The sequence below is a fragment of the Sceloporus undulatus genome, unplaced genomic scaffold (genome assembly GCF_019175285.1).
Source record: "Sceloporus undulatus isolate JIND9_A2432 ecotype Alabama unplaced genomic scaffold, SceUnd_v1.1 scaffold_24, whole genome shotgun sequence".
NCBI lineage: Eukaryota > Metazoa > Chordata > Lepidosauria > Squamata > Phrynosomatidae > Sceloporus > Sceloporus undulatus.
In genome coordinates, this window is record NW_024802946.1 from 696571 (window position 1) to 751255 (window position 54685).

The 54685-nt window shown below is 45.7% G+C and overlaps 2 protein-coding genes across 3 annotated transcripts; both read left to right on the forward strand.

Moving 5' to 3' along the window:
- Window positions 1-5125: 5125 nt before the first annotated feature.
- Window positions 5126-11922, forward strand: LOC121917597 (B9 domain-containing protein 2-like). 2 transcript variants are annotated; one of them, XM_042443684.1, is made up of 4 exons: window positions 5126-5274; window positions 5743-5834; window positions 6103-6228; window positions 9155-11921. In XM_042443684.1, the coding sequence occupies exons 2-4, from the start codon at window positions 5747-5749 to the stop codon at window positions 9466-9468; spliced, it is 528 nt and encodes a 175-aa protein (XP_042299618.1). In that variant the 5' UTR covers window positions 5126-5274; window positions 5743-5746; the 3' UTR covers window positions 9469-11921. The 2 variants fall into 2 exon arrangements, with proteins under 2 accessions (XP_042299618.1, XP_042299619.1); XM_042443685.1 differs by lacking the exon at window positions 5126-5274 and adding an exon at window positions 5330-5392 and having other exon boundaries at window positions 9155-11922.
- A 4258-nt stretch (window positions 11923-16180) lies between these two features.
- Window positions 16181-40088, forward strand: LOC121917598 (transforming growth factor beta-1 proprotein-like). Its single transcript, XM_042443686.1, has 7 exons — window positions 16181-17794; window positions 27317-27480; window positions 28123-28252; window positions 32743-32820; window positions 36297-36450; window positions 37455-37611; window positions 38656-40088. The coding sequence occupies exons 1-7, from the start codon at window positions 17383-17385 to the stop codon at window positions 38812-38814; spliced, it is 1254 nt and encodes a 417-aa protein (XP_042299620.1). The 5' UTR covers window positions 16181-17382; the 3' UTR covers window positions 38815-40088.
- The last annotated feature ends 14597 nt before the right edge of the window (window positions 40089-54685 follow it).

Below are 54685 nucleotides of genomic sequence, written 5' to 3' on the forward strand. Positions count from 1 at the left end.
TTCTGTCACGTGAGGCTCGCTTTTCTCTCGGTGCATGCTGGGAGTTGGAGTTCTGGAAGTGGGAAAGGACTCCCATTTTCTCTCACGCGAGGCATGCTTTTCCCGCTTTGCCTGCTGGGAGTTGGAGTTCTGGAAGTGGGAAAGGACTCCCAATTTCTGTCAGTCACGTGAGGCGTGCTTTTCCCGCATTGCATTCTGGGAGGTGGAGATGACTCCCATTTTCTGTCACGTGAGGCGTGCTTTTCCCTCAGTGCATGCTGGGAGTCGAAGTTCTGGAAGTGGGAAAGGACTCCCTCCGATTGCGGCCGAGCCCAGGCAGGGAGGTTAAGCCTCCTTAAGTGGAGGCTTTCCCTTGCCGCTTGGCCTCCGTCCCCCGCTGTGATCGCGAGGTAAAATGTAGGATAGAATTTTCAAATGCAGGACACATTTTTGGTGTCCTACATGTGAAAATTTTGTCCTACATTTTTCCCGGTTTGGAGGTCCGGCACTATGGCACCCCTACATTAACAGTCCTGCCCAGATTTTGCAAACCTGCAGTTGTGGTTTCCTTGATAGAGTCTGTCCGTCTGGAATGTGATCTTCCTCTTTTCCTAATGACCTCTGCCATAGCAATAATATCTTCCCGCAATATACCCAAAATATGACAGCCTCAGTTTAATCATGTTGGCTTCCAGGGAGAATTCGGGCATGATTTGCTCTCAAACCTGTTCATTTGTCTTTTTCGCTCTTTGTGGCACCACCATGATGTTTTAAATGAGTTGATTTGCTTCCTGGGAATTGTAGATATATGGGTCATTTAGCCTTCTCTGTCAGAGAGCTCTGGTGCCACAACAAACTACAGTTCCTAGAATTAAAGGGGTGTCAAACTGCAATTAAAGGGGTGCCAACCTGGATTATTTCTCAGGCTTCATCTGTGGAAATGTTGGAGGCTATGCAATTCCCACTGCTATGTTTACACACACACTGCAACCCCCCAAATGACTGACCAACAGTGGCATCACGAGGGTTGGTCTCAGCCCAGTGGAGTAACCCCAAGGCTGCCTGGCATATCCCTAGCCACCCTCAGTGCCATCCAGGCTGCCTTTGCCATAGCTGAGGTGGGCTGATACTGCCACTTGGCCGCCTTTTCCAGGTCTGGTGGGCTGCTGGGCAAACAGGAAAGGGATGGGACTCACTTCTGCACCTGACCAGCAGAGCCGCCAGACCCAGAAGGCAGCACCTTCTCATCACCAATTGCCACTTGGCACCTTTTCTCTTGCTCAACCATCAGCTCTGCCAAATTTGTAAGGAGCTTCCAGGTGGCACCCGCACCCCACCACACCATTGGGCACAACCGGCAGATGGCAGAGTTGCCCTGGCTGGTGGAGGGGAGTCTTGAGATGGATGGGCACAATCGTCCCACCAGGTGTTCACCCCTTCCAAGACGTCACGTGGTGCCATCCATACTCCCTGCACTCCCATACTGGCACCCCTGCTGCTCAGGTTGCTTCTCGTGCAGAAAGGGAGGATGCCCACCTCCATGGCCTCATCTTTCCTCCACAACACCTTCCTCTCCCATCATTTTAGAATTTTTCCAGGAGGAAAGAAAAGAGCTCTGTCCGCCTTTCCCCCTCCTCACCTCTTTTCCTTTGTCCTGTGTTTGTTCTGTTCTGTTGAGGAACTCCTCTGCAGGAAAGCGCCCTTGGCAGCATTTTAGCAAGAGATGAGAGAAACACTTAAGAAGCCATTTATCAAAGTGCCCAGCAGCCTGCCAAAGCCAGGCAGGTAGGGAGAGTTGGAAATCTACAGCAGGAGGCAAAGTTTAATCAACTCCAGGGGGCTTTTAATACAGACGCTTGATGCTTCCCCCCCCCTTCTGCCTCCTCCTCCTCTTCTTCATCTTCTTTTTATTAAGTAGTCAAATTGATGCTTTTCCCTTCCAGCTGCAGACATGGCCATCCTTGCAACAAAATGAGGCTGGACGAAGGCTCAGATGGTCTCCTCTTGTGGATGCGGGCGAAGAGCAATTTATTACTCTTCTGACAATGGGATTTTCATGTAAAATCTGGAATCAGATTGTCCCCAATGCTACAGCGGAGAAGAGAGACATAACGGCCCTGCAAAATGAAGTAAGGAGGCATTTGGAAATGCTGTAGCACAGTGCTGTAGACTTTTGCCTACTATCACTTTTGTTCTTGATCCAAGGTGCACCGGAGTGTTGTTTTGGTTGTTGTTGTTGTTATGTGCCTTCAAGTCATTTCCGACTACGGCAACGCTATGGTGAACCTTTCTTGGCCAGGTTAATTCAAAGGAGGTTTGCCATTGCCTTCTCCTGAGGCTGAGAGAATGTGACCTGTGGGTTTCATGGCCGAGCTGGGATTCAAACCCAGATCTCCAGGTTCATAGTCCCATGCTCAAACCACTACACTAGGCAAAATGAAGACATTGACTTTCAAATAACAATTCTGCCTCCCGCCATGCCATGTTCCTTTGGTTCACAAATTTCTAGCACCGCAGAGAGTGAAAAACAGAAAATTGTTTGCATCCAGAATGCTGTTTGCTGCGTTCAGAGTCCCATGGTCACTTTGCCTGATCCTTTTCTTGGAAAGTCTGCACTGTAATGCTCAGTTTTAAATGTTTTAAATCACATAGCGTAACATAGCAATGCTTCAGATTCTGGGGGGAGAAGAAACTGGGGAAAATTTCATTGGGAGAAAAGGCAGAATTCTTACTTGGGGGGAGCAATGCCCTCATTTTAATCCCCAGCGCAGGGATTCCTGGGGTCTCAAACCAGTCTGCCATGCAGCATGCCATCCACTATTTCACTGATGAAGATAGGGACACGTAAAGTCAGGATATAAATCCTTGAAATAAAAGGAATACAAATAAATAGGAGATGCTACGGTAGTTTGCTTTTGCCTGGGTCTACAGGGAAGGGGAAGATTTTGCAACTCAGGCTGCAATAACTGAAGTAAGCTGAGGACAGTGGGAGAAGATGGGAAGAAGAGAGAGAAACCTAGACATTTCAAAAGCAGCTGGAAATGTTGGACAGCAGAGGATGAATTGACACTGCTCCTCACAACTCATAATGGTTGGAAGCGATGCTATACTCAGTCTCAGAGCCCAAGAGGTACAATGTGCTGCCCGATGAGGCCGTTTCCTAAATCCTCCGGAGGACAAATACCAATCAAGAGGTTGGCACAGCTTCCCTTTTGATTTTAATCATCCTTGAGCCAAGTGGAACTGGATTTCATGTCGCTGCGGATGGAAGTGGCAGCCTTGCAATCAGCAATTACCGCTAAGTACAGGTTCAGGTACTCATTGCAGACAGTCTGACCTTTCCTAAACTCTTCTGCAAACAGTATTATATTATTCTCCGGTCAGAACGTTCCAATTAATTAATTTCAGGTATTCTGCTTTTGTCGCCAAGAGAGGAACGCGGCGAGGAATAACAAGCTATTTCTCCGGTTCACGGATCCTGGCATATGGGCTCCGGTAAGCCCATCGTCACGTGCCTATTTTCTCTTCTTTAATAGGTACTGCATCTATTTTCGGAAGTGCACTGGCTCTTGGTAGCACTGTATTCCAAAATATCCCTATGTATAATTGGCTGAAGCCATTTTAAAATGGGTCAAGCAATCTGTACTTTGGTTTGAGGTTCAGAATCTGCAAACTGTGGCAGCAAAATAGAGCAAACCTTTCCAGAGTTCACACCTGTCCTTTCCCAATATAATCCCTTCTCCCTTGTTTCTCCTCTCCTCTCTGATTTTATGTTCCTCTCCCAGATCTTCACTATTTTGTGCACACTTTTCTGAGACCAAACATACCCCTTTTTGTACCTTATTTCCACCCCCAAACTTACTGATATCTTATCTGCCACTTTTGGAAGATATCAGTAAGTCTGGGGAGGAACAAAATGCAAAAAGGAGTAGTTTGCTAAGGTCCAGCGCTTTCAAAGGCCTAATTCATTTGCATCTAGGATCAGAAGTGGGAATGGTGGAGCCTTTCAGATGTTGTTGGACTACAATACCCAGCATTCCTCACTATTGGCTTTGCTGGCTAGAGCTCCTGGGAAATGTAGTTCAGCAACATCTGCAGGTTGGCACACACAAATCCCATTATGGTTTGTGAAGCCGAAGACTTTCACGACCGGCATCCCTAGTTTTTTGTGGGTTTCTCAGGCAATGCAGCCATGTTCTCCGCTCAGCTCTGGGCCCACAACAAACTCCAACTCCCAGAATTCCATAGCCTTGAGCCAGGGCAGTTAAAGCGGTGCCAAACTGGGTTATTTCTCCAGTGTGGATGTGACAACGGTCTAAAAAAACAAAACAAAACCAGATTTAAAAAGATGTTTTAAAATAGAAATGCAAAGTGAGGGTGATGCTTGTAAAGAAGTGAAAAGAATGAGGGCAGATTTATTTTTGTCCAATTTTTAAGTGGATAATGATGAAAAACACTGTAATAGTCAGACTTCCATCATAAACTGAGGCAAGGCCTGAGATTTTAACTGCCATGGCTCAATGCTATGGAATTATGGGATTTGTAGTTTGTTGTGGCACCAGAGCTCTCTGACAGAGAATGGTAAAGTATCTCACAAAACTACAGTTCCCAGAATCCCACAGCATTGAGCTATGTCAGTTAAAGTGCATTATTTCTGCATTGCAGATACAGCCTATGTTATATATATATATCTCTCTTGAAGTTTGTCGCTAGGCAACAAAGAAAGAATGCCCTTCCCAAAATGGCCGCCCTAGAACGCTACACTGAGACACACCCAATATGGCGCACACATAAAGGACGTTGCTTCGTGCGCATGCCACGCTCCCCATAGTAAACCGGAAGTTTCAAAAACACATAGAGATAGAAAAAGAACAGAACAGGGAAGCCGTACATTTAAGATAAAACGGTAAAAACGGCACTGGCCACGATTGCCATGGTGTCTTTCCAGCGCTCTGTGGTGAAAACTGTATATGTTTTGCATAGAAAAAAGAATTAATTTTCGACTGTTAGTTCTGAAAACAACCAGGGAAGAGTGTGTTACTCTATATTTTTCCTAGCTCCAAAATGGCGTCCTTTTCCCTCACTCAAGATGGCCGCCCCAGAGTCACACTTTCCTTTTTTTGGCCACACGAAGCGGTCCATCCTTTCATATCAATTAGCCAATCAGAGTCCACGCTGGGCGGGGCTTCCTGGTTGCCGTGGCAACGGGGCCCTGAAACCCGGGTAGGCCTTATTTGGGGGCCTGGATGGATTCTTTGGAGACGCCGCCGTCGCTGAACGTTCCTTGAGGCGCAGGTAAGAGCCAGCAGGTTGGGCGCAGTGCGCATGCGCGGAGAGTCCCGCCGCGAAGACGCGTGTCAAGTGCACGTGTGAATGGGGTGTAACCGGCTTTTTTTAATTGGTGCAAATAAGAGTATGCAATATACACATGTAAAACTGTGTGGAATTGAATGTTACGAAAAGAAAGGGGTGGGATTTTTTTTAAAAATGGTTATTAACTGCCATCAAAGAGCTGTTTGACAGTGGAATATATAAACTTGAGGTGTAGTGGAGTCTCCTTTGGAGGTCTTTAAGCAGAGGCTGGATGGCCGTCTATCAGTGGGGATGCTTTGACTGAGAGTTCCTGCATGGCAGAATGGGGTTGGACTGCATGGCCCTTTTTGGGGTCTCTTCCATCTCTAGGATTCTGTGATTCCCATAGTTCCCTTGCCCTTGGTTCAGGTCCTCCTTCTAACGTTTCGTTCTGAAATCCCTTTCCCGCAGCTCCATGGCAGAGGTCCATGTGATCGGTCAGATCGTGGGAGCCAGCGGATTCCCCAGCAGCAGCCTCTTTTGCAGATGGGGGATCCACACAGGTCAGTGCAGCACGGTCGTCTGTGAAACGGGGAAGATGATCACGCGATCATTTCATTGGGACGGCCAGAAGTCTCATTTCCCTCATTTTGCCCCACACATCTACCCCCCGTCCTCCAGTAATGCCCCCTCCCCAATTTCTCCCCTGTTTTCTTTCAAGCTTTCAACTATCTAGATTTTCCGAAGCAGCTTTATATATTCACAGCCAAGGCATCTGAGATTTTGCCTTCTTCTGACCCTCTCTTCTTCTCCATCTTTTTTTCACTCCAGGTGGGGCCTGGAAACTCCTGTCGGGACTCCGGGAAGGACAAACCCAAGTTGACCATCCTCAGTTGGATGACGTGGCTTACTGGTCCCATCCTATCGACGTCCACTTTGCCACCAAAGGCTTGCAAGGTAAGGAGAACTGGGGGGAGCAGGTGCCAGTTGCCTCTCGTCTTGCCCTCCGTAACATGGGCATCCCTGGCTCCTGCAGCGTGGTAAAGTTGAGACCCTTTCAGCCATCATTTTGCATAGTGCGCAACAGCTTGGCAAAGGCAGCCAAGATGGCTGATCGAGGAATCACCATTTTGTTTAGTGGCTTCTGGAAACCTTGTCTCTTAATTCAGGGGCACACTTTGTGTACAAACATAACACCAGGATGGGATGTTTGTGTTCCCCCAGGATCTCTTTTGTTGCAACATCCACACAGGAATAGACCCACAGCGTAGGTATTCTGGATTGTCCCCTGAATAGTTTTGACCCTCAAGGGTCATCTAGTCCAGTGTCCTTGCTGACCGAGGGATTCTGGGAGTTGTTGTCGGATAAAAGTAATTTTATTTTGCTCCGCTGTTTCCGAGAGAAGCCAGTAGATGTCTATGGGAAGCTCAAAAGTTGTGAAAGTTGCAGCCATTGTGAAATCGAAAGTTTTCATGACCAGCATCCATAGTTTTTTGTGGGTTTTTGGGGCTATGTGGCCATGTTCTAGAAGAGGTTATTCCTGACATTTCGCCAGCATCTGGGGCTGGCATCTTCAGAGAATGCATTCCCCCATTGTTTTGGCTCTCCTTCTAGTCTCCAGGTAGACTTCCATTTGCACATGGACGCTCCATTTAGCAGGCTTTGTTCCAAGTCAGTGACAAATCTGCCCACCATAAATTTCACTCATCCTTTTTCATTCTATAGCTTTCCTCCAATTGCCCAAGAAAAGGACCATTTGGGGACTCGAGAGGATGGTATTTAGAGACCTTTCCCACTGATGGCGAACCTATGGCACGTGTGCCAGAGGTGGCACTCAGAGCCCTCTCTGTGGGCATATGTGCCATCATCCCAGCACAGAGTTTGCCAGAGTTTGTTACTAGAAAACCAGAGGGACATGGCACTTTGCAATAAATAAGTGGGTTTTGGGTTGCAGTTTGGGCACTCAGCCTCGAAAAGGTTCACCATCACTATCTTATAGCATCCTGGGTCCTGACCTTAATGGGGAATGAGAGAAATTTAGTGCTTTTGGGCTCTCTTTTTTCGTATCCCTTACCCTCCCCGCACACTACCCTTGATGTAATTGGCTATACAAAAGTAAATTAATCCCTGTGTATTATATACTCTGTCAGACAGAAGAGCTCAGAAACCAGCTCCAGGGAAGCCTGTCGGAATGGCAGAGGATTAAACGCCGGAGCAGGCTCCCTTTTGTGCGTCTGCCGCAAAGCTGGTTTGTTTCGCGTGAGCCTCTCTGCTGCTTCTTTTCAGACTAAGCTGAGCCTGACCGGAAAAGTGGGGCTGAAAAAACGGCTGGTGGAGGAGAGTGGATTGATGCGGAAAAGCTGCCGAAAGGCTCCCACCTTTTTCGTTTTCTTCCTGGCTGATGAGACGCCACATAATAAATCATGCTTCTTTAGCTCCCTTTATTGCCAGGAATCCTGTGCTTGAATGATTTTTAAAGAACCCAAATGGACAACACACACACACACACACCCCAGCTGTACCTTGGCTAATGATGAAATGTGAAAAACTGAACCAATGCAGCGACAGGTAGAGTGAGTGGTTCAAACAGGATTTGGCTATGAAAAAGAGAATGGGCAAAAAAAGGACAAAGGAAGATCAGGATAATGTCTCCATCATCCTATGTAGTGTTTATTGAACACTTTTGCCAGATGGTTCTGGTGGGGCAGTAAAATCTATCCAGAATCTGAACTTCCCAAATCCTGCAGCCAAAAGGTCAAGTTCTGCTTCAGTCAGGTTAATAGGACCTTTTCCTTCATGACTCCTTTGGAATCAAATGGCCTTCCATGGAAGATGCACTTGGCTGTAAAGATGTGTGTTCCAGATTGCTTATTTACTATTGCTAACTCATATTTCATGGTTTAGATGTTATGGCTTTTCCCTATTATAGTTAATCCTGTTTTTCCCTCGTATCAGATTGGTCTTTTAATGCCGCCATTATAATTCATGTTGTCTACAGGTCATTACTTTACTGACTGATGTTTTTATTTTATGGAAGACCTTGAGAAGGTGTTTATCTCCAAAGGCAGTAGGAAAGTATCTTAAATCATATAAATTCTGTTAAGGTGCCATTAGATTCAGCAATGAATCAAATGGCACCTTAAAGGTAGATTATATTTTTGGTTACCGAAGTGTGTTTGGACCAGAGCCTACTTGATAAGATGGATAGAGACTTATCCTCACTTGATAGATGTATAAATAGAAAAAAAGCCTGTAAAAAATTGCTGCCTGAAGGCAAGAAATGCACAAATTCTGTGGCATTTCTATGCAAAACCCAAGCGTCCAAGAGACCAGAATGTCATGCTCAGAACTTCAGTAAGTGTGGCATGCGCCACTTTATCATAAAGTAGCATAATATACAAAGACAGGCCTTTGCCCCAAGGAGTATGCAAACCTTGTATTTGACATGGTGGGAAGGTATGGAGGAAGAGGAGAAAAAAGATAGAAGGGTGAGACAAATTTATTTATACAGGGCTAGGCTTTGTTTTTTACTTGAATTTGAATTTGCACTTGGGAAGGAATGGCAAAATTACTCTAATGCAAGTGACTGTTCTCTCAAGGGATACCAGATACGATGTGGGGAAAATGAGATCTAGTGCCAGTGCTTCAGTGTCATTGCTGTGTGTGTGTGTTGTGTGCCTTCATGTCATTTCTGACATATGGTGACCCTACGATGAATCTATCACTAGGTTTTCTAGCAAGTTTCTTCAGAGGGGGTTTGCCATTGCCATCCTCTGAGGCTGAGAGTGTGACTCACCTAAGGTCACCCAGTGAGTTTTCATGGCCAAGCAGGGATTCAAATCCTGCTTTCCAGAGTCATAGTGTCTTTTCTTTCCCCTGCCAGGTTGGCCCAAACTCCACGTCCAGGTGTGGCACCAAGACTCCTTTGGGCGCACTGAGCTATATGGGTATGGCTTCTGCCATGTGCCTTCAAGCCCTGGCTTCCACCAGTTGGAGTGCGTGACCTGGCGCCCGCTGGGCTCCTGGCAGGAGCAGCTGTCCCAACTCTTTGTGGGTGGAGGACCTCAGTTGCTTAACAGTGACCTCATCTACACGGGTGCTGACCGCTATCGCCTGCAGACCTGCGCCATGGGCACCGTCCACCTCCAACTGGCTGTTCTCCTGCGTAACTTTGATCGCTACGGTGTTGAGTGCTGACCCAGTAGGCTTGTATTCTTGCAAGGCAGAGTGGGAGAGAAGCAGCAGCATGTCACTCTTCTTTTAAGACGACAAATCTCATAATTTGGGAAGAAAGACTTCTGAAATCATGGAGACAGTGTCCTTAAGGGAGAACACTTGTTCCAGTCTGATTCACTTGGCAATTACATCCTCCTTCATTTCCTGGAGAGGAAACAAGCTCTGTCCCATCAGCAGCCAAGATATGGAACATATGGACCAAAATTCCTGATTTTGTTCCATGGTGCTGGGATATAAGAATGGCCTGCTGGTTGGTGCAGAGTCAGAAGGATAGAGGGGACCATTCTCCCGCAGGCTCTACTCAATTGTGTTTGTGACTGCATGAGCAGCATATGTCTTGAGTACCTTTGAGATGGAGCCCCACTGTGCCTTTTGGATTGGGAAGGATCTTTTCTAGGTTGGTGTGTAGTTTGATCAAACGGAGTTTGGCCAGAGAAGGCTGCTGTTCCCAGTGTTTGTGCCCTGGGGTCATTCTCTCAGTTTTATTTCTATAAGCAATATTCCCCCTGTTTATATTAAATGGATTTTCTGCAAAGGTTTTTGTACCATGCTTCTGGGGATGAAAACATCTTGTTGGGTGAGTGGGGTGTCTTAGGCCACATTTTTGCAAGAAGCAAACTGAGGTAATAGAATAAGCTGTGGTACTTCATGGTTGTAGCATTGAGGAACTGCATCACCATTTGTTCAACCAACTCATTTTGTTTCCTCTGAAGGGTCCATCTTGCGCTGCCTATCGACAGCATCTGAGAGCTGCCCAGTTTGGGAGCCACTTTTTTGACTTCCCACAATGCCATCAGGCCACACTTTACCAAGGATATTATGTGGAATTAGAGAGTGACCCAAGACCACCAACACAGTGGCTGTCATCATGTTATTGGCATATGCAGGCATAAGTTAACCGTATACCTATATGTATCTATATTTGGTTGCTAAGGAGGTTGATAGTCTCTTCCTCTCTCTGCAGTGACAAAAGTCTCCCCAATGCCTTTTGAAAAGTACAGAGGAGCCATTGAACTGCCTGCTTTCTGCCTGGAGAAGAGCAGGAGGAATGCTGAAGCATCTGGCTGTGTCCCTATCGCTGGATGGGAAATGACTGCATCAGTCTGAGATTTCTGGAAGACTCTGGTGGACCCCAATGGATGATGTACCTATTTCACATCTGGCTACAAAGATATAGCCAGATGCTTCTCCAGTCCTCCTCCCACCTTCCACCAGGCACTGTGTGCGACCCTTCAGATTTTTCTTGGATTGCTGTCTCCAGCAGCCCTTGTTTGTGCAACCCATGACGAGGAATTCTGGGAGTTGCAGTCCAATACCATTCATGCCCCAGAAATAGCCCGACTGACCTCCCTTGACCATTTTAATATTTGAAGAGGTCAGACAGATGCGTAGCTAGAAACAGAGTCTGGTTCAGCCTCAGCTTTACCAAAGTTTGTGGGCAGTTGTCAACCTTAACAATGCCAGGCATTAAAGGAGGGAAGAATACTATCCTTTTATGAAATAGGATGTTTTGGCATGAACAGCCATTCCTGCCTCAGCTGGACTTCGGTCTCCAGACAGACACGGGAAACTCAAGCCAAAAAAGGAGTCTGTTTCGGTCAAACCCCACCTATATGAGGTGGTGGAGGAAGTGGAATGACGGGCACATGAATCCCGCTTATTTCTCTTCCCTAATTCATCCTGACAGTGTGCCACCTCCCTCTGCTTCTGTGCCTGGATGCTGTCACAACAGACCAGCATTTCTTTCACTTGTGAAGCCATGCATGGTAAATCGTTGGGCAATGGGGTGGATGGGTGTCAGGCTGAAGGTTGAGGCATATGGGAGAACATGTAGAAGGACCAGCCTTGCAGAATCAGTCTTATAAGGTCCATCAAGCCCAGCGTTCATATTCCAGATATACTAACCAAAATGCATTTTTAAAAATGTATAAATTACATGGATAGCCATTTTGATTTCTTGCAGCAACGCTACATCAATCTAGCGATGAGATAGATGGGACATCTCCCAGTACGGGATCTTGGTCAATATTATTTCTTGTGACCTCTCAACCTTAAGACCAGGATAGCTGCTTTGTATGTTGGTTCCTTCTAAACTGTCAGTGGTTTTAAAATATTTTTAAGAAATTGCTGTTCATCTCAAATGTTTACCTTTCTGCATTTAATGTTTAAACATTTTAAATCTGTCATTCCTTTCCTCCAGGATGCTGATGAGTTGAGAGGTAATAGACAAATGTTTTCAATTAGTTATGTTGGATTTCAGCTTCCTTTGGCCCTAGACAACAAACCACTGACAAATGCTGGGACCTTCAGTCCAATAACATATGGACCCCTCACTTGTGACCATCCCTCACTTGTGACCATCTTCACATCTCCCACTGCAAACTGCAAAGACACACATGAATCTTTCCTGAAAAATAAATTGCTTCCCACTTTGTCTGCCCCATTTCTAAACCTCTTCCAGCCCTGTAGCCTCCTGATCCAGTTACTCAGGAACTGGCTTCTGAGTCTGTCTTGGCTGCCAACCAGTTCCTACCTGGAAGGTTTTTCCAGGTCATTACTTTTCCTTCCCAAATGCCCGTCTTGATCTTTAGTGTGCCGACAGGCCTCTCGGGGTGTCAGCCTCCGCTCGGCCTAATCGAGGGTGAAAGTACCCACCGTTCTTGGATGCCGTTCCCGGATGCCTTGGCTTGCCCCGGAAAGCTCCGGTGTTTCCCAGAACCCTGATCCGGGAAGGATGCCAGCGACGGATTCATCGGAGTGTTGCCCAATTGGCGCTTAGATTATGAAGCCCGCTTTGCAAAAGGGAACCTGGATGGAGGACTATGGAGGTAACTGTTAAATGGGCCATATCACATGGAGCCAAAGTTTCAAGAGCAAGATGGAGCTGTTGCTAAAAATGGCATCCTTGTGGCATCCACCATCATTGCTCATTGGGCATGCTTGGCACTCTGATAAAGTTACAAATGACGGGAGGCTCTTTTGAGTGAATTAGTTGAGCCATCCCTTGTCCTAGTTGGTAGATCTCAGTTCTAGAATAAAATTATTATTATTATTATTATTATTATATTTTATTTTATTCTGTTCCAGAAGAATAGCAAATGCTGCTGAGTGGTCCTGCAGAATTATCAAGGGCACAGCCAGTGCCTGGCATGGATCACCTGCCAAGGTGACCAACGCTGTCTCCCAAAACATGCCTAAATCCAGGCTGAAAAGGTTCTGAATAATCAGTATCCTGTGAAATAATAATTGCACATTCTTGTAAAGCAATGTCTACAATTTTGTCAAATCTTAAGGTTAAGTATTAAAATGTTGCGGTGCTTTTCTGTATCCAGCAGAGGACAGCAAAGCTGCAGATTTGGTAAATGCTGGGTTAGATGGGGTTTTCCTACTACTGTACAGTACTATCCTATCTAACCGTTAGACTCCAATATAAATCAGTAAAATAATGATAATGATAATGGCAGCTGTCCTTTTCTTATATATGTTCTTTCAGTAATAATAATAATAATAATAATAATAATAATAATAATAGCAGCAGCCCTTTTCTAATATATGTTGTTTCAATGATGATGGTGATAATAGCAGCAGCCTTTTTCTTCTTGAATATGTTCTTTCTACAATAAGAGAATCAATTGTGGTTTAGTGGTTTGAGCATAGGATGATGACTGGAGGCCAGAGTTCGAATCCCAGCTCGGCCATGGAATCCTATTGGGTGACCCTGGTCAAGTCACACTCTCTCAGCCTCAGATGAAGGAAAGGGCAAGAAGAACCTTGCCAAGAAAACCCTATGATAGGGTCGCCTTACATCGGAAATGGCTTGAAAGCAAACAACAACAATAGGATGCAACCATGTGGAATGGTTATAGTGGAATCATCGCACTACAGTCATGTAGTGTGATGGGGTCCCAGGTCAATAGTATGCTAGGAATGACCCTGCTGCTGCTTTGAATCCCAATCTTTGGAGGGAAAGCAGGATACAAATAAACATAAAATACTACTACTATTACTACTAATAGTAGCAGTAGCAGGCCAGAGCAGTGCATTGATATGGTAGGACAGCACAGTAAAGTGTTCACACCTGAAGCTGGTTCTCACTGTTGCTTAGTTTAGTAAATTCGGAAGAAATACAGAATGGAGAAGCACTGGATCCAGTCCCAACCTTGGAAAGGATAAATGTGCACTCCCATGGGAAAGGAAGCCCGATGTCCCATGTGCCAGGTATCTCTTTGGTTTCTTAAACCATTCCTCTAAGCCACACAAATCCACGAAGTCTGACCCAGTAGGCACCCAAATGTCTAGGGGAGGAAACGGTGGGTAGGCTAGGAGAGAGAGAGGCTATCCTTTTATAGCTGGGTGCCCCGGGAAAGCGTCACGAATCTTGTTGCCCAAAATGGGACCTCGCCGCATGTAATGTGGCTTAGATTCATTCTGGGCGTAACACAATGCCAACCCTCCTTGCAGCTGCTCCGAAATAGCTCGGAGACGTTGCCGTGGCTGGAATTGCCCACTTGCTTGGCATGCAGTGGGGCGACTCGTATAGAGGAGGGAAGGGGTTGAAATGTCAGACAAATGCACAAGGCACCCACCCCAGGAAGGCTAGGCCAAGAAGCCAGCGGCCCTCGGGTATCTCCTTACAGGCAGAAGCTATGAAAATGAATCATAGATATTATCGAAGGAACTTGAGCAAGGAGCGAGGGCTAGCTTGGCTTGGTAGAGTCCCACTGGACAACCTCCTTCTCATTTGAATCATAGAATCATAGAGTTGGAAGAGACTGCAAGGGCCATCCAGTCCAACCCCTGCCATGCAGGAATCAAAGCATCCCCGACAGATGATTTGATATTATTTCTCCTTTCTTTCCAAGGGGCAAAAGCAGAAGCAAAGAACTCTTTCCTTCTCATTTTATCTTCACAACAACCCTATAGGGTAGGTTAGGCTGGGAAATACAGTCCTTTGTGTCAGGTCGCTGGTGAGTTTCATGGCTGGAGAATTCCCAGTCTAGGTCAGTACCAATTTGGCAAGGATAGCCCCAGTTGCTCCTCTGCTATCCAAGTCCCCCAGTCGTGGTTGAAGTTAAGAGAATTGTATAGAGCCAGGGTGGTGTAGTGGTTTGGGTATTGGACTACAACTCTGGGGAAACCAGGGTTCGAATCCCTGCCCAGCCATGGAAACCCACAGAGTGGACCTTGAGCAAGCCAGTCTCTCAGCCTCTCAAAGTCAAGGCAAACCCACTCTGAACAAATCTTGCTAAGAAAACCTGGTGATAGTTTCTCCGTAAGTCAACATGAAGGCTCACAACATCAACAACAATACAGTGGGCCCTTGATATCTGCTGGGGTTTGGCTCCAGGACCCCCTGTGAATACCAAAATCCATTGATGCTCAAGTCCTATTAAATGCAATAGCATAAAATGGTGTCCCTTATATAAAATTGCAAAAAACAAGGTTTACTTGGAATTCATGTGTGTATGTGTTTTAATATTTTCAAGCCGCACATGGTTGAATCCTTGGATAAAGAATCCGTGGATATGGAGAGCTGGCAGTATTCCTCTCTACATTATTGCTTTGTTATCGTATCACAGGTGACCCTAACATTCAATTTTTCATTCATAGGTTTTAGGTGGAAAAGAGGCTAAATTCTGACCAGTCTTGCCTCAGTGTAAGGCAGCCTGCAGTAACTCGTACCCATCTAAATGTGTTGTATTACAAATGTATTAAAATTTGTGGAGTGTGTATTCAGGAAGCCTAAAGAGAACTTGCTGGGAAAGGCCAGGCGGTCTCTCCAACTGGGTCATCATGACTACATCGAGATCGCCTTAGGGTTAGCAAAAATAACAGTATCGTGTGACCCTCAGAAAACATTCTCCAAGGGGGCCTAAAGGACACCAGGCCCAAGGCTGCAAAAATGAGTCATTGGCAGAGGTGAAACTTGAATCCAGGCCTTCCAGTCTCGAGATGTTTTCCCTGACTTGGAAAGGGTGACATCCAGACAGTCTGGGAACCCAGCCTCCTTCGCGGCTGCTTTCGAACAGAAGCCTTGAGTAAAAAGAGACACTATAAAAGTGTTATCTTCCACAATAAAAAGGATGATACTCAAAGTAAGAACATGACTCCCAAGAGAAGAGAGAATGCCTGTGTTTAGCCTTCCTTTTTTCTTTTGAAAGAGGCAGTCCGTCACTTCTGTCATGTGAATATTTTTTTAGAGAGAAAAGAGAAGAGAAATCACTTCCAGGAAGGTGGCTGGCTCAGCAAGGAAAGGAAGAAAGAAAGGGAGATGAAGAGGGCAGGCAGAGAAGAGAAGATGAGGAAGGAAGGAAAGAAGAAAGGAAGGAAGAGAAGAGAAATAACTTGGCTCTGCAAGGTGGTGAGCAAAGAAGAAAAAAGACAAATTGAGAGATGGAGAGGCTAGGCAAGGAAGAGAAGATGAGAGAACGAACGAACAAATGAAAAATCACTTCCACATAGGTGGTTGGCTCAGCAAGGAGGTGAAGAAAGATGAAGAGAGAGATAGAGAAGTCGACAGGGAAAAGACGAGTGAAGGAAGGAAGGAAGGAAGGAAGGAAGGAAGGAAGGAAGGATGGATAGATAGATAGATAGATAGATAATTTCGAGGTAGATGGTCAGCTCAGCAAGGAGGTGAAGAAAGATGGACGAGATGGAGAGGTAGACAGGGAAGAGAAGATGAGGGAAGGAAGGAAGGAAGGAAGGAAGGAAGGAAGGAAGGGGGGAAATCAGAAAAAAAGATCACTTCTAGAGAGGTGGTCAGCTCAGCAAGGAGGTGAAGAAAGACGAAAGGAGAGATGGGAGATGCTAAGCAGGAAATAGAAGATGAGAGGAAGGAAGAGGAAGAGAGAGAGAGAGAGAAAGAAAGAAAGAAAGAAAGAAAGAAAGAAAGAAAGAAAGATCACTTCCAGATAAGTGGTTGGCTCGGCAAGGAGGTGAAGAAAGATGGAGAGATGGAGAGGGTAGACAGGGAAGGGAAGATGAGTGAAGGAAGGAAAGAAAGAAAGAAAGTCAGAGAGGGCAGAGATGAGCTGCTTTTGCCGGAGTCTGTCTTGGTGAAGGAGTTATATAGAGCAGAGCTGACTCCCTCCTTCGCTTCCTGGGTGGAGCTGGGGCTGAGGAGAGGAGAAAAAACTGCTTTAAAAACCTCCAAGCCCTCAGTCAGCAAGTCCCAACAGGAGTGGTGAAATTACAACCTTTCCTGCCCGGGAAGAAAGGAGGGCCAGCTGGCTCTGGGCAGAGAAGCAGCAAGAGCAGCAAGAGCAGCAGCAAGGAGAGCAAGCGCAGCAGCTGGAGAAGCCACACAGAGCCAAGCTGTCTTGAGGGAGCTCCTGGTTCTTGACACTGGATTTGGCCCAAGTCTCCAAAGCGTGCCCTGCCACATTCCAGAGCGGTCTGGCTCTGAGGCTCGGGCAAATCTGGAGTTGCTCAGCCTGGTAAGAAAGGATCCTTTCTTGAGCCAGACCCAAGAGACAAGGTGTACGGATCTGCTCCAGGAGATGGGCATTGAGGCGGCTGCCGTGCTCTGGTGCCAAGGGTGAACCAGGGCACGCATTTGGCACCCAGGTGCATGGACTGCCTCGGTGTGCGAAACCTAAGGCGAGTTTGCCGTCACCTTGGACAAAGTTGGCAGCCCGGAAGGTTGATCTGGTCCAAGTCAAAGTAAACTCCTGTAGGAAAGAAAAAAAGAAAAAATAGAATCTATTTTGAAGGACTCAATGGTCAACGGCAAGTGGCACTTTGGTAGGAAACAGCCACATGACGGAGGCGTAAGGAAGAACTGAGACCACGTCAAGTGACTCCGGCTAAGGAAGGGCTTTTAATTTTTTCCCCCTTTTGCTTTTTTGGGGGCTGAGCTCAAAAGTGAGAGGAAGAATGAAGCAGTCGGTGTGGAGAAGCTGCAGCGGGCAGAATGGTGCGCCGTGTGCCAACGGGGCCCTTGGCACGCGTCGGCAGGCCGTGGGCTGGCTTCTCCTGTCACTCTTGGCCTTGGAGCACCTCTACTCCGCCTTGGCGCTCTCCACTTGCAAGACCCTGGACATGGATATGATGAAGCGCAAGCGGATCGAAGCCATCCGAGGCCAGATCCTCAGCAAGCTCAAGCTGTCCAGCCCGCCAGAGGTCGAAGACCCTGACTCCCGGGTTTTGTCGGAAGACATCATGGCCCTCTACAACAGCACCTTGGAAGTGATCCGGGAAATGGTGTCTGAAGACCCCAAGGAGACGCCTCAGGAGGAATACTACGCCAAGGAGGTGCACAGGTTCACCATGCTGTCGCCAAATCACGGTGAGGCTTGAGATGCGGCTGGGTGGAGAGGGAGCAAGTCCAAGGGTTATGACAGGCCTTGGAAGCAGGACTTGGAGGTGCATCTTCATAGGAAGAGTGTATCCAAAGGAGTGCAACTAAAATGGTGAAGGGTCTGGAAACAATGCCCTTTGAGGAACAATTTAGGGAGCTGGGGATGTTTAGCCTGGAGAAGAGAAGGCTAAGAAGGAATATGATAGCCCTGTTAAGTATTTAAAGGGATGTCATATTGAGGATGGAGCAAACTTGTTTTCTGCTGCTCCAGAGAATAGGACCTAGAACAATGGATGCAAGCTCCAGGAAAAGAGATTCTACCTAAACATTAGGAGGAAGTTTCTAAGAGCTGTGAAGTTGAAGGCTTTCATGGCCTTGTGGGTTTTTTGGGCTATGTGGCCATATTCTAGAAGAGTTTATTCCTGACGTTTCACCAGCATCTGTGGCTGGCATCGTCAGAGGATGCATTATCTGAAGATGCCAGCCACAGATGCTGGTGAAACGTCAGGAATAAACTCTTCTAGAACATGGCCACATCGCCCGAAAAACCCACAAAAAACTATTTCTAAGAGTTGTTCAATAGTGCAACATGCTCCCTGAGAGTGTGGTGGAGTCTCCTTCTTTGGAGGTTTTTAAACAGAGAATAGATGGCCATCTGTTGAGGGTGCTTTGGTTGTGAGTTCCTGCATGGAAGAATAGGGTTGGACTGGATGGCCCTTATGGTCTCTTCCAACTCTACTAGTCTATCATTCTATGAAGACACAGGCTGCATCTACCCTGAAGAATGAATGCAGCTTGACACACTGCTTTAAATCCAAAACACTTCTGGTCCGAAGCATATCAGAGAAGGGAGACTCAACCCCGTACTTGGGTGTGGTGTTTGTTTAACTCTTTGTAAACTAATTCAGTGGTATAGTGTGGTATAGTGGTTTGAGCACTGGACCATGACTCTGGAGGCCAGGGTTCGATTTCTGCTCAGCCGTGGAAACCCACTTTGGGTGAGTCACACACTCTCAGCCCCAGAAAACACCACAATCCGTTTCCCTTAACGTCACCACAAGTCTGAATGACTTGAAGGCACACAATGACAAAACCAATTCAGGACTTCCCATCAATGCCTGGAGGGAAAAGAATTTCTAGAAGGGATTGTCACTTTTTTTTATCTCTCCTTGCTGCCTTGCCTTTAACAGCATCTTAGTAAGCCAAGATTGAACAGATAAAGGGTTTCTTTTGACAAGGAAACGAAGCGACAGGGAAAAGCTTAACTTGTCAAATTTCTGTCTGCCAAAAGCACAGGCTCCGGGCCAGATGCAAAACTGCAAAGTATAGTTTTATCAAGGCTGTGATGCCCTGTTACAAGACTCACGGAAATGGAGGCAAAGAGATGTCAGATACTTAAAAATGGAGATTTCACCAATTTATGTGTATGTGCTATAATATATAATATCATATAATGGAAACACAACTCACTTTTTCAGATGCTTGTGCAAAAATGGGCTAGGTATCTGCAAAAGCTAAAGAGCCAATATGGCGCAGTGGTTTGAGCGTTGGATTCGGTAAGGCTATGACTCTGGAGAGCAGGGTTCAAATCCCAGCTCAGCCATGGAAACCCATTGGGTGATCCTGGGCAAAGTCACAATCTCTCAGCCTCAGAGGACAGCAATGACAAAACCCCTATGAAAACCCCATGATAGGGTTGCCTTAGGGTCACCATAGGTCAGAAATGAGGTGAAGACACACAACAACAAATAAAGTGAAGCTTTGGTATCCACTGGGGTTTGGTTCCAGGATCCCCTATGGATAACATAATCTGTGGATGCTCAAGTCCGCTTATATACAATCGGGTATTATTATTGTTGTTGTTGTTGTTGTTGTTGTGATCCTGTGCCATACGCAGGCTTCTTTTTCGTGGCTTTCAGCATATGCTGAAGCCGTGGTACAATGTTATGAATGGCACGTGCCTCACCACGCCCCATTATTTTCTTTCTTTCTTTTTTTTTTTATAATTTTATTGAAACTTAAAACAGACAATCAAACATACAAACACCAAACATACACAATAACACACTTACATACTCGATGCATTAACATACTTACAATGGAGATTCAAAAAGAGAAAATAGTAATAATGATATAATATTTTCAATGGGGCGTGAGCATACACGATTTTCCTCTTACATGAGGGGGGGGGGGTCCGGAATAGATCCCCTGCATAAGGGAAGGGAGGTCTGTATTGTTGTTGTTGTTGTTGTTGTTGTTATTATTATTATTGGCCCTTACTCTCCACTGAGGTTGGGTTCCATGACCCCCTGTGGATGCCAAAGTCCATGGATGCTCATGTCTCATGATATACAATGGCATAGTGAAATGGTGCCCTTTAGATAAAATGGCAAAATCAAGGTTTGCTTATTGGAATTTATATATTTTGGGGGATATTTTTCAAGCTGTGGATGCTTGAATCTGTGGATTAAAAAATATCAGTGGATACAGAGGGCCAACTGGAATAACTCTATAAAAGACGGTACACAAACCTGTCATTCTGCTGCAAGCGAGCAAAAGAACTGAAATGAAGGCACACAGCGTAAGGGCAGAGGAGCAATGGTTTCTGTGACTGAAACATGCTTTTAGCACCAATTGCAACATGTAGTTCTGGCTGGGAAAAGTCACACAGCTCAGGTCAAACAAGATCAGATGCTTTCCCTGCCTGTGGCACCTAATTCAGGCTTTGGTTAAAGAATGACAGGTAACAGCGCAAGGGTGGGAAAGACCTGGAATGAAACTCTTTGTCCGCACGGACCTATGATGTGACCAACGGTGGAAGGCAGTGTGCATTGCCCTATTTTCTAGCGACATTCCTCTGTTCGGGTTTGGCAATCCCACTCTAATCCCCGAAACTTGGTGGTGGAGTTTGTGGGGGATGGAAGAAACAAGCTGAAGACAATAAATTCTCTTGTCGTTCTGCTTTTTTTAAGCTGCTTTTCAGATATCCCAGTTCCTACCTTCTTTCCCCATTTTCTCCATCTATCCTCAGCTTGCTTCAATTGCTGCAAAATGCAAAAGTTGCTGCCTTGACCCCCCTCTGATGTTGCTTGGCCACATGGGCCCCCGTTTTCATCTGGGAAATGTTGGCGGGTATGTCACAGTTATAAGGCAAGGAGTCTCTGCACATGCGCAGAGGCTATAATTATGTCACATAACCAGATCTAAACCTTAGTGTCTGGAATTTTTCTAAAAACATAATGGAGCCCCAGATCAAATTTCTGAGCTTTTGGGAACAGGTTTATGGGCTCGCCTTTGTTGTTGTTGTTGTGTGCCTTCAAGTCTTTTCCGACCTGTAGCTCTGGGTATGTACACACAAATCCCATGTTTGTTGTTGTTGTTGTTGTGTACCTTCAAGTCGTTTCTGACTTATAGCTTCAGGTATGTACGCAAAAATACCATTTTTGTTGTGCACCTTCAAGTTGCTTTCGACTGATAACTCTTGGCGTGTATGCACAAATCCCATTGTTGTTGATGTTGTGTACCTTCTTATGAAGACCCTAAGGCCAACCTATCATGGGGGTTTCTTGGCAAGATGTGTTCAGAGGAGGTTTGCCATTGCCTCTGCCTGAGGCTGAGAGAGTGTGACTTGCCCAAAGTCACCCAGTGAGTTTCATGGCCGAACTGGGAATCGAACCCTGGTCTCCAAAGTCATAGTCCAACACTCAGACCATGCTGGTTTCTTGGGATCTCATAAAGAAAGGCGAACTGGTGCTGTTTTTAAATGGGGCTTTAATGGAGACTAGTCCTAGCTGATGTTGGGTCACAGCAAAGCCAGAGAAAGAGAAATGCTTCCCCCCCATCCCTCCACCTCAATCCTTTCGGCCTTCCACTTCCTTTTTCTTTGCACTGTTTTGGTTGTGTGCATGCACTCCATCCCCACACCGCAAAGGCAGGCACCCATCCGAATGCTGTTCCTCCTAGGGTTGGATGGTTTTTGCAATATCAGCTTTCCCCAAGGGAGGAGGAGAAACAGATTTTGGAGGGGCGGGTGGAGGCAGGAGCATGGTTGATCCAACCTTACTACTTCCTGTCAAACTGCTGGGCTCAGCAACCCTGAAGTTCCTGGGTAGTGTTGTCACTTCTCCCTGAAGGCTGGGTTGTCATGCATGCTGAGCTAAAAGTGTGTGTTTTTTTCCCTTTTGAAAAATCCAAGCTGCGTCTTTGCTCCCATTCGCATCACCTCCAATATTTCACAGATGAAAACTGAGATGCATAGAATCATAGAGTTGGAAGAGACCACAGGGGCCAACCAGTCCAACCTCATTCTGCCATGCAGGAAATCTCAATCAAAGCACTCCCAATAGATTACCATCCAGCCTCTGTTTAAAGACCTCCAAGGAAGGAGACTCCACCGACCTCTGAGGGATTGTTTTTCACTGTCAAACAGCTCTTACTGTTGGGAAGTTCCTCCCAATGTTTGAGATGGAATCTCTTTTCCTATAGCTTGCATTCATTGTTCCGGATCCTAGACTCTGGAGCAGCAGAAAACAAGCTTGCTCCATCCTCAATATGTGATGCCAGTCCCTCTCTTTCTCTGTGGCATCTCTCTTGCTGCAGCCATCTCGCCATGGCTCTCCAGCGTGACCTTTTAAAGACAGTTTTAAAGTGTATGGTTTCTAAAGTGATTTTATCCTTTTAAAATCGCATTATTCTATTTTTAAATGAATGACCTTTTAAATATTGTAATACTTTAGTATCATTTTAAGTGCCAGTTTTGTACGTTTTTAATTGCACTGTGTTTTTTAGACGGTCAGCTGCTTTAGATGTGCAGAAAGGAAGAAATGCAATGGTGCAACCTATACCATACCACAAGTAGAATTTTGTTAAGGGGTCTTTGGGAGCAAAGCAGGATGATGTTGATTATTATTATTATTATTTAATTATTTAATAATATAATAATGAACTGAGGGTTGTCTTGCCCAAAACAGATAAGCAGGTGTTGCATAGCTCCACAGCCTTTCCCCATAGTAAGAAAGGGCCTCTGAACAAACTTCTACTTGTGGTATGGTACAGGTTGCACCATTGTATTTGTTCCCTTTTTTATACACACATAACACACACACACACTGCTTCAAGCAGCTACTTGACATACCAATGATCTTAAGCAAGCGAAGTTTTCCAGGCCTATAGAGGCTGAAATGAGTCTCATGGCAGCTTCACTGGTGCACCTCAATCCGCAAAACAGGGATACCTTTATCGGCCAAGGAAAATGCACAAAATACATGTTGCAACATTATTATTATTATTATTATTATTATTATTATTATTATTATTATACCAGTCTGCAACAGGATTGCACACACTGCAATATTTAATCTCTGCCTTTGTGACCAAAGGCTGGTGTGTCCAATTTCTTAACAAATTCATAGTTGCTGACTCTCAGCCATCATGGATCCCCATCATGGATCTCCATAGTACAACAGACTTATTCTAGTTACATGTTGGGCATTGCTGTTCCTTATTGTGGTTGCATATGGCACCCAGACATTGCCATGTGTTATCGCTATTCTGCATGAGGTTGCTTAGCATTGGCGCAGCACATCACCAGATATAGTGACACATGTGGATATGCGTATGGATATGGATACACAACATTGAGAGGATGTTAGATTGCAGCCTCTCTCTCTCTGTGTGTAAAAGGTTTACACTTGGCAGATAACAGAGAAGAACGTTTTTCGTATTCAAACTAAAAGGTAAAGCCTCAGTTGACAGTCTCCATGCAATCTCTGGTTTTGGAAGCTCCATGTAGGGCTTTATTGCTATTCCCATTTTACAGCTGAGGGAAACATAGTCTGACACTTATGACAGGCCAAAAGTAGCCAGAATCAGCTCACCCACTTCTTATCTTAGAGGATGTAGCACTGGAAAATCCCCAAATAGTTTGGGAATTTCCTTGGGTTGATAAGCAGGAGCTGTTGAGCGGAGACACCACTATCTCTGTCTCTGTGGCTGTGCTACGCATATCCTTAACTTGCAAGAGGTTGCAATCTCCCCCCACAAGTCATGTGGAAACCAAAAGAGTGACCGCACCAAAAGAAGGGAAACTGGAGGTTGGAGACAAGACTCTTGACTTCTCTTCTTAATACTGATAGGGAAGCAATTCTTAGTAGGAGTGTGGGCGGCTGTCATGGTGAGAGAGCATTTCCTCCCCCTTAGTGAAGTTTCTGCACCTTGACCAGCTGTATGGCAGTCAGTGAGAGATGCATTCTTATTGCAACATGCAGATGTCACAATGGTAAAAGCTTCACCTGATGGATTTCCCTTCAGTAAAAGCTGTTTAGGTACAGCAGCCCTGGCAGAAAAAAAGTTGACAACCTCAGAGACAAAAAAAATAAAAAAAAAGCCTAGGCATCATACCAGTTTCTTGGAATGGAGTAGGGTTTTGTGATGTGACCATATAATCATAGAATCATAGAATAATAGAATTGGAAGAGACCCCAAGGGCCCTGATCCAGTCCAACCCTATTCTGCCATGCAGGATCTCTCAATCAAAGCATCCCCATTGACAGATGGCCATCTAACCTCTGTTGAAAGACCTCCAAGGAAGGAGACTCCACTACACTTTGAGGGAATGTGTTCCACTGTCAAACAGCTCTTATTGTCAGGAAGTTCCTCCTAATGTTGAGGTGGAATCTCTTTTCCTGCAGCTTGCATCCATTGCTCCATTGAGTCCTGTTCTCTGGAGCAGCAGAAAACAAGCTTGCTCCCTCCTCAATATGACATCCCTTCAAACACTTAAACAGGGCTTTCATATCACCTCTTAACCTTCTCTTCTCCAGGCTAAACATCCCCAGCTCCTTAAGGCGTTCCTCAGGGAAAGGCAATGGCAAACGTCCTTTGAACAAATCTTGCCAAGAAAACCCCAAGATAGGTTGGCCTTAGGATTAGCTTAAGTCAGAAACTCTGTGGAGTTTATCACACAAAGGCGATCGGAAGTTTATCCTGTGAATATCCTGGAAAAATCGCATAATTACGCGAAACAATTTCACACGACGTCGCACAAAACCCGCCATTAAAGTGGTCGCAAAGAAGCATTAACACGCATCTTTTTACTTTGGGGATTTTGGCGACAATGCATTTCCGATATCACTTTATTTGCACAATTGCGTGTGGTAATCATTTGCGCAATTACTCGCCATTTTTGCTTTATTTGCGGGATGCTTTAAATGCACTTTAATCTCCCTTTAATGCCGAACGTAGACCCAGTGTGATAAACTCCATACGTTGGAAGGCATACCTAAGGAAAAGTTTTCCGAAAGACCTTTGGAAAGATCATATGTGCAGCTAAACCATTTCTCTCTCTCTCTCCTTCCTCTGGCTTCCTTAGTGGCAGATGCCCTGAACTCGGCATTTGTTTAACATGAAAGGAGAAGATGAACCAGACCCTGAAAGCCCTGGTCTTAACTGCCGAGAGGGGGACTTGCGGCAGAGCCGGTTTGCCTGTCTATGTGGGATGAGATGGGATGAGGAATCAAAGGCCTTTTGATCTTCCAAGGAAGAGAAGCTTAAAAATAGACTCTTCCTGTGGCAGAAATAGATCCCGGAATTGCGTTGTAGGACTGAAAAGATGGTGCTTATTTCTGGGGTGTGTCTGTGGCCAGTGACCTGCCTCAGCTAACATTCGGAGACCAAAATGTGGCACATCAGCTATGTTGCTGGCACTGAAACAGAGAGACCTACTGGATTCTAATTCTTGTTCAGCTATAAAACTGTCATAGATAGATAGATAGATAGATAGATAGATAGATAGATAGTGTTGAACATTCCTTGCAGGTTTGCTACAGGGGTATTAGGGGAGAAGTGAAATCAAACTGCTTGCATGTCAGCCTGGTTTGCTACGGCAATGAAAATATGTTTGCAAAAGGACAGGGCTAGTGGTCAAACTCACCTCCAAACCATGACTTCTCCTGATGCTAACTACAGAACGGGCCTTTTGTAGCTTTTTAGAAATGGCAGTAAAACAAACACTATTACAAAAGGACCACTATTTGAACACTGCAGCAGCCACCTCCTTTCCTTCTGCTTAGGAACTCTGAAACAGCCATCCGTTTGCAGCTCCATAGAGTTAGGACTCCATTGCATTGACCACAACAGAGGTGGAGATACTTACTTTTCTAGACCATAATCCCTATCATAACTGGCAGTATGCCGACTCAGGGATTCATGAAGTCCTATCCACCAGAATTAACTTTCCCTGCCTTGCAGAAGACTGGATATTGCAGCATGATCTCAATGTTGTCGGCTCTTAGTTCTCAGTCACAAGGTCTGCAAAATGGGAATAGGCATGAGATGGCATACATCAAGTTCTCCATCCTTGAACTGGCTGGGCTGTGAGGATGGGCAAGCAGAAGCAATACAAAAATAATTACGTATAAACATGAAACATATCTGCAATCAGGTTTATAACTTTTTTTTACTTCTGTTCTTGACTTTGGCTTCAGCGTTCAATGTTCAGCTTCTTCTCTTTCCCCTTCTTGTACGCATCAACCTGGGAAGGATCCAAGGCCTTCTGGCAGCCAAAAGCAAAAACTCCTGCTTTTAGGAATACAAATCACTATTAATTGATATTAACACACAGTTCCAAGATTTTTACTGGAGGCATGTCTGCCTGAGACACAGACATGGATGGAAAGAGGAAAACGTAGCCGGGGTAGGAGAGGTGCCATCTTTCTTTCTTTCTTTGGATGCTGCTCCTGTGTTTCTAAAACAGCAGTTTGCTTTGCAAATGTTGGGAAGTACCTGTGCTTAACTCTATGCTGCGCGAAGCTTTCTTTCTGTATGTGAGGAAGGTTTTTTAAGGATGGAAAAGCAAGCCAGGGATGTTTTGTTTGGGTACCACTGGTCAGTTGGCAAGCAAGCACCAGCTGATCCAAGTGGCTAAAGGGACTAGAGGCATGATGAAGTCAGGGGTCATCTCATGTCAGTGTGTGTGTATATGTGCCTTCGAGTCACCTGTCAATTTATGGCACCCGTGAATTTCATAAGCTTTTCTTAGGCAAGGAACCATGGTTTGAGTGCTAGAGCATGACTCTGGAGACCAGGGTTCAAATTCTTGCTTGGCCGTGGAAACGGTGATCTTGGCCACATTACACTCTCTCAGCCTCAGAGGAAGTCACTGCCCAACCCGCCCTGGATAAATCAGGCAAAGAAAACCCTGTCATACCTGAAGGCACATAACAAATGACGCATCAGCTATCCTGAGAAGCCCTGTTGTAAATCTCATTTACAGCCTGAGGCTTTGTTTTCCCTTTGCTTTGTAAATTTATGCTCCATGGTTTTGCACCTGTACTCTTGCAAAAGGACCTGGCAGAGGATGGGAAGGTTTGCCAGGTATTCCTGCAAAGCTTATCTTTCCAAGACATCCTCTGAGAAGAAAGAAATCACCTGAACAGGATTGAAACAGAACTGGCATCAATTAAAAACGGGCTCCTCAAATGCCTCTTTGCTTCTTCTTATCTCTGCCTCCAGACAGCTACGGGGAGCAGTACAAGAAGAACAGCAACCATGTCTTCTTTGGCTTTAACATATCGCAGATCCGGACAACTCTCCATGACCCCAACCTGTTGTACCGTGCCGAGCTGAGGATGAGGGTTTCTGGGAAGGGTCAGGAGCAGCGGCTGGAGCTTTACCAGGTACATCTGTCAGGAGAGCAAGTGCCAGGGAAGGGTGGTGAAGGTGACATGCGGGTAAGGTTGCCAGGCGGGTAGGGATTGTCCCAGGCCCTGCGGTTTCTGGGCCAAAACCTGAGACCTAAGGACTACCCTGGTGTTGTCCTTAGCTTATTCCAGTTGCTGAAGACTGAAGTCAAGCCTGACCTATAGAAATCATGCAAAGTGACACCACTTTAGCTTCCATAGCTCAGTGCTTTGGGATCCTGGGATCTGTATTTTGTTGTAGCACTAGGGATCTCTGACAGAGAAGGCGAATTATCTCCCAAAACTACAAATCCCAGAATTCCATAGCATTCAGCCCTGGCAGTTAAAGTGGTGTCAAATGGTATTATCTCTGCAGGGCAGATTAGACCTGAGTTGAAAGTACAAAAGTAGTTTGCATTCAACTCAATGGAGGAAGAGAAGAGGTGGAGGCAGAATCTTCCCCTTCCCATTAGACTCAGGCAAAAGCAAACTGCTGCACCATCTCCTATTTTGTGTGTTCTACCTTTTGTAGACTTGATCACACACTGATGTTGCTTTGTCATACTTGTCCCAGCTTTCAGGTGTGAAACCTTGGAAGGTATGTGCTTATCGTTTTCATTGTTCTCCATCTCTCTTCAGCAACAGCACCATTATACAAACAGTTCCAGCTGGTACTACCTGGATGGGCGACAGGTTAAGTTGAAGACCGACAAGGAGTGGCTTTCATTCGACGTCACCACGGTCCTCCGAGTGTGGCTTGCAGGAGCAGGTGAGCGAGGGGGAGTTTGCAGGGAGGGTGGGAACCATTTGGTTGCAAACTCTGCTTGGAAAGAGAGCTCATTCCATTCCATTTCATTCAATCAAATGTAACCTTTCAAAAACATTTTGGAAAATCTCAACTGTTCCCAATTCTGCCCTGTGGTGAACTGAATCCAGAATGGATTAGCTTGGGGAAGAGATGTATGTGAAGTGATAGAAGAATCATCTGTAAATATCTGAAGCAGTGAATCCCAAACTTTGGTTCTTCAGGTGTTTTGGACTTCAACTTTCAGAAACCCCAGCCAGCTTGGCCAACAGTCAGGAATTCTGAGAGCTGAAGTCTAAAACATCTGGAGGACCAAAGTTTGGGAATCACCGCAAGAGATGTTCTGGAGAAGATGGAGCGAACTTGTTTTCTGCTGCTCCAGAGATGAGAATGCCAACCAGTGGATTCCAATTACAGAAAGAGATGTCCCACTTAAAGATTAGGAAGAACCTCTTGAATGCAAGAGCTGTTTGACAATAGAGGAGACTATCTCGGAGGGTAGTGGACCATTCTTTGGATGTCAATAGAGATTGGATGGATATCTTTCAGCAGTGCTTTAGTTGTGTATTCCGACCTGACAGGGCTTTGGACTGGATGACCCTTGTGGCACCTTCCAGCTCTAACATTCTATGATTCTATGAAACCCAGAGTTTGAGAGATTTCTTTGTTTGGACTCCAACTTCCAAAAACGGTAAAGACTTCCAACCTCTGATGAGATCTACATGAATTTGGGAAACGGGGAGAGGTCACTGAAGAGACTAGATGGGCAAGAGCACCCTGAAAGGAAAGGCTCACAGGATGTTCAATAGAACACCATCTGAGATCAACAGAGAGATATGCAGAAAACCCGACTTGTGACATCTGGGCTAAAGTCCAACTTTCCGAGTTCAGTGGCACCAGACCGGATGTTTCCAGGATGTCCACAAAGAACCTTGGCCGCAACTTTCTCTCTTCTAACCATTGCTAACCATTCTTTGGGCAACCCTGACTTTTATGATTAATTAAGAAGATTATTTAAGAAGAAAAACAGTCCCATCCTCTCCCTCCATCCTCAGTTTGCTGCCTTAGTATGCAGGCCACGGGACAAGATGGGAATGCAGCGGTGGAATAGGCTGCATGGCTTCATGCTCACAGGGGTGTGTGAGGTTGGGGTCACATTTTTTTTAATGGCTTGCCTCCCTTAAACAAATAACAACAAAACACTCCCTTTCAGATACAGATATCAAGCAGAGCAGATACCGCACTGGGCTAGAATGCTCTCCCACTCCAGCATATACTTTTTCCCTTTTGCAAGAGTTATGTCTGTCTTACTCTGCAGCTAAATTTAACTCCTCCAAGAAAGTGCCGGTCTTTTGACGGCAACAAACCTTCCTGTCCTTTCCATGCCATAGTATTTCTGATTTCTAAGTGTGGTTGTCATGAAAGCTGGGCAGTGTTTAAAAAGCTGAAAGGGAGAAAATCAATCCATTTGAAATGTGGTGCTGGAGGGGAGTTCTGCGGATACGGCAGTGTGCCAAAAAGACAAACCAATGGGTCTAATCAAGCCCAAGCCTGAGCCAGTAGCTAAAATGACTAAAACTGAGGCTGTTGTACTTTGGGCATATCATGTGACAATGTGACTCATTGGAAAAGACAACAATGCTTGGTGGAAGTGGAAGGCAGTAGCCTGGAAAACAGGCCTTCTGCACTATGGGTAGGTTGTTTCACTCAAAGAAGTCGCAGCCCTGTGTTTGCAAGACCTGAGTAGAGCTGTTAATAATAGGGTCTGCTGGAGGTCTCTCATTCATATGGATATTGTAAGTTGAAGTCAACTTGATGGCAAATAAGAACAATTGTAACTCCGCAAGGACCTAGGCCTCACAGTGAGAGCCTAGTGGAGGTGGTCATTCCAAAAAGGCACCTCACAGGAAACATCATGCTCTACTGTGCCCCTTCGTCCTGTCCTGTTGTGTGCCCTCAAGTCATTTCCAAGTTATGTAGATCATAAGGCGAACCTATCATTGGGTTTTCTTTGCAAGAGGGATGCACTCAGCTCTTCTCACTCCACAGCAGGAGGAGGGCCCAACCGGGTGTCGCCCCTTTTCTGGGGTGTCACCCAGTGCACTCTGCATCCTCCGCACTCCCTTAGTGACGTCACTGCCTGGGCCAAAGTCGGATAGGGCATGATAAATCATAACCAGCACTTTGAAATGAACTGGTAGCCAATGTTGCAACAGGGAAGGTAGTTATATATTCCCTGGAACCACCGCTCCATTTGTTTTGGCGCTGGCTCGGAGCACCACAGAGTCATCCAAGGAGTCACCCAGGCGCTTGTTCCTTCAGGGCCCAGAAATGTAGGGCAACCTCTCCCTAGGTTGCCTCTGTGCCCGAGGTGGGAGAAAAAGAGGCGGTGAGGGAAGGCAGCGGAAAAAACAATGGCGCAATTTGCTGAGTCGGCGGGCCGCACCCCGGGCATGCTGCCACGGGGTTCCGGAAGGAGCCAGATGAAAAGCCTGGCATGCACCAAGTCGTGCGCGGCATGCGCCACTCCTTGGCTCCTTTCTTTTCCGTGTTTGCCAGAGAAAGGGAAGGAGAGAAAAATGTAGGGATTAAAAGGAGAAAGTCAGGGATGGTGCCTTTCTTTACCTTGGAGGAACTCGAAGTAATTTGCAGTTTTCAGGGAATTGCTGTACACAAATTATCGCCAGTCACAATTTCTTCAAGAACCCCTATTACCACTCACAGAACCCTGGGTTTTAAGGGAACCCTGTTTCAGAAAACCTGGTGTAACAAAGTAGAATAACTTCCAAAATCCACAATTGAGTGATACCTTTATTGCAAGCTTAAAATATAAACTGCAAGCCTTTGAAGCTCTGCTGGTTCTTCATCAGGCAAAGATGTTAAAAGTCATACAGGAGGGTCATATTAGCCACAAGCCTGAATTTTATTAAGATGTTGTTGGTGTTCTCAATTAAGATGGCATAGAGGGATATTCATGCTTCTGCTTCTGGGAGACAAGGTATCTTAAAGTCCAGGAAATAAAATTAAAATTAAATGTTATTGTGCTTTGCTATATGGCCAATGCAGCTACACCTGGATGTGTTTCCTGGTAGTGTTGTTGTCGTGTGCCTTCAAGTCATTTCCAACTATGGGAACTCTAAGGCAAATCTATCATGGAGTTTTCTTGGCATGGTTTGTTCAGAAGGGGTTTGCCATTGCTATCCTCTGAGGATGAGAGAGTGTGACTTGTCCAAAGTCACCCAGCAGTTTTGCATGATGGAATGGGGTTTGAGTCTTAAAGAGACCAGGGTTCAAATCCTCATAGTCCAACATTCAAACTGCTACACCACACTGGTGTAGCAAGTAGTTAATTTCTAAACCAAGACTTATGCCAGGTCCCAAGTCTGACAGCTGCCACCTTCCTCAATGTGACTCGAAACACTTTTGCCCTGATGGGTAGACTAGGCGATCGTGAGAGTCTAGAGGAAGAGCAAAATGGAGAGGGAAAGGGTTTGAGACACGGAGGCTGAGTGATTTTGGAGTGAAGAGGGATTGCCTCTAAAAAGGAAGCTCACATCACATCACGTCCCTTGCCATTCAGCTTCCTACCCGCTTTACAGCTGGCATGATAGCTGTGGATGCCAACCAACCCAACACACTAGCAGAGCTGTTAAATCTTACCGTGCTTTCAGCTACTCTCCATCTTGTACATTTTGTACCGTTTTCCATGACTGTTTTATCACCTTGTTAAGTGAAAAGGGAAACTTTTAAAAAGATGATCAAAGGTCTGGAAAGCAAGCCTTGGGAGGAAGGAACGATTGAGGCAGCTGGGTATGTTTACCTTGGAGAAGAGAAGACCGAGAAAGCCATCTTCAAATATCTGAAGGGATCTCATGCAGGAGATGGAAAGAGCTTGTTTTCTGCTGCTCCGGAGACTAGAACACAAACCGGTGGACTGAAATCACAAGGAAAGAGATTCCACCTAAACATTAGGAAGAACTTTGCTGTTAGGAACTGTTCAAGAGAGGAACGGATGTCTGCAGAAAGTGGTGGACTCTTTCTTTGGAGGTCTTCAAAAAGAAGTTGGGTGGACATGTTTTGAGAGGGCTATTTTCTGTCTTCCTACAGGGCAGGGGTTTGGACTGGATAGCCTTTGCAGCCACATCCAACTCTAACGTTCAGGAGAACAGGTGGATTTTCTTGGTCCACATCATGGACTCGAAGAGAAAGTATCCAGTTAGTGCTGTCCACAGCTGACTTCTGCTTTGAATGTGGCAGATCCTTTCCACCCAAAATGCCCTGCTTCTCCTTTCTGAAGAAGAAAGTGACGCTTATGTTTTAAATGCACTCATTTCTGTCTTTGCCTTCTGATGCACAGGTTGCTTTCATTGATGTGTGGCTCTATAGTTCTCTCTCTCTCTTGCCCCTGTTGCAGGCTGAAAGTATGACATAAAATCCAAATTTATATGTTTCAGAGACTCTGGGGAGATTCCGCCTCAGCACCCACTGCTCTTGTGATGGCATTTCTGAGGATCTGAAAATGGAAGTGGAAGGTAAAGGCTGGGGGAAAGGTTGGGAGGGATGAATCGGCTTTGAGGAGAGAAACTCCTGCTTGGATTAAGGGCTGTCAAATCTCAGGGCCTAGCCTTGAGTCTCTAGTTTTTGCAGTTGGAAAATAAAGGTGCAAATTCTCCAAGTTTTGAGGAGTTTAGCTCCGAACAAGAGGAAAAGGCTGATCTCCAGCTCACCTAGTAGTTACAATTTTGTATGACTTCATTGATTTCTGTTGCAAAGATGCTGCTGTGCTTTTTTGTGTTCAGATAATTAGCCTTCCTGTTTCCTTCTCAGTTGTTGTGGTGCCAGGGCTCACCCTCCGTTCTGCTGCACATCCACTTTCTGGCTAGAAGCAAGTAAACTGGATTAAATGTTCTTTATCCCATATCCCTAAGCAAGTGAGAAGGAATAAATCCCCTCATTTTGTCTTGATCTGGGAACAGACCCTTTAGCTAAGAATTCTCTCCTCACATCCAAATAGGAAAATACAGGATATATAGTCAGTGTTTATTTGTGTGTGTGTGAAAGTGTGTTTGAAGGAGAAGCTGTGAGCAACTCTGTTTGGCACCGAATGCCAATTCCTTTGGCCTGGAATGAGCCTGAGCTGGAAACACTAGGCCTGCTTAATGTCAATTTTGTTAGCAATATTTGAACTGAATAAGCAGAGAAGGTTGAAAGAAATAGCACCTTTGAGACTGAGAAAAGGAGATTTCTTGCATAAACTTTCATGGGTGAAAATGTATGCAAGACATTTTCTTTTCTCAGTTAGTTTCAAATTTGCTATGGGATTCCTTTATATCTTGCAATGCTAATACAAATGAACAGGACTATTATATTTTTGAATACTCCAGTTTGAGTCTCCGTTATCCGCAATTCCAAAACCCAAAATATTCCAAAACCCAAAAGCGTCTGCATGGCTGGCTTGCTTTCCGATGATTCATTGTATGCAAACTTGGTTTCATGCACAAATATTTTGTATGAAATTACCTTCAGGCTATGTGTATAAGGTGTCTATGAAACGTAAATGAATGTCATGTTTAGACTTGGGTCCCATCTGATGACGTATATGCAAATATTCCAAAATCGGAAAAATTCCAAAACCCAAAACACATCCAAGCATTTTGGATGAGGGAAATTAAATCTGTATTACAAAGGACAGAAAAGAGCTAGCTCTCCCATTGGAGTCCCTCCTGATACATGTCTTGCACCACTTCCGTTCCTTTCAGTGGCACACATTGCCACCAAGGACCAATGCAGAGGCTTTTATTAATCGGCTTTCTGGGCATCCATCTTTCCTCATGCCTGTCATCTGCCAAGACTTGGGTGTCAACAGTTGGCAAGGGGAGCCTTGGCAGATTCCGGCTTCAGGATGAGACTTGCTTCTTTCTGGGAATCAGGCATGAAGAATTTCCTCATCCCGACATACATACCTGCCATTCCTTCTGCCCTGAGTCGAGTGGGGTTGGAGGGGAATCGCACCAGTTCCGGTGACTCCCTAGAACCATGCCGTGCCATGCGGTCTAGGATGATGGGAATCTCCCCTAGGGATCAGTGCGAAGCATAAGTGCTCACAGACACACATGCACACTCACACACAGCCCAGCGCACCGGCTGCATTTCATCAGCTAAATATAGACCCCCATGAGGAGACAACAGATCTTCGTAAAGAGTTCACAGGGAGGCTAATTCAGTGGTGTGTCCAGAGACTGGCACACCCTTCTCCATAAACTTAGAACATTTGGTTTTTTTATAGTATATGCTTCCCATACACTATATTTTCTTACACTATTTTTTTTTTCTGAATTAAAATCAGCACACTTTACACTTACCTTATGCTCTAGAACTGCCTCAGTTTGGCAAGGGCAGAACCGATTAATCCTCTAGCTTCCAGCTTCTTCCAAAATGTCCTGGTTTCTCCTTCTTCCTCCCACTTTCCTTCTTTGTCTTCAGCTTGCTTGAATTGCTTCAAATGCAATCTATAGTGGAAATGTAGTTAGCTCAACAAAGGGGAAAGAAGAAGAGGGGTACCATCTTACCCTTCCCTGTAGGTTTTGGAAAAAGCAAACTGCTGCAGCCTCTCCTGGCTTCTGTGTTCTTCCTCATTAATAATATTTGCCATCTTGACCACACGCTGATGCTACTTGGCCACGTGTGTCCTGGTTTGCATGTATGAAATGCTGGAAGAGATATGACCAACCTGACAAGGTTTGCATATGGTCCCAATTGCAAGTAGAGAAGCTCAGAGCCTAAGTGACTTATGCAAAGGTGTCCATAGATGGCTGCGTTTGGCTCACAGGAGCCCCTAATTTACTTCCTCCGGCACTTAGTTTGTGAATTACTGTCCAAACTTTGAGAAAAACACAGGTTAGCATTTAAATTGCCCCTGTTTGCATGCCAGGCACTCATCATACTCTCCAGTGTTCAGGACGTAAGGATAAACACCTAGCAGATCACAGACTGTGCTGTTAAAGAACTTAACAGGATGACCAGATATTTTAACCTCAAAGGAGGACAAGGCACCGCAAAATGTAGGATGTTCAAGACAAAAGGAGGGCATTGCAAAATAAAAGCCAAAACCTCTAATAGAAAGATAAATTCATTTCATAGGGTTTATTAACAGCTATATTACATATACTGTATTTTATTATGTACTCAGCTGTATTTTTACGCTAAACTTATCTTTGTTAAAATGCCTTGTTGGCTTGCCATATACTTCCAGAACTCTGAGCTTAAAAAGACAAATGCTTAAAATTTTTGCTTTACTAGCAATAAACTCTTGACTGAATCTTTATTAAAATTATCCCTTTCATTTGTCCATTGTGCTGAAATTAAGGGGAGAAAACCCTTTCAACATTTGCATGGGATCCTCATGCAGCCCATTGCCGAACGTGTTTGCTCTCCTTTTCCCCTCTGAGAAACAAACGTGTCCTGAGCTCTGAGTGCGAGTCTCGCCTGCTGCTGCTCCTAGGAAGAAAGAACTTTAGAAGGATCCATGCTATCCCCCTATTTGCAGTGAGGACAGGCTGCCAAGTAGATGAATTTATCCAAGTGGAAGCGGTAATACCCAATGGGCTTGTTAGTCATGCTCATAATGGAGGACATTTGCAATTCTTCCTGGGTAGAAGGTTGAAATGTCGGACATGTCCTGGAAAAGGAGGACCTCTGGTCACTCTGTAGCTGATCCTCTTTCACATGGCAATGTAGGTTTTGCAAAAGATTTTGGCCAACACAGAAATGACCATGTTGTAGTGGAGGGTTGATGCCTGGTGTTCTTACAATGTAGGTTTTGCAAGAGATTTTGCCCATTGCATTGCTGCAGGATTTCAATCACTGCAGCAACCAAAAAAGTGAGTTGTGATGGCGTTAAGTCCCTTGAAATTCACAAATCGGATGCCAGTTGATATGTTTTATGAACAGCCATATGTAAACCATCTGTAATTCATGAGTACTACAGACAATGCCTCTTCCTTCCCAGGCATGAAAATAAAGAGAGGGGACCAGCAGCAGATTAGCGAGGAAAAACAGCAGCTGCCCTACTTGCTGGTGATGGCGATGCCACCTGAACGCGCTCAGCATCTGCAGAGCCGCCGGCAAAAGCGAGCTGCACCAGGCATGGAGTACTGCAGTCAGTAAGTGGTATGGGACCAGATGGGAAGCAAGAATATTGGGGGTGCATTTGGAGCCTCGGTCTCAAACGCCATTGGTAAAATAAGAAAGGGTTGTAATGTCTGCTGTACCAACTATTTATTTCCCGACCAGTTGGGCAATGTGGATAATACAGGATGGGAGTATTTTTATTTCTAAAGTCAGGTGCTGTTCTTGGGAATGGTAGGCCTGCAAGCACTGTGACAGTGATAGGGGATGCGTAGCTGTCGTTGGACTGCAAAACCCATCGTCCCTCACTGTTGACTGTGCTGTGGATGGAAGCTGTAGTCCCAGCAACATCTGAAGGGCCATAGGTTCCATTCCAATTTCCATTGAACTGTCCCAAATTGACAAGAACAGTCCCAATAATTCCTTTGCCATCCCACTTTTGGGCTCCTTTTAAAATGTCCCAGTTTCTCTCTCCTCCTCCCACTTTCCCACTTTGTTCTCAGCTTACTTCAACTGCTGCAAACTGAGTTCAGGTGCAGAGGTAGTTTGATAGAGAGAGATGAGTGGTTCAAATCTTGCCCTTCCCAGTAGGCTCAGGCAAAAGCAAACTGCTGCAACTCTTTAGCTTGTGTGTTCTTCCTCATTAACTTTTGCTATCTACACCTCACGTGGCCTGGTTTGTATCTGTGAAATGTTGGAGAATATGAAGTTTCCCATGCCTTGATTAGAACAAATTTGGATGGGAATAGGGCCTAGAAGTCCAGAAACTTGAGTGTGGTCTCATGGGGAGACAAAAGATTGGGAGGTTGGGTGCCCTTGGCAAGTTAGATGTCTTTAGGGAAGCATGGCCCAAAGACTGTCACCATATTCATGTGAAGGCTAATCCAATAAACTGGAATTGGATTGATTGCCACCAAAGTCTTTGCCGAACTGGAAGAGAGGAGGAACTGGGATTCTGGCAGTTTAGAGCAGGCAAAGAGAAGGACCATTGGAACTCAAGGATTTCTCCACTAACTCCTTTTGCATTCTTCTGCTACAGATCACCAGAGGAAAAGAACTGTTGTGTGCGTCGCCTTTATATTGACTTCCGTAAGGACCTGAAATGGAAGTGGATCCATGAACCCAAGGGCTACTATGCCAACTTCTGCATGGGGCCATGCCCCTATCTCTGGAGTTTAGACACTCAGTACAGCAAGGTGAGGACAGAAACCCTTTTGCTTCTCCAAAAATGTTCTTTACTCCTGCCCCTATCCTACCCACCACTCCTAAAGCTTGAATTTAACAAAGGTTGCAAGTATTACAAGCTATGACAAGCTCCACTCTCCACCCTGGAGGATACGAAAGCCATATTTCAAAATTAATATCACAGTGAGCAGGAACGATCTCAGCATTGGTTTCAACAGTATCATCAAGACTATTTTCTAGTTACGGTACTTTCAAATACCTCCTGAAATCCCCCTTCAACATAACCTTTTAAGGGTCCTATTCACTCTGGTTTTTACTATGTAACTCACTAGACTAAGGGCTTTATTGCATGAGGCTAAAAAGCGGATAAAAGTATCTTTGGCTGGTACTTATCATACATCGGCATGTTCATCCTGATGCTGTTTTGCTTTCCATTCATTACTGTGGCACACCTTTTAATTGATAGGCAAAACACGTCAATAGGCTCTCAATCTCACTCCTATTCCATTAATGCTTTTGTGCGATAGGTCCCTTTCACTGCAGATCCGCTTCTCACACAGACATGTGGTGTGAACGGATATGATTCTGCTCTTTCCCCCCCCTCGACCCTTTGCAACAATCCAAGCCGCCAACAGCTTCCCAAAGCCAGCTACTGCAAGCACAGCAGCCAGTTGCTGGTGACAGTTGGCGACTGCGATTGCTTGTTTCCACTCTTCCTTCAGGAAACCAGTGTTTAGTTGTGCAGAAAACAGATCACGTAACCATGGATTGCCAAAGCGCTATTGTGGGGAAAAGCATGATACGTAATGATGCCAAAACAGCATGCTTCCATTCTTAAACTAGCACAAATGTGGCAGGATAGCAGGATGGTGTGATAAAGTCCTAAATTCATTCCATCTTGGCCATATCTTTGTCCTGCCCAATAGTCCCCTCTCCAAATTTTTACCATTCAGGCAAGCAGGCAATGGAGGGTTTAGCAATTGATAGGCTTGCCCAAGGTGCCCACTTTGGAGCATCCGACTTCTAAATACGTTGTTCTACTTCTCTTTTGACAGGTCCTGTCCCTTTACAACCAACACAACCCATCTGCCTCAGCTGCACCTTGCTGCGTCCCAAATGAGCTCGAACCCTTGGGGATTGTTTATTACGTCGGCCGCCAAGCCAAGGTGGAACAGCTCTCCAACATGATTGTCAAATCGTGCCGATGTAGCTGAGGAAGCGGAGCCACGGACTTGGGAGACCCATTCCGGGCGGGCTGGGATTTTTTTAAAACCCAAATGGGAAAGAGGCCAGGACTGAAGATGAGAGAAAGACAGGCTGCTCTTTCCCCCGACCTCAAGAAAACCTCATGCCTTTTTTTAGAAAAGCAAAAACACTTCTTTTTTTAAATCATTCAGTGAGTGTTATTATTGTTATTATTATTATTATTTTATTATTTTATTTTGTAAGTTTATGTATTTTTTGGGGGGGTGACACTCTTGAACTGTTTTTTTTATTTTGCTTCAAATGCCGAGAGAATTATAATTATTATCAGAATAATAATAGTTGTTTAAAAGAAGAAAAAAGATGGGCTTCTCCTTGTTCTGCCATCAGCTCTCCTCCTGGAAAGAATTTGCTGGAAGAATAAACTGATCTGGGACCTGATTTATTTTTTTTAAACCCAGGCAAAAGCCAAAAAGATGTCCAAGAAACTCTCAGCAAAAATGACAGCAAAGTTTAGACATATTAAAAGGGGTCAAAGGCACCGAAGGGCACATGACATCATGGTTTTAGGACAAGGAGGTCCGGATCAGCATGGTTCATACCAGGTCCGAACCGTTGTCCTCTGGGTGGTACGAATGCGTCCATGTTTCTAGCAGGTGCCAGGGTCGCTGGACGATGCCAAGGTTACCTTGCGGGTGCTGCGCTCAGGCCTTTGTCCCCAAAAGAAGATGACGGATGGGAAGAGGCAACTACTCCGTGCATATTTCAAAAATGGGACTCCATCCAATCTCACAGAATTCAGTGCTTCCGTCCTCTGGCTCTTCTCTGGAAGGCAGCAGTGCAAGTCATAGCTGTTGTTGAGTCAACATGAAGACATCCCTTATCTCAGTGGTTTCCGAACTTTGGTCCTCCAGATGTTTGGGGCTTCATCTCCCTGAATTCCTGACTAACCAAGGATTTTGGGAATTGAAGTCCAAAACATCTGCAGACCAAAAATTGGAAACCACTCCTTTGCCACATGCAAGAGCATGCAGAAATAAATGCCAGGGGGCAGATCTTATGGGGTAAGTGACTCTGGCTATTAAGTATGTATCTCCATCTTCTGCCCTCTTAGTTCCACCTCTTCAACAGCCCATTTTGGCCACCCTCGACTTTCCCAATAGAGGGGAACTTAAAAGGGCTGAATACAGACTTGGTTTCTTTTGTGGGGTGGGATGGGGAGAGATATTTTTGCACTTGTTCAATGCTTGGCTAACTGCCACACCAGCAATACAAAATGGGGAGGGAGGGGATATTTTAGGGCAGGGGTGGTGGGTGGGGAAAATTTTTGATTTCACTGTCATTTTTGAGTGTAATATTAAAGAAGATTATTTCCTGCCAGAATCTACAGACTGCCAAAATTTTGTTCTGTAATGATGAGCAGAAACAGCACCTTTTCAGAGCTAGAGAGAAAATCACTAATCTCTACCACCAATCTCTACCAAAGCCAAATCCAAGAGCATCCTAGGCCTTGTATCTCCAGAGCATTTGGAGCTGTGATGGTTGTCTTTCTATGGTCCCCCCCCAACCACCGAGTCCAGCTGGCTTGCTGGCTTCATCCCAGGCCCCATGGCTCCAGGCCCAGTTGACGTTGTTACATTCCCCTTACGCCACAGAGTAAATATTTATGTGTCACGTTCTTGGCAGGAGGCCTTGATTCTTGCACGGGGACCAGGGGCTGACCTTGCGGAAGCGGACTGTTTGTTACCATGACAATGGGGAGAGGAACCCTGGACCAGGGGTAAGATGCAGCTGGATCTGGGGAGGGATGCCAGGACCAGCTGTTTATAGCAGGGCACCCTAGCCAGCCCTTACCAGGGTCATGAGAATTGCTTGCAAGTGGGTAGAGATTGGAGAGAGGGGAGAAGTTGAAATAGCTGGAGAGGCGGCTCTCCAAAATGCTCACAGCCAAGATCCAAGAACATAAGCATACCTTCCGACTGTCCCGATTTGGCAAGGGCAGTCCCCATTAATCCTCTGTCATCCCACTTTTTCAGCTGCTTTTAAAATGTCACAGTTTCTCTCTCCTCCTTCCACTTTTCCTTCTTGACTTTGACTTACTTCAGCAGCTACAAACTCAGCTCAAAATGCAAAAGTAGTTTACATTCAGTTAACTCAGTGGAGGAAGGAGAGAAAATGAAATCTTGCTTTCCCAACTTTTCCACTTTGTCATTCCACCTTTTCAGCCCTTTTTAAGACATCCCAGTTACAACACAACCGAGTTTTGGAAACCTCACCTTTGAGGAATATAATGCCCAGAATCCCCAGGGGGCATGCTAGTTGGGTGCTGTAATCCACAAAAGTTAAACTTCCAAACTCAAAAGCATTCAGCAGTCATCTGCAGCTAGACATCGCAAGAGACGATGGAGCTAACGTTTGATAACATTGCTCTACCACCTCCTTGAGGAACCCTGGTAATCCTGGGAGCTCAGTATAATGAAGTCTGCTGTTGTTGGAAGAATGGCAGGATGAGAGAATTAACCGATGAGATCAAGATGCATGCAAATAGATGAACCGAGGCTGAAGAGAGGAGAGGGACAGGCGACAGGGAGTCTGGACCAGTGCAACAGCAGCAGAGATGTCCCCAGTCTGGTCCCTTGGACACTCAGAGGCCACGGCTAAGAGGTTCTTTTTGCCTTCTTGGAGCCGGTTTTCAAGCGTCCTGTAGTCCTCTTCGGCCCCCGCACAGGATGCTCCACAGACAGAGCACACAGAGTTCACTGGCCTCTTCTAGCTGATGCCAAATGCCTGGCTATAACCAAGGCTTGGGAGACTCCCTCCCTTCCCTAAATTTGGCAGCAGTCAGCCAAATTCAGCAGGAGTGGAATAGGTCAGCTGGAACCAAAAGGACCCGATGAAGTTTAGGAGGATGGAGAGGCAGGGTGATACTCTCCTCCCTTATCCCTCTCCTGTTTTAGGCTGTATGAGATGGGCCACATTTCTTATGAGAACAAAACTTGGTTGTCACGAGGGTACCAGGAAAACTCCAAAAATGTTTCCGGAAGGAGAGAGAGAGAAAGAGAGAGAGAGAAAGAAAGCAGCAAGGACACTGTAATAAAAGTTGCAGCAGAGTGAAGATTACTGGTTTGTTTTTACAGTTTAAGCCTCATCAGAGTCCAATCGAAGCCTAGAAATAGTTTTTTGTGGGTTTTTCAGGCTATGTGGCCATGTTCTAGAAGAGTTTGTTTCTGACGTTTTGGCAACATCTGTGGCTGGCATCTTTAGACAATGCATCTTCAGAGACTGCATCTTCAGAGAATGGCATTCTCTGAAGATGCCAGCCACAGATACTGATGAAACGTCAGAAACAAACTCTTCTAGAACATGGCCACAGAGCCTGCTTTGGCTTTCGTACCCTCCCTTTATAACTTTCACCATCTTGACCACACTCTGATGTTGCTTAGCCACACACGTCCCAGTTTTGAAATGTTGGAAGTTATGTTCATCAGAGCTGCTGGGGAAGCTAGGAGTAGAATAGATGGTAATTCTGGTCCCTTGAGGAATCCTTTCCCCAACCCCTGGAGGGGAGAAACAGAGAGGTCTGGACTCCATGCTCCCATCCCTTGGAAACCTTTCCCCCTCCTTCATGTGCAATGCACCCGCCTAGCTGGAAAGGCCCGGCTCCGGCGGATCCTGCCAATATCTCTCGCTGTAAACACACGCGGGGAGTTTCCTTCCATTGCCAGGACCGGATCTCGGCTCCAGCATCTGAACTGTAAACAGAAGCTTGGCTGGGAAGAGCTTGGTGAATTCAGAAGCCTGGGGTTGCTGAGGGTTTTTTCCTTTTCTGGGGAGACTCATGGTAAACATGGAAGCAGAGATACAGATCGGGAAGTGATTCTCTTTGCAAGACTGGTCTATAACTGCATCTTGCTTGGAGGAGCATCTACAGGGAGCTTGCCTACAGGTGCTAAGTGCAAAGCCATCAAAAAGTGACCTTTTTGAACTTCCAGAATCTTGTAGCCAATATGGCCACTCACCACAAATCCCTTTTCCAGAGCTATGCTGGCTGGAGGAGTCTGGGAACGGCTGTCCAAAATAGACTAAAGTAAAAAGAACAGTTCTGTGCTCTGGCCAACAGAATCATACTAGTAAATTGAGCTGTCATTCTAAGGAAAATACTGGTAACATGAGTTGCCATCCTGCAAAGACAATACACACGTTCAAGGCTACAACTGGAAAGCTCTCTCCCTCCTGCCTCATCCCAGTTGGAGTCAGGCGACACATGGGAAGATGTGTGTTTATAGCCGCCCGACATTGCTATGGAGAGCTTCTGGTTTTCTTGCAAAATCCAGAGCAAAAAGTACATTTTAAAAATGGTTTAAGGGAGGGATAGGTCAGATTTGGTGTAGAACTGGTCTTTTGTCATGAAGACCGCACTCAAAATGGGGATTTAGCCCCGCATCGCAAAGATACAGTGGGAAACTGCTTCTTTAGCAACAGCAATATCATTTACATTTCTATACCACTTAATAGTGAACTCACTATTTTGGTGGAACAATTTGTTTGCTGAATTTGAAACCTGAGAATGCACATTGGAATAATCAGCGATATAAAAATCATATGCACATTATATGTCTGGATTTGAGAAAATGGAATACAGCTAGCCTACCTAAATAATGCAGGTAGCATGTTTGGTTCCTCCATCTTGTCTTGCTTGCCGTGGCTTTGTACCTTGGTCTATGGGTAAAAAGAGGTTGGAATAAATAGCTTGGGGAGGAAAAGAAAAAATTAAAAAGCAATCCAGCAATTCCGCTCCCTGCAAGAGCATTTCCCGGTCAGCTTGTGGGACTGGTAGGCAATGCTTTTAGAAGTGGGATACATTCCCAGTAACATCTGGCAGCTTGGAAGAAAAGCATCTGCCCAGGGGTTCACCTATTGTGAAAGCAACCCTCGCCTCGCTGGCTGTTGTGAAACAGCAATATCCCTAGGAAAATAAACAGTGCCCTACAATTATTTCTGTGCTGAAAATAGTCTCCTATGACTTTCTACTGCTGCAGCCAAGATGCTACATATCCCTCGCTCTAGTGAGTGAAGGACCGTCAGTGGGAATCATATACATCGGCCCACTCTGTTTGTACTCCAGTTTACGCATGGGAAGCATTCTTGCAAAAGGGGAGACTTCCTGGAGTTAGAATAACTCACAGCCACAACACAAGTTTGCGCTGTGAGGTTGTGCCGCAGAAAGCACTAACACCATTCATGCATAACGAACCAAGCCATGCTTTCACAGGACATGTCCTTGTTATAACAAAGGCTGGAATCCTGTTGGTGACATATGTGAATGTAACTCTGGTTTACATGGGTATGTGATGGCATTCTCCATCTGGGAAAGTGACGGGTGTTTCTTTTTCCTTTGCAGCCAAGACTGGCTGTGGGTTCGTGAAAAAGATAGGCATTTGTGGATGCATACAACATCACGAAGAAGACTGACACTTGAAAGAATAAATGTTCTGCACACCGTAGTTGTGCAACTGGTGCACTGCTGCAGAGATATGCACACTCTGAGCACAATTCAGAATTCTTAAAGGTGCTGTAGTATATTGTCAAGCATTTAAAATGTCACAGTGTTATCATATATTCTTTCTCTTTTTTTAATGAAACAAAGATACTTGCAAAATGTAGAGGTTTCAGTGTTCAACTATGACTCTGGTTTGTTTCCCAGTTCAGCCATGAAACCCAGTGGTGACCCAGTCACATTCTGGTGCCCCACCAAACTACAAACCCCACAGGACTGAGCCATGGCAGTTAAAGCTGTGTCAAACTGCATGAATTCTGCAGTGCGGCTGCAGCCCAGAACTAATATCCTCACTTTTCTCTCCAATTCGGTTGCCTCAAGAGCCTTTCCTCTTTCAGCGTTCATTTTTATCAGGGTGGCTGAGCAAAGCGAAGACAAAAAAGGAGACCCAAAGCAAAGCTGCTTCATAGTTTTTGCTTGTGGGCCACCGAAGCGATAAATGGAGGCCTGTCGGAAATAGAGGCGGGAGAAGAAGGGAAGGCCCCCCAGATGGCTGATAAATTTATATTTCCGGAAAGAATGGGGGGGAAGAAATAAGTCGTATCGTGGAGAGAGGAAATGACAATGTTAAGTTATAAATGCTCTGGTCCCCCCCTCCACCATCCTGGGAGCGGAAATGACATCCGCAAAAGTGGTTTTTGTGTGTCGACTACAAAGGGCCGGGGAGTTCCTGTCAACGTGGTTCACAAGCCTGGACCAGCTGCAAACAGGCCCCTGGCTGTGGAGCCACATGGAGCGACACGCACCGACACAAACAACTCGGCCCCTTGGAGTTGTCAATGTTTGTCTCTTCAGACGTTTCCAGCACTTGGAGCTGTGTTTGTTCAAAACATGTACAGAGTGCCTCCTACGGTGCAAAAGGGGCCAGGTGCCTAAAAATAGAGAGAATGTTCCCATTGCGGAGGAAGCCAACTTCTTCTGGGTCTTCCTTTTTTAAAAACAAAACAGGCTTATCTTGGAGCCGTTGCCTTTTCTCCCTTTTCCTGCAGCTTAAAATACACGTCGAGTCTCCCTTATCTGGAATCCCGAAATCTAAAATATCCCCAAATTGTCCACATGGGTGGCTGAGATAGTGACACTTTTGCTTCCTGATGGTTCGATGGACACAAGGTTTATTTCGTGCATTAAATTATTTCAGGTATCATGTATATCAGCTATGCTGATAAGGTGCATTGTTGTTGTGCACCTTCAAGCCTTTTCCGGCTTATGGCGAGCCTAAGGCGAACTGTCATGGGGTTTTCTTGGCAAGATTTGTTCAGAGGAGGTTGGCCATTGCCTTCCCCTGAGGCTGAGAGTATGTGACTTGCCCAAGGTGGGTTTCATGGCCAAATAGGAATCAAACCCTGGTTTTGCAAGTCGTAGCCCAATGCTTAAATCACTATGCCATACTGGCTCTTGACCCTAAGGTGAACCTATATGGTTTTTTGGGGTCAAGATTTGTTCAGAGGAGGTTGGCCATGGCCTTCCCCTGAGGCTGAGAGAGTGTGACTCACCCAACATCACCCAGTGGGTTTCATGGGCATGTGGGAAATCGAACCTTCCAGAGTCATAGTCCAACAGTCAAACCACTGTGCCACATTGGCTCACATAAAGTGTATACAAAACATAAATGGATTTCACGTTTAGACTTGGGCCCCATTTCCATGACATTTCATTATGCATATGCAAATATTCCAAAATCCAAAACACATCTGGTCCCAAACATTTTGGAGAAAGGAGTCTCCAAAACCTGTATGGGTGTGCAGATATATATATGAAAACAGTGTCTCCGACCATGTACCGAGTGCCTGCTAGAAAGAGTACCGTAGTTGGGTGAAATCTTATAAGGCTGTTCCTGTACACTTCTAAGCTAAACCTAAGAGAGTCTGAAGCCACCACCCTCCCGGTTAAAAGAGATTTTTAAAAACCTATTTGCTGCCCCCTAATGGCACAGAAATAGGAACCTAAGGCAGATGCTGCTTTCTATCTCATGGTTTAGCTGGCCCTGATTTCCTATTTTAAACCAGTAGGGTTTTAATCCTTGGATAACTGGTGGTGACACAGATGGCACAAGGCATGGACTCCATGCCAAGAGCCTAGATTCCAGCTGCCCAGAAATACAGCATACCTATCATCATTGTCGCCGCCACATTCTTCCCACCGCCTCCCACCTCTGGCTCCACAGGTTATTGCAAAGTGCATCATTCGTCCCTTCTACCCACTTACCCGCCATTCAATTCCTCCACCATTCCACCACATTGGCACAAAACCCTTTTGTTGGCCTGCTGAAGCCACCGAGGACAAGCCAAGTGGTCATCTGGGTGAAAGCTGGCTGCCAAAACCAGCTTTCAAAAATAGCTTCAGGCATTTGTTGTCTAAACTATATTTGCACGCATTCAAGGTGGTGGTGGTGCACCAGTGCAGGGACATAAACAGCTCCAGAAAAGACATGGGTCTGCCCAACTGGAAGACAGGCTACTGGGTGTAGATGGCAGCAGCGCTGGGCCTTCAGACCTTGTCAGTAAGGTGCCAGCAAACCATCAGGGCTTTGTTTTATGGCAGACTGCAAGGCTGTTAACTTGAAGACACATAACACAGCATCTCACAGATATTCGTATTTAAATCTGCTAAGAGATTTGCATGAGCTAATAGGTGTCCAGCAAAACAGTCCTCGTGCCATTGCAAAAGCCAGCTTGAAAAGGGTCCAGATAATTTTGGTCAACCAGAAATGTCTAAAATTGTCCTGCTACCAGCTTTACCTTAGCCAGGAATGGCAACATCCACGGCTGGCCTGCAGCCAGCCAAAACAGCTGGGTTGAAGGCAGGTTTCTATAATGAAAGTCTTATTAGAATAAAGGACCAGTCTTTCCCGTAAGGAGACATTAATCACCTCCCTTCCCCAAGGTGTCAGTCCCACCTTGGCAGATGCCATCACTCAGGAAGGGCAAGGGTTGAGTAAACAGATGGCAGCCTGGTTCAGACAGCTTCCAGATCCACAAGATACAACAGGTCCCATATAATAGAGGTTAGCGATGTTACATCAACCTGTCCTTTCACTAAACTGGGGTCCATGTCAAGGTGAATGGGAGTGATGTTGTCCACAAGGCACCTGGCATCAAGTGAACCTCTCACTCTTGCTCAGTTGTTCCCAAACTTTCCTCTACCAGGTATTTTTGACTTCAGTTCCCAGAAGCCCAACTCTTCTTGCCAGCAGGCATGAATTCTAGGAGCTAAGTCCAAAACATCTGGAGGACCAAAGTTTGGGAACGACTGTAGCCTCCCAGACTCCTCTTAAACCATGGGTGGAAATCAGGTATCCTTCCAGAGAGATACAGTTGGACTGCAATGCCCACCAGCCAGCAAAGCCAATGATGAGGAACACTGGGAACTGCAGTCCAACAACCTCTGGGGGCTGCATGATCTCACTTCTCATAATGGCAGGACTGGTCGAAGGAGTGGTGATACCAAGAAGAAAGAATGGAGTTGCCTTTAAATTTTCCTGGTATGTTTTTAACAGCTGCAAGAAAAAACTAAAATTGAACAGGAACAGCCTGCCTCAGTGCCACTTCTCAAGGGGAAGCTACACCCGCTGGATTGCTGCTGGCTGGCACCGAAAGGAATCAAAGTGGCAAGAAAAAGCCCAGTTGTTAAAATTATGTGATGTGTTTTATGAGTGCTATGTGCTTTCCATGGTACTTTCCGTGCCTCTCATTGCCTTTCATGTGGAGGCCTCAGGTAGTACATAACCCTGAATTCTGGGTAGCAATGTTCTCTTTCAGAAGTGTTGCTGCTGCATTTGTCCTTTGTCTGCTATGCACATGATTGACTGCCCCCTTCATTTCTAGGCAAGACCCCACAACTGCAGTCCAGAAATGCAGGATTCCCCCACCTGCACTGGTTTGCGTACTCCCGATGTGCCATGTGAAGGAAGCCAGGGTAGCGTATTAGTTTGAGTACTGGACTATGACTCTAGGGCCTGGGGTTTTATTCCCAGTTTAGCCGTGAAACTCACTGGGTGACCCTGGGAAAGTCACACAATTTCAACCTCAGGCGAAAGCAATGTCAAACCTCTGAAGAAACCTTGCCAAGAAAACCCCAAGACAGGTTTGTCTTAGGGTCACCATAAGTTGGAAACGACTTGAAGGCACAAAAACAACAGCAGCAATCAGAATCCTTCTTCTGATTGTCACAGCCTCACTCACTGCTGAGAAGGGGCTGGAAATGTCATCCTGCTGTGTCCGGATCACCAGCAGAACAGATCTCCATCACTTGCTATAGCTCCCTGGCATTTAAGGTGGGATTTGGGAGGCATCTATGATCGTGGCAATACTGGTATGATTGTGAATACATAGCATATAGGTGAATACAGAGCATGTGCGAATCCGTAACACTAGGTTACAAATCCGTAACTCCAAGCCAGGATGCCTAGCCAGGGTGTCTCGGACTCATAGGGTTGTCATCATCTGAAGTCGATTAGATGGCACTAAACAAATCCTGGCCAGAAAACCCTGCCATAGTTTTGTCTTAGGGGTGCCATAAGTCAGAAACAACTCGAAGACACACAACAACAAGAAATAAGCAATCGGAAGTGCTGAACTCTAACCCTCAAGAAAGCAGATCAGCACCCTGGATAGTTCATTTAAAGTTCAGGCCAAAAACCAAAGTGTTTTCACCACTCCCTTGACCTGAAGCCACCGCCAGCCTTTGACAGAGCGCAGGCATGCCACATTGGCTCATGCGCCTCACGCCACTTTGCCTGCCTCCAAAAAGTGCTCCAAGCAATGCAAGGAAAAAGAACGGCCTTCTCCTTCTTTGCACGGCCCTGGCAGGCGCCTGCAATGGAGTTGCAAAAGCTTGTGGCTTTCTTTTCCCCCTCCAACACTGCGTCCTGTGTTCCTGTCACTGCCATAAATCCTTCCCTGGGCCCAGAACAAGCTCGCAAACAAACACTGATGTAATTCTCCCAGGGCCAGGGTGGGGAAGGCTCTAGGAATTACTCACCCCAACACTGGACTTGCCTCCCTTCTCCACGCCTCCCCCTCTTCTCTTTTTTGCACAATATACAGCTTCTTGCTGCGGCTGCAGCTGCAAAAAAGAAAATGCTGGGATGGAAATTGCAAGCAGTCATAGTGATTCCCAAACTCTGGCCATCCAGGTGTTTTGGATTTCGGCTCCCAGAAGCCCAAGATGGCTGTCTTCTAGGAGCTGAGGCCCAAAACACATGGAGGACCAGAGTTTCGGAATCACTGGGTCGGCAGAGGCCAAAGGAAGGAGATAGCTGGCAACAAGGGAGTGATTCCCAAACTTGGAGAATACTTGTGGTGTAGTGGTGAAATTGGGACTTGGGAGGTGAGGGTTCGAGTCCCCTCTGAGCCATACGTACATTTTAACAGTTTAGCAGGGAGAGTCCTGGCTTATCCTCTGTCATCCCATTTTCTCAACTGCTTTTAAAATGTCCTAGTTTTTCTCTCCTCCTCCCACTTTCCCTCTTTGTCCTCATCTTACTTCCCTTGCTGCAAGCTGAGTTTAAAGTGCAAAAGTAGTTGGGGTCCCGTTAACTCTGGAGTGGGAAGTGGAGAGGGGAGAATCTTGCTCTTCCCAGTAGGCTCAGGCAAAGGCAAGCCTCCGCAGGCTCTTGATCACACTCTAATTGTCCAGCTTTTCATCTATGAAAAGTTAAATGATATGGGTGGGTAAATTGAGGTCGGTCCCTTTCTCTCACCTCTTTGGCCTACCTCACAGGGTTGTTGTGAAGGTAAAGCAAGGACCAGGTGGGAGGACAGCTTTGTATTCTGCCTTGTGCTCATCAGGTCAGAAAGACAATACACTGGGCCCTTGGTATCCTCTTGGGTTGGGCTCTAGGAACCCCCATGGATACGAAAATCCATGGCTGCTCAAATCCCATTATATATAATAGCAGAGCAAAATGTTGTCCCTTATATAAAATAGCAAAATCAAGGTCTGCTTTTTGGGAATCTATATTTTAGGGAACATTTTCAAACCATGGATGTTTGAATCCTTGGATAAAAAATCCATGGATAAGGAGGGTGACTGTACATTAAAAAATGATAATAATAAACAGATCAGGTGAACTTAATATATTTGCCCAGCCAGGGAAGAGTCTCTGTGTTGTGTCTGTGTGTAAGTTTCTCCTTTAGCATTCCTCATGAGCTTCTGCTGGTTACTCATCTGCCCCCTCTTGACATCAGGTGTGACCAGATGCAATTTCCAGTGCAGAAACTCAGAGGCTTCTGTTGCATCTCTGTATTCAGGGCTCACCTCCTTCCAAGCAGCTCCTTCCACCATTTCAGCACAGCCTTCCCACTTTTCCAAGGCAGAGGTACAGCAGTTTTATCCCTGTCTGTGTAAAACCACTGCATTGGCACACTCCGACCTGTGACTCACGCCGAAGCGTTAGGGGATGTGTCTCATTCTTACTCTTAAATCAGAATGAGGATTTATTATTACTTTTTAAGTGGCTTTGAACATGGACAGAGTGACTTTCTCTCCTGCTGAATAATCAAAACCAGCAGCCACACATCTGGGACTATTCTACGTAAGGAAGAGGGTGTGCCTCTCAGGCGCAACTGATCTCTCAAGCCTCTTGCTTTACAAATTAAGAGCACCGAAAGATTCCCGGTTTTCATCTGTGGGAAACCCAAATGGAAGGGGAGGAGTACCTAGTGGTGATCACAGGATTCATGGCTCTGTTGCCACTGAAACAAGGAGATGGGGTGGGTAGAATGGGCTAGGTTTGGCTTAGCCCCAAAATATGTAACCAAGACAAGTACCTATGAGTATGTGCAGAGTGCTTCTCCTCTATCATTGAGCTGCCATCACCAGGGACTCCAGGACAAGGGATGTCTTCCTCTAAACATGCTGGAATGGTCTTTGCTCCTGCATTTTTGTCTTGCTCTTTCTTCAAAGAGTTCAGGATGGTTTACATGGTTCTCCGTCTAATGTTGTGTGACTCCTCACAACAACCCTGTGAGGTATTTGAACTGGCATGTGATCTCTGGACAACATTTGTCCAGGAAACCTCCTGGGTGGAATCTGAATCTGTATCTCCCTGATCTTACACTCTTTGGCTATTGTGCTGAGATTAGAACACTAGCATTTCTTTTGGACAAAAGCAGCATTTAGATATTTGGAGATCTGGGACTTTTGGCTTGAGGAGAGGACCCCGCATACTGCAAGGTTGCCCTTTTTGCTGTCAAAGCAGCTGAGGAAACAAGAAATAGAAAAAGGATTAGCCTAGTTTTTTCTTGCACACAGGTATTGAATGACCTTTTTATGTTTATTTGTCCGATGCTCTGTTTCATCTTCCAAGCCAGTCTTGCTCCTGTTCCCGCAAAAAGTTCAGCCTCCTTCCTTTTCTGTTCCAACCCTGTCCTTTCCTAAGCCCAGCAAGGTCTAATGGGTGGAAGCTTACAGTGTGCCGATGCAAATCCATGCACGGACATGTGAGCTATGTTTGCTGCTGTACTTAGGGAAGGCTGGCCCTGCATGACACACATTTTCCAGGGACTTTGCCATGGCTAAGTTGCTGGTTCTCATCCAGTCTCAGGCTCTGCACAAAAGCATCTGTGTGCTCGGGTGGATTGCATCGGGCCCTGGAGTCACACGCAGGCTACTTCTGACCACAGGTTTGTAGGTCTGTAGGGAGCAGGCAGGTGTATTTACATGCTGGGAGGTGCAGAAAGGTAGAGAAAACCATCCACCACATGGAAAAGATAAATGTTGGACTGCGGCTCACTGACTCAACCACAGTCACTGGCCTTGTTGGTTGCAGGATTCTGGCACCTGCGGTCCAAAAATGCAACTTTTCTGACATATGGATCTCTTCTGTTGCATGAGTACATTGTTATCACCAGTTAGTCCCCATGGTGAAGGAAACACATATTTTTCCTCTGGCTCTTATTGTGGTTGAATTCAAAGATACAATCATGTTAGTCTGTAGAAGCAGTATGCAGAGAGATCTTGTAGCACCTTTGAGACTAACTGAAAGAAAGAGGCTGGCTCATGTGAAAGGATCCTGGGGGATGCTGGGAGTGGTGGTCCACAAAAATAACAAGAAGGTAACTTCTCAAATCTCTAGTGTTTAGGGGAGACATGACAAAAGGACCCAGAATCTAGGTCTTCTTTACCAAGCCCAGCTGATTTGAACATCTTCTCAGTCTGGAACCCACAGCATCATGCCAGATTTTTAGCAAGTTCCCTTCTTTTGCAGCAGTGTTAATGAAGCTAAGGTGGGTTGGCTGACCAAAACAAGAGGGAGGGTAGCCACAAAGAGCTGCTGAGTCAAGGGAAAGAATAACAAGTGGCAGGCGAGTGGGCAGGACTGGGGTGTGGCTGCCCACGGGCACCAAACAGACATTCAGCCACAGAGCGAACAAGGGAGGGCTGGAAGCTGGCACAGCCTGGTCAAAGCTACGTCTGTCTTCTCACATGTGAGAAGCAGCATCACAAAATGGGTCGGTCAGTGACAGATCAGGGGATTTGGGGCTTTTCTGCAGCTTTGCAAGAAGACTTCTCCAGTCCTTGCTGTGCAAGATGTTAGGAAGGAACAGCAAGGACTGAACCGGAGCCGTGTATACACACAAAGCACATCCATTGAGCCACAGCTGGTGGTGTACTTTGCTTTTGCACACGCACACACACACACAATGTCTTCTCTGCCAAGGCAATTTGAAAGATGTGCCAAAAAACAGTGCTGCTTCTGTAAATTATGCAAATCATGCACAATTTTCCCTTCGTTTCCCTCCCATCGTTTTTTCTATTCCTGTTAGCCTTCACTGGCCTGCAAAAAAATTACAGGTGGGTGACAGGGAGAGATTGGGTGAGATTTTGAGTTTGAGTTCCTGCATGGCAGAAGAGAGTTGGACTGGATGGTCCTTTTGGTCTCTTCCAACTGTATGATTTTATGATTCTCCTCTTCGCCTGCTTTTAGTCAAGCTGGTCATTGTCCAAACACTCAAGAGCTCTTCTGAGAGTTCCTCCCTCTCCCTCCAGCCTACTCACTGCCATCTCAGCCTGAGTAAAAGGCCATGATCCTTCCTCATCATCTCTCACCCCCAGCTATGATTGAACAATTCCCAATTCCCTAGGCCTATTTCCTAGCCCCTGCTTCCCTCCCAAGAGAACAAGTGATCCTGTTCACTCCTTGCCCTGAGTGTGGTCACCACTGGCTTTTGCAATGGTCTGTGTTACCGGCCCCATAAATCAAGATCAGGGCGTCCTGTTGGCTCACCACTTGCTGCCCTTGACCACGGCTCCCATGGGGCAGAATGGTGGTCACTCACTTCCTGCCTTCCCAAAGCATCCCAGACGTCAATGGGCCGGCTCCCCCACACCTTTGAGCTGTCAGCACCGTACTGTGGTTTTACACATTTCGGGAGGTGGCTAATCTGGGGCTGATACCTTTGGAAAAAAATCACCCACGCAAATCCAGAGCTAAGGAACGTTCATTCTTTTTGCACCACAAGACCCAGTATCCCCAGTGTTCATGTTGACTGGGGATACTGGACACTGCAGTCCAAAAAGTGTTAGCATTCCCACTGTTGTTGTTAACATGCCTTCAAGTTGTTTATTGGGAAAGATCTAGACAATTTAGTTCCCTCGCATGTGGGATTTTCTGAAACATCTTTCCACATTTACTTATAGCAGTCATTGACTGTTATAGAGTTATCAAGTGGCCAGGAATAAAACAGCCCGGGTCTGATCTGCTCCTGTGCCTTTAGCAAAGGATGTGAAAACAGAATTTGTAGTGCTTGGAGTTACGCATTGTTACCTGCTCTTTGTTGCCAAAAGAGTTCGAAAGTTGGCAATCCTCCTAGATCCGGAAGAGAGTATAAGAATCGCATTTTGGAAAATGTCTTTGCCTGGTTGCCCAAAGGCAACTCTGACTTGCCACCAGCAACCGAATATTCATAACTCTGGTTTATTTGGAATGAATCATTTCACATCATCTTGGCCTAATAATCTAAACTGGACAGGGATCAGAAAGGAGGATGATTCATCAGACTGCCACTTTTTTTGCCCTTTCCTTTTACCCTGAAAGGAGAGAAAATTCAGCAGGTTAAGCTCCCCTCGTGTAAATCCAGAGATAGGAAAGCTTTACGCATGGACTTTCTGGCTGAAATTGTTAAAAGGCTTGGAAAGAAACGGGAAGAGAGGTGCTTATTATTATTATTATTATTATTATTATTATCTGCCTCTATACATCAGTTAAGAACGCAACATTAGTTAAAACAAACATCAGTTTAAAATAATGAACAAGGCATATACACATACAATACACAGCCGCCTTGAGTCCCTATACCAGGAGGAAGGTGGGATATAAGTAG

Bases quoted from the DNA above. Each gene is read 5' to 3' on its own strand.
- LOC121917598 (XM_042443686.1), top strand. From the start codon at position 17,383: ATGAAGCAGTCGGTGTGGAGAAGCTGCAGCGGGCAGAATGGTGCGCCG. The intron at 27,481-28,122 runs GTACATCTGTCA...ATCTCTCTTCAG, and splicing joins AGCGGCTGGAGCTTTACCAG to CAACAGCACCATTATACAAA. The intron at 32,821-36,296 runs GTAAAGGCTGGG...CTTCCTTCCCAG, and splicing joins TCTGAAAATGGAAGTGGAAG to GCATGAAAATAAAGAGAGGG.
- LOC121917597 (XM_042443684.1), top strand. From the start codon at position 5,747: ATGGCAGAGGTCCATGTGATCGGTCAGATCGTGGGAGCCAGCGGATTC. The intron at 5,835-6,102 runs GTCAGTGCAGCA...TTTTCACTCCAG, and splicing joins CAGATGGGGGATCCACACAG to GTGGGGCCTGGAAACTCCTG. The intron at 6,229-9,154 runs GTAAGGAGAACT...TTCCCCTGCCAG, and splicing joins TGCCACCAAAGGCTTGCAAG to GTTGGCCCAAACTCCACGTC.